We start from the raw sequence: 72,089 nt of genomic DNA, 5'->3' as shown, positions 1-72,089 counted from the left end.
ATAGTAAAGAGTACTTGATCCAAATGGAACACAAAAGTAAATCAATCAATGAAAGATGTCATGACTTCATTTTATGGTAAGTTGCAGCTTTCTACTGCTCAACAACAATGGAGTTTAACCTGGAAGATGCTTATTTTTTCCCATTTCTACTATATTTCTTTTCCTTTATAGGAGTGTCACTATCAAATAGTACAGGTTGATAAAAAAGTGACAGATAAGCTGGAGCCTTCAAAACAATGTGCATTTTGTCTTGTGTTACACCTGATCTTTTTCTGTCTTCCTAACCCTCCAGCACAACAGATTTAGTTATAAATTCACATAGTGATCCATTCAGATTCTATGTATTTTGATGTAAACACACCATTGGAAGCCATCAATTTCTACATAAAATACCCAATCAAGTCCGGAGGAGAATATTGCAGAGGTAATTAGTCGAAGCAATAGCCGATAAGCTAGTATATGATGGGAAGGTACAAAGTCATCAACATGCTTCACTCTCATTTTTGGAAACTAAATTTTCTTCAACTCATAAACCAATCAAAGCTAAATGTCATCCTACATGATTTCCTTCACTATTTTGACCGTCAACTTGCAGTTCTATACTGTTTATTAGCTAAGTTTAACAAATAATGCAATTCAGTGAGGTCAGCTAGTAAATAGATATCTCATATCTATATATTTTCCTCTGTTATTTCTCCAATCTGATTTAGAAGCTGTTGATAACAGTATAAAGAAAAATTGTTGATATGTGTGGTAAGGAAAAGCTTGCAGTTATGCAACATTCAGGACATATGGAAACTGAAGAATTAGGATGGCTTAAAGGAGAATCCACTCGGAGTGCCCTCTGATTCGATTGTCATGACTAATTATCATGATAATCTATCTGTGAGATTATTTTTGTTGGAAGAGGTGGCTATAACTAATTATCACATAATTATCCATCTAGGATTAAGTTCTGAGATTTAATCTCATGAACCAAACATTATACATATTTAATCATGGGATATAATCTTGCTAACCGAACAGTCCTTAAGTTGAAAAGTATAATACTACATTGATCAGAGAAAGGATCTTGATATGTTTTGCATTTATGAATTCTTTCTGTTAAAACATTCTCAAATATCATCATTCAATCATGTATTCTAGCTGTATTGTACATGCTTTGTGTATTGAAAGGCTAAACAAATTATTCTTCTTTAAGCAGAGCGAAAGCTTCAATCTCATAGCTTTTTGAAACTTAGTGCAACATCACTCTGCATTGGCAGCTAATTTGGCTTTCAAATCCTTCACAAATTGCTCAAAATTAGCCTCAGATGATCCATCATTTTCCAATGCATCATGCAGTTTCTCCCTCACTTTCTTCATCTCCTTCCTCAGTCTCTCCGAAACACCTCCATTCATGAACCCGTCCATCTTCTCGCAAACTTCTTCTCTCTCAACACATCCACCCTCGCAAAGATTGATCCCGACCTTCCAGTCATCGACCACCAATTTCCGATTTGTTGGTTGATCATAATCCAATGGATGACAAATCATTGGAACACCGCACCACATGCTCTCCAGCACTGAGTTCCACCCACAGTGCGTCAAGAAACCCCCAACAGCCGGATCTGAAAGAACCTTAATCTGATTGCACCACGGCACGACCAGACCCCTTTCTGTGATCTCATCCCTGAAGCTACTCGGAAGATCAGCATCCTCCCGAACCACCCAAACAAAACTCACTTTGCTGAGGAGAAGTCCATAAGCGATTTCTCCAACAATCTGCTTGCTGTCCTGAAGTGAGCTTCCGAACGAGATGTATAGAACCGAGCCAGGGGGCTTGGACCGGAGCCAAACAGAGCAATCTGATTCAGACCATAAGGTCCTGGTGACAGAAGCAGGTAGATTTCTTGAGAAGCTTATTGGACCAACTGCGTAGTTCGGCTGGATTTTGTTTAGAGCAGATAATATACCAGATTCCAGCTCATAAACTGTGTTGTGCAAGATGAAATCAGCCTTCTTCACCTCATCAAACGCTTTCATCTGCACCTTGTGCACAAGGGTTCTACTGCGGCATTCCTTCAGATACGGCATCAAATCCTTCGTGTTCACTGACTTAACTCCGTCTACGTAGTTTATCTCCTCCTCGACATGGTCTGGTAATAAAACACTAATCAGTGTAACTTAAGACTTTGATTACAGTAAAAGAAGAAAAGATTATGTTAGGTTGACAACTATCTTAAATTGATAACTGACAACTATGTCAACAACCTACGTTATGAATGTCAATACGAAAACATTTGTATGCCAACAAAACTGTCGACATCTATATTTACATGTCAACAGATATGTCAACTACATTTGGTTGACATACAAATGTCTTCATGTTGACATCCATAACATAGGTTACTGATATAGTTGTCGGTTATCAATTTAAGATTGTTATCAACTGATCATATTCCAAAGAAGAAATATATACCTTTGCACGGAAAATGGCCATTTTCTCGTAGAAGTTGCACGTGGTAAGCTAAAGAAAACACCAAAGCTGGCTCGGTCCAGAACGATACTTTCAAGAGGTTGTGCTTTTCGGCTACTGCGGTTTGCCATGTAAACAAAGTGTCAGTAACCAGAAATGGGACCAAATCTGGATCCGACGACCGGATTAGCTTGCCAACGAATTCATCGACACGAATCCAAAAATTTAGCAACATGAACTCCCAGTACTTGTCATCGACTCGGTCGTGATCAATTGGAAAACCATCACTAATGGTTGTGTAACGGATGTCGAGACCAGACTTCCGAGCCATGGTGAAGGGGTCGGGTTCGGAGAGAGATGATAGCAGTTTGTGGTGTATGAATTCGAGGTGGACGAAGGTGACAAGGAAGCCCTTTGAAGCAAGTTTCATGGCTAGATTCATGTAAGGAGTTATGTGGCCTTGGAATGGAAATGCGACCATGATTGCATGACCCCTTCTTTGCCTCATCTTTGATCAATGTTTGAAGTGGTGAATGCTATAGTGATGTGTGTATATATGCATTTGGAAAATGATTCGTTGGCAATTGGGGCCTCATCACTTTTTGTTTTATTGAGAATTATTCAATAGATTAGTCAAGACAAGCTTGACAGCCACGAAAAAAAAAAGTAGAATCAACACCCTTTCAAATTATTTTACTTTATAATCCATGTCTTCCCCGTTTTATAGAAATAGGTCATTTGGTATTAGCACGAGTTTGAATGCATAATTAGTAAAGTAAGGGACAGAAAAAAATAATTAAAATTGCGTATTGAATAGTAAAACTCATAAATAATAAATTAAAAGAGAGAGGAAAAAAATTGTAATATTTTACTTCCCACCAATTGACTCCATATAATGTTTCTACTTTTCCAAGACTTGTCAATCAAACATGAATGGATAGACGATTTGTATACCTAAAAGTTAAAACTGAAATCAACATTGGCGACTCAAGCAGCTCTTATCGTCATTTATTGTCCATCACAACTTCTGGGAAAGCGGTGCACTTTTTTGATTGGTTACTGATACCAATTCATAGATTTATTACAATTTTTAGAGGTTAAAAAGTTGCATGATTTAATTGAATATTGTATAATTTTAATAAGTGGTGGAGTCAGAATTTTAATGTTGGGATCCAACTTACTCTTCGTGCTCGTGAGATATTTTTTTTGTTTCTTCATCGCCTAAAACTGATGCGACCTAGGTGGGAGCTATGAGAAATATGGATAATATGTGTGAAATAACTTTAAAATTAAATTTACTAATAATATTTATAAGATATAGATCTCTTAGAATTTTATGGAAAAAAACTAAGGACAAAACTGAATAAAGGAACTTTGTGAAGCTAAAACAAACAATAAATATATAAAAAAATGAATATCGTGAAACTAAAAAATGCAATCTACCAAATTTAGGGCGCTTATGGGAATCGAATCCAGAGTTGACGGTAAAAAAGGGAGTAATCAACCACCTGCGCTATCTATGGGTAATTGATTTAAGGATACATGTACGTATAAGTAAACACTGAAATTGGTGGGGGACCATGGCCCCCCGGCCCTCATGTCGCTTTGCCACTGATTTTAATATATTTTTATTTAAATTTATTAATTAATTATTTTGTTGAATTTGCTTATACACTAAAAGACATATGGGATCTTAGGATTTTTTTTCATGGAATTATTCCTTACCCGGAATAATTAAACTAAAGAAAGTAATTTATGAAAAGATAACACACTTAATTAATACTCTGTTTTAATTAATTTGCGAATCTTTTTCTAGAAAGAAAAAATGGGCGAAGGGGTAGGATTTTGGGGACGCGGGTGGTTGGCCACGTTGCCCGCAACACATTGGGTGGCCGGGAAAAATCAAAAGTTAAAAGAAATTGATTATGATGCATGGATTTTAAGTACAAGGATTTTTGAGTCATGCACATTGATATATTATATATATTTTTTAAAAAAAGACGGTAGCTGCGAGTTAAGGTCGGGGAGAGAAACGGTAGCTGCGAGTTAAGGTCGGGGCGAGAAGGTCAAGTTAAGGAAATCAAGTAAACAAGGTGGATTTTTTAACCTACGTACTCACTTGGCTTAGCGAATTATGTTTCAAGTCTGTTTTATATTGAAAATAATGTTATGCGTGGGCTTTCTTTTTAACATATTATTGTAGGCTTTCTGCCAAAGAATGATTTATGTGCAAGTATGTTTTCATGTGAAAAGGATATTACGTAGGTGTTTATGAGAAATGATGTTATATATAATGTAATGTGATACTATGATTTGCTTTAATGAGTGCTTATGAACCCCTCGACTTTGCCAATATGATGCTATAGATTGCTCCACTTTACTGATATGTTGCTCGACTTTAACATATATGATGCTCGGTTATGGCCGATATGATGCTCGGCTATGCCGATATGACACTCGGCTTTGCCTATATGATGTTTTGTTTCATAAAGGTTTAGAAATGGTAGTATCTAGAAGAACTTAAAGATTAGTCGAATGGTTATGCTTTATGAAATGTTTCAGTGTACTCGGGCCTTTTAAGATATAACCCCAAGCTCACTCACTGATGGCTTGACGAAACCTTCTTTTATGAATAGCATATTTCGGCATATGTGCATAAAGTATTCCGAGTATTTAGCCCTGCATATGTTTTAAAAATGTGCAGGTTGAGCGGTGTTTAGCAGAGACAAATGTTCTTCGATACTATAGTGCTTGGATTTATCATGCCTCTATACATTATGTCATTCGCTCTTGAAAGCTTTCGCTACTATGGTATTCCCTTTGAGTTCATGTACTGTGGAGATACTATTTCTTTCAAATTTGTGTACTTGCTGAGATGACACTCTGATTTTATTCGAGTTATTTTTTTTATTTCAAAAGTTGTGTCCTAGTACAAAATAGTTTTCCCCTTATTTCCTTGCTTCTTATATCCTCCATTAGTTGTGTCCTACTACAGAATTTTCTTTGAGTTCACGTATGTGGAGATAATATTTCGTTCGAATTTGTGTACTTGCTGAGATGACACTTGATTTTATTCAAGTTATTTCTTTTATTTCAAAAGTTGTGTCCTAGCACAAACTAGTTTTCCCCTTATTTCCTTGCTTCTTATATCCTCCATTAGTTGCGAACAACCGAGCTTGCTATCCTTCGTAAGGGAGACCGTGACAAAAACAACAAAGCTTAAGCATCCTAGGTAACTATGTTTTAAAGTCTTACTCCCTCTGTCCCATAAAAATACGGATAGTTTATGAGAATTAATGCATAGTTGGTAACGTAAGAGATGATGATTAGAGTAACTAAAATAGTGTTTGTGAATAGTGGGACCCACATTATTATTACTCCCTTTGTCCCACCGAAAATGACTCACTTTCCTTTTTGGTTTGTCCCAACCAAGAAGATCGTTTACTAAAAATAGAAATATCATTATTAATACCTTATTCTCTCTCTTATTTTATTCTCTCCACTCAACTCACAAAATTAATTTGCATAAAATCACATGCCGCTCAAGGAAATGGTCATCTTCCTTGGGACGGAATGAGTAGTATTTAATGGTGGGCAATAATGATACAAGTTGCAAATAAATTGATGTATATTAGTAATAAGTTAGGAGAACATTCTATAAATAGAAAATAATTATTTTAATAGGACGAACGAAAAAGAAAGTGTCCCTATTTTTTTAATGTTCCCATTCCTTTAGTAAATACTTATATGTTGCTTAATAGAAGTGTTAATAAATGACTTCTATTATGGCATGTATTTTCTAGGTGTAGTATTAGGATTTGACATAAATATAGTAAAAACTAGCCGACTGATTGAATATTTGTATTTATAGTTTTAATTAAGTGTTACGAAATAAATGTTTATAAGTCATTAATAAATATGTATTCCATTTGTCCCATTAAAAATGAAAGTTTTTTTTTCTGGGTTGTCCTATTAAAAATGAAACATTTCCTAAAATAGAAACAACACCATCTCTATTTTTTCATCTCTCTTATTTTATTCTCTCCCCATTAACTCAAAAAACACCAAAAAATCTCATGTCAAAAAACAAATGTTTTATTTTTAATAAAACGGAAGGAGTATTAACATAGCATTATAAACATGATATTGCAAATCAAGCACACTTTAAGTTGTACATAAGCGGTCCAAGCTATTATCTTTTCTTTAGTAAAAATTATCAATGTATCTTATTTATATCTCACCACTATCTTAACAAATAAACTAAACACCAATGTGTATTGAGTTTATTGATTTATTAGAGGTACCAAATATCTATATTTAAATATAGTCTATACCACTTGATAAATTTAAAAACTGCAATTTTATTAATGCTTTAAACGAGAACAATTCATTTAGTAGAAGATATTTGATCGACCATATGATACTATATCTCGTGATACACTCATAGTTTAGGATGGTTTTTGTGGGTGATTAACGTATTGTTTTGTTGATTTAAGGTGTTTAGTACAAGTTTTCACCCATTTATGCATTAGTTAGGCAAATTAATGAGTTTGTAGAAGATTTGAAGTGAAAACATGTTTAAACGAGCAAACAAGTAAGTGAACAAGATGGAGAAGTCAGTTCTTGATGCAGTTATAGAATATAAGACTTAGAGGTTAAGCAAGTTATATTTTAGGTTTTATTCATTTCCTAGTTAATATAATTTGTAGATGGAAAAATATTAAAAGTAATTGTTTTCCTTCTACAAATTAGGTTTTCCTATTTTGCTTATTTTCCTTTTGAATTTCTAGGGTTTCTTGATGCTTATAAATAACATTGTTTTTTTGTTTTTGGATGCAGTTGATTTTTAAAAAATATTTCGCTTTCATAGAAACTAGGGTTTCTCTGAATTTCTTATTCGTTCAGTAGTTTCTACTTACGTTTTGCATCAATTGGTATCACGATCCAGGTTGATTATCAATGGCTAAACGTAGATATGGCGTCAGACGTGGCGATGCTCGTGGCAACGATCGTGGTGGGTGATGCACTTTTTATTAGCACTATAAATACCTGCAGGTATACAGAGTAGGAACAGTATAGCTAAAGGTCAGTACCGGATATCGATCACGGAGAAAACAATCACAGACTGACTACCCTATACTAAAACTCAATTACTATTTGAAAAACCAAAAGATTTGAAGAATTTTTTAAAACAAAGAACAATTTGAAAGCAAATATACAAATAATTGCAAATAAATCACGGAGATAAAAGTAAAGAGATAAGGGAATTCCAGGGATGTGCGTTCACAGTTATGGTTATACAAATTCCAACTACAATACCCTAGCACAGTTCTTACTTTGATAGAACGAGTCACCTAGTTTATGCTCATACAATGCAAACGTTGGTTAGAAACATTAGGGTTGTCCTAAATACGTAACTCCTAAAAGCTCATACGTCCCTTGAAAAGTCATCACTCTCAATTAACAGTGTCGTTTTAAAGGAAGCTAATTGTAGTGTCTATTAAGTGGATCTAACTCGCCAACCTCTTCTCATGATTATGTAGCAAGTTATATTAATTCATCACAAAATGTGTTACTCAAACGTGAAGCATTATCCAACAACTTAAGGAAGAAACAAAGTAAAAACAAAACGGATATTAAGTGGCTCTAACTCGCCGGTAATTTTGACGCGGTCGCTGGTCGCTCCCAGAAACTCCAGATTTCCTACTTCGCGTTTTGACTCCCTTTTAAAACTCAAATATGCACATTTCTTACAAAACATGTCAAAGTACCGAAATGTATAAAATATACAAATAATGGACATGTAATGCAACTTTGACATTCAAGCCAGACCAAATAATAGCCATAAAACCGTGCAAAATCCGAGCGTATCAACTCCCCCAAACTTACATTTTTGTTTGTCCTCGAACAAAACAATAAAAACACAAGAATAAACGCACGGAATGCATAAGGACTAGACGTCGTGATTGCCTCAAAAGAAGGAAGAATAGATTAAGCATGAATTAACGCAATCAAATCAAGCAAGACTTATTAGTGCACTTTCATTACTAACTTGTAGAACACCTTAAATTCATGCATCACATGTGGCAAACTTCCAAAGATGGGAAGTGATTTATCTCTCACTCTCAAAGTGTATATGACAAAGTGTATAACTCTCAAATCATGCATCATGCAAAGTTAACCATAGGCTTGCTCAAAGTCTAATCCCTCCTCTACTAGATATGATTAAGCATCAAAAGTCCGAGAGGTCTTTATTTTTTGTTGTAATGTAGGCTCTTTGGTAGGTGAGGAATATTTGGCTAAAAAGTGACTTCAAAATAAAATATCACAAGTAGAGTTAAAATGACTCCACTCTTCTAATAACCCAAGACACTTCTAACACTTATTTTTCTCATTCAACTCACTTTCCAATCCTTTGATTTTTCTTTTCTTTTCACAACCTCTCTTTCTTTTTCTTTTTCATAAGCATCCTTTATAAGATCAACCATATATTTTGAATTTTTCTATTTCATAACTTGCACTTTTCTATATTTAGGCACACTACTTTTAATAACTTTCCTCCTTATCTCTCCAATTCTTTTACAAAAGATAATAAAAACTATACTAACACAAGGAATTATCCCCATTTATTTGGCTTCCAAAGAATAGGCTTAAAGGCTCAAAATTGGCTCCAAATGGAAAAATTTGAGAGGGTCGTAATTTTTGGGAATAAAAGTAGCTAAGAAAAGATGGCCTAACATCCTCCTAAATCAACTTAAACACTTTGTAAACTTAGGCAGACTAGGAGCAAGTTCTAGAAACATATACATGAATGCAGATAAATCACACAAAAAAGAATTTAGGCCCAAATTTCACAAGGTAAAAGCATGATTCAAAGTGAACAAGCAATTCACTAATTATGCACATTTTTACCAAACCATCATATCAAGACGTCAAGCCATACTTAAACATGAATGGAATTAAATATCATTGGCAACTCGGTCTAATGTGTCCCTAAGCATGCATGTTTCTAAGTTCTTCATGTTATGCTCATGACATGGATTCACCTTCGGATTTTTTTAAAACAAAAACTTAAACTAAAAACCTAAAACAAAAACCTAAACTCACGATGCACCACTTCATCCCCCCAAAATTATTTACAACAAAGTGTAAAATAAGTTTGTAGAGTTGGTAGGGACGTGAGTAAATTACTAAAAAGAAAACATACCGCGAAACATTTCGAGTAGTGGTTGGATGGGGCGAAATTTCAAAAAATTAGAAAAATCGCGCTGGAAACTGCAATTTGGCGGCGGTCGCCGCAACGAGGAAGAATGTGTCCAAAATGTGGCCGGCGGGCCGCCACTACTTCTGCAGCGGTCGCCGGCGAAGGTCAAAACCTGCGAAAATTTTTCAAAGATATGAGCTTGCGAAAACTTAAGCAAAACAAAAATTACTCAAAAACTTAAGCAAAAATGCCAAAACATAAAAATAAATTGTCTCTAAACCAAAACAAAATAATGATACAAGTGATCATTTAAAGTCATGAGCTTGACTTTGTCAATCTTGATGAGGAGGAGTGAAGCGGGCGTTGAGGTCGTCGAATGCGCCAATAAGATAGGCGATGTCGCCACTCATGGTTTGGCACTCTTGTCGAGCCTCGGCGGCCATCCTTTGGAGCTCGGCGATTTGTTGACGTTGATGCACATCTTCTAGCCGTTGATGCTCCCAAAATTCTTGCTCCGCCTTTCGCCATTCGCCTTGTGCAGCCCATCCTTGGCGGTTGTAGGCGTTCTCTTGTTGTTGCTTTGCCCATCTATTGTCCCAAGTATTGGACATGTTTTGCATGTAGGAGAACATATCTCCTAATTGGGCAGAGGTGTTGGCTTGGAACTCCTCATTGGCGTTAGGCCTCCTGCGACGGCGGTTGGCTCTAGTGCTGCGGCGATGGACTTCAACTTCTTCTTCTTCTTCTTCTTCTTCTGTTGCTTCTTATGGCGGTGTCGGCGCTCCACTCCCTTGAGCATGCGAATGCTCCGCCTCTTCTTCATAATTGTCGATGGCATCAAAGGCAGAGTCATCTTCGGGGTCGAAGATGGGGATGCAAGAAGGAATGTTCCTCCTCCTAAACTCCCAACTAACGGGGTTAGCCTCGATTGCTCTCCGGTGGGCGAGAGTGTTGAGCTTCCAATTGACTTGGTTGCCCCACCTGCCGACCTTGGTCAAACGAGGAATTGGAACGGGAAAGTTATCCCGATCCACTTGCAAAAAGAATCCTTGGCCGCTAGCATCGGTCTTCAAAAGTCCCACCGAGAAGAGCACCTCGTAGGTGATGAATCTCTCCCCTATGTCTTCGGCGAGCCCGGCGGTTGAGATGCCAAGATGTTCGGCGAGCGCCGTGATCATTCCCCCACAACAATTAACTCTCCCGTCCCTCCTAGAGATCCGGTCATAGTAGAAAGTGAAGAGGATTACAAAGTTAAACCCCCTTTTGGTGAGAAGACACCACATGACGTTGAGCTCGGTTTGGGACACACTCCCATCATAAATCCTAGGAAACATAAGTTGGGTCATGGCTCGGTGGAGGTACCTCAAGACGGAGTTGCGGATGGACGAGGACTTGGCGTAGCCCGGCTCATGATCTTTCCCCTCCGTAGTCATCACACCCCAAACATCGGAGTAATCATAGTCGACCTCTTCATCGGGGTTGGGGTCAAACCAATGGAACACCGCACAAAGTTCCTCCATGGTGAGTGAGTGGTTGCGGTTGCCTAGGCGGAAGTCAATGCTCTCGGGGATGCGGGAGCGGCGGTTCTTGTTCACCCTGAGCGAGCTTAGAAACTCTAGAGTGAGTCTCCTATATGATGGTCACCTCCCTTGGAACATGTGGAAAAGGCCATTCCCTTCGCTGACGTTGCATAACGCCCAAAAATCATCCAAAATCCCCAAAGTTTGTAGGGGAAGATCAATGGGGTATCTCGAGGGTGCCGTCTCCCTCGCCGACACTTTCTTCCACATAGCCTTTTGATCATCCGTCGCATGGCTAATTCCATAGTTCTTTGCATTCTCGGGCTTTCCTCTTGTTTTCATTGTCCTACAAAAGAAAAACAAACTCTAAAAAGAGCACCAAATAATAGATAAACTAGGGTTCCCCCAAACTTGCACTCAACTAAGCATACTTCAATAAACAACAAAGATGTGCCGGTTTGTAACAAAAATGCATCCTAAATTGTAGCATGTGATCATGTAAAACAAAACCAACAAATTAGAACACAAACAATCCATCCCCCAACGTGATTTATCCCCCATGGAGAAACGTATCAACAAAATCAACACAAATCAACAATCTCTATAACTACACATGTATTGCAATTCATGGAAAAAATATTAACCTCACAATGCTATGAACATGATTTCAACATATAAACACTAAAGAACAAGAGGGAGTTTCACCAACAAAAATCAACAATTCACCACCCTATGCAAAATCTAACCATGAAAAACAAATATAATCATCATCAAACTCATCCCCATACTAGCACATGCTTTTCAACCGAATAATTTATCAATGAAAGAGCAAAATCCATGGAAAAAATTCAACCAAAACTCATAAATTAAGTGTTGGATTCATACCTTGAGTTGGAGAGAATTGAGCGATGGAAGCTTGAAATTCGTAATTGAAAGGGAGAATGAGAGTGTGGGTGTGTGAATTTGGTGATATTTTGTAGTTGGGGACTTGTCCAAGAGAGAATTGGAAAAGATGGTGGAAAGAATGAGAGAAAACTTACCTTAAATAGAGCAAATTCGCGTCACTGACCTCTCCATGGCGACCGCCGCGCGACTCGTAGCGACCGCTACGCGAGTTGTGAAAACGGCGCTCCTTCAGCGGGCTGCTGTGGCCCGCACAACGGTTTCTCCAGCCCGTCGTAGGCCCGCCCTAGGGTCCGGCCAGTTTCTGCACACTGAACAACCGGTAGCGACCGCCGTGGATTGTGCGGCGGTCGCCACTCGTTAAATATATTTATGTTTTATTTTTTTATGTGCATGTAAAATGCATGAAAATTAAGGGAAAAATAGAAAAAAAAATAAAACCGAAGGAAATTAAAGGAAAAACAAATTGGGTTGCCTCGCAACAAGCGCCTTTGTTTGAAAGTCGTTGGCTCGACTTGAAGTGGCCCAACTAAGTGGGCATATCAACGACCCTAGTGCTGAAAACTGCGAACGAGACCATCTTGTTGCAAAGCTTTTTCCACCATTTTTACTTTCCGTTCGAGTTCTTGAGTCTTCTTGCCTTTCTTCTTCCTCTTAGATTTCTCCTGCAAGAGAGGTTTAGCATGTTTAGGTATGTTCTTTTTAGGAGCTTAAGGATTAGTATGGACAACAAAGATAGAAGGGTTAGAAAAATCCTCCCCTTCTAATGGCCTAAAAGGCTTAGACGTGTCGGTCATGATGACCGCCCTGCATTCACGCTCCATCTTTGCTTGTTGCGACTCTTCATACTTAAGCATTTCACTCTCTATCTTCTAAGTGGAGCGGCTGTAATTATCTCTAATCGTGATCTCGCCTCTACCTATATCAATAAAAGCTTTGCATGTGGCTAGAAAATCTCTATATAAGATTAAAGGTACATTCTTATCTACTTTCATGTCAAGAATAATGAAATCGGCAGGAAAGATAAAATCGTCTACCTTTACCAAGACATCCTCAATCATACCCACTGTTTTGATTGCCGTGTTATCGGTCAACCTTATACTTACATCTAACGTCTTGAGAGGCTCGATGTTGAGCTTCTCGTAGTATTTCAGCGTCATGAGATTAATGCTAGCCCCAAGATCACAAAGGGCCTTGTCCACTTTCCCTTCTCCAATTGAACACCTAATTATGAACTAACCGGGATCTTTTTGCTTCACTACCCTCTCCCTTCGGATGAGCTCGCTGCAATGGTGAGGCAACTTAAGGTCGGCTTTTGTAGGCTTTTCCTTTCTTCATCACTGTCTCCCTTAGTAGCTTCGCGTACCTAGGTATTTCTTGTAGCGATTCAATGAGAGGAATATTAGTATGGACCTTGCAAAACATATTAAGGAAATGCTTGAATTGCTCTTCAAGTTTGAACTTCTTCTTTGGCTGGAAGAGGAGTACAATCCCATTGTACCGCACAAGTTCCTTTTTGGCGGCGGGCTGCTGCGGGGTGTGCGGCGGTCCACCGGCTGTCGGGCAGTCCCCGGATTTCACTTCGGAGACGCTGTCATCGTCCTTCTTTTGCTTGGCGACCCACTTCTTGTTTATGTCCGCCACTCGTGCTGCTGCCTTTGCCTTGTCCTCTTCAATTTTCTTGTGGACTTGGTCCATTTAAGTTTGAATGTTCGAGACGGCAGTGGCAATCGTGGTTATTTCAGCCTCGAGGTTGTTCAACCTTGGTATTGTTGGTTTTCCTATCTTGCACTAACACCTCCAATATCTTCATGATGCCTTGGTCATACTTTTCCTCATTCTTGATAGGCTCAACTACTTCACCTTTGCTAACATTAAATCCTACGAGGGGTTGCAAGAAATTATTATTAGAGTACGAAAGGTTAGGATGAGGATGGTTCACATTATAGTTATTAAAATTACCGCCCCCTGGTTAGGGCGATAATTGTTGTTATAGGGTCTGTTGGGACCGCCTCCTTGTTGCACGTAATTGATATCTTCCATAGGAGGGGTAGGAGTGTCTGGTTTGGCGACTGCGTTGACGGAGGTCGGTGGAACCGAATCCTCTTTTCTCGATGTATCCATTTGATTAACCCGCACTTTGAGTTCGACAAATTCCTTTGCAAAGGAGCTCTCATCGGCCTCCTCTATAGCTGCTACTCTCCTCGAGTTGTGCCTTTCTTTCGACCACCCCCTGTTGTTGGTGGCGAACTCCTCAATGACCGCCATGGCATTCGGTCCTGTCTTGCGCAAGAATCCTCCATTCGCCCCTGAATCCAACATAGCACAAATCTTTTTATTAAATCCATTGTAAAGGATTCCTACCTAATGGTCCACGGTGAAACTGTGGTTGGGGCACTTGCGGAGGAGGGCTTTGGAACAAGCAAATGCCTCGTAGAGGGGCTTGTCATGGCCTTGCATAAATTGGAAGATCTCACTCTTGAGCTTTAAGATCGTGCCCGGCGGATAGTACTTGTCTAGGAAAGTAGCCACTATATCCTTCCATGTGGAGACTCGCTCTGTGGGCATACACTCAAACCACTCTTTAGCGGAATCAATTAATGAAAAGGGAAAAAGTCTTTCCCTTATGGCATCGTCGTCGACACCATTTAATTTTAGAATGTTGGCGATTGGTGTCTTCTGTTGCCCTATCTGCAAAAGGAGACTGCTCAAAATTGTTAGCGTCAACACGAGGGCCTTTGGGAAAAGTAATCATATTCCCGTGATTGAACATGTGCATCATGGGTACTATCTCCTTATCCTTCTTTTCCTGCACCTCGCGGGCAGCCTTTTCCACTTCTCTCTCATCCATCAACATCTTAACCATGGCTTGAAGCCTCTCGAGCTCTGTTTTGTCTGTCATTGATCCTTGCTCACTTCTTATTTTCTTTCGGGTCCTTTCAATTTTGAGATCGAGCGGTTCTAAGCTGTCCTTCCCAGAACGCGTTCGCATACACAACCTGATAGAAACAAAAACAAAAACAAATTAAACTAATTCCAACTACAATACCCTAACACAACTTTTACTTTGATAGAACGAGTCACCTAGTTTATGCTCATGCGATGAAAACGTTGGTTAGAAACATTATGGTTGTCAATCCTAAATACGTAACTCCTAAAAGCTCCTAAGACCCTTGAAAAAGTCCCCACACTCAATTAACCGTGTCGTTTTAAAGGAAGCTAATTGTAGTTTCTATTAAGTGAATCTAACTCGTCAACCTCCTCTCACGATTATGTAGCAAGTTATATTAATTCATCACAGAATGTGTCACTCAAATGTGAAGGATTATCCAACAACTTAAGGAAGAAACAAAATAAAAACAAAACGGATATTAAATAGAAAAGGAATTGTATAACCAAAGTCGTTACTAACACATCCCTAGAATCCTATGAATTTAGTTACACATAGTAGAATAATCTAAAAACATAGATTGAAGGGAAAACATTTGGAACATAAAACTAAAGCAAATAAAACCCAAAGGTTGAATCCTTGTAGCTTTGATGCTCTTGAATCCTTCTTGAACTCCTTGCACAATGAAGCACTCTAACTTTTAATCTCTAGAAAATATGTTGCAAAAAGAGGATCCTTTTGATGAAGCTTGAGGGGCTATTTATAAGGGAGAAATCGTCTCTTCTCAAATAAGGAAAAGGGTTGCAAAATATGGTAAATCTTGGAGAGAAATTAGGGCAAATCTGCTCGCCGCTCTTTTGTGGCGGACCGCCGCATCTTGGCCAGCGGTCGCCATGCATTGATCCGAGGCTTCTGACTCTTGGGTGGCGGTCGCCACGCATTGCCCGGCGGTCACTGGGCGTATCTTCATTCTATGCACAAATTTTCCGAAACGGACCACTACAGATATGGCGGTCGCTGGTAATATTGCGGCTCTCGCTAGTCGCTCCCAGAAACTCCAGATTTCCTACTTCGCGTTTTGACTTCCTTTTTAAACTCAAATATGCACATTTCTCACAAAACATGTCAAAGTACCAAAATGTATAAAATATACAAGTAATGGACATGTAATGCAACTTTGACATTCAAAACATACCAAATAATGGCCTTAAAACCGTGTAAAATCCGAGTGTATCAGTGGGGGACGTGGAGATCTCCCAAATGATGTGCGCGGCATCGAGAACGATGATCTGTGCGACATCATGAACGATGATCTCAGACAACAGGTTTGAGACCTCCAGCGTGACATCGAGAACGATGATCTCAGACAACATGTTCAAGACCTATAGCGACGATTGACGCGACTGGAGATGCGTCGGGGAAAATCCAACCCGATGAGATCTATTGCGCGGTGTGTCGTTCAATGGACGATTCGTTATTCAGCGACGTCTTTACATCATCTGATGCGGATGAACCGTCGAAGAATGGTGATATATTTTCGATGCCGGTGTATGATACGTCTGTATACGACGAGGAAATATTGTTGATACCGGTGTATGATAAGCCCATGTACGACGAAGATATATTGTCGATGCCGGTGTATGATAAGCCCACATACGACGAGGATCTATTATTGATGAGTAAATCCCTGGCCTTCTTCCGTGAAATTTGATGATGCTACCAAAGACGAGGGCTTTGTCGTAATTGTTGCTTAGGAGTACGACGAGATTGGAGGAGGAAACCGCCTCCCGAAAGCTGATGAGATGAAATCACTTTACAGTTCTGATGGCTCCCATGTTTGTGAGGATTTTTGTGGTTCGGCACATGCGTGGTTAAGAAAACTAAAGCGGTCAAATGTATTAGGTGGGATTTTTGGTGAAACACACCAAAGTGAGTTAGCTGCTTTTGCCTCGTATGCTTTGGCCTTCAAAAACAACTTAGTGGCTCTTGTTGGCACATATGATGTGATGCGAAGTGAGTTAGGTAATTTTTGTGCAATTGATCTAGTTATCCATGATTTGGGGTACAAGGCAGTGGGTATCAGGCTGAACTTTGGTGATCTTGCCTACTTGTGTGATGCTAGAATTTTTTTAAAACCATTGAGAAGGAGTTTGGAGTGCCAGAATTGTTGGTGTATGTGAAACGTGACGATGGAGACAAAGTAGACTCGGGGACGAGTCTTTTTCAAGAAGGGTAGTATGATGCAGTTATAGAATATAAGACTTGGAGGTTAAGCAAGTTATATTTTAGCTTTTATTTATTTCCTAGTTAATATAATTTGTAGATGGAAAATATTAAAAGTAATTGTTTTCCTTCTACAAATTAGGTTTTCTTGTTTTCCTTATTTTCCTTTTGAATTTCTAGGGTTTCTAGACGCTTATAATTAGCGTTGTTTTTTTGTTTTTGGACACAATTGATTTTTTATAAAATATTTCTTTTTCACAGAAACTAGGGTTTCTCTGAATTTCTTCTCTGTTCAGTCAGTTTCTCCTTACGTTTTGCATCAGTTCTCCCGGCTGGGCGTTTTCATCCTAAGAAATGCCCGCCCGGGCGTTGTGGTGGAGCAGTCCAGAGAGTTCGCCCGGTCAAACGTTTTTCATTTGACAAAACACCCGCCCGGGCATTTGGAGCAAAAAGGCGGGAGGCCGAGAGAACGCCAGGCTGAGTGTTCTCACACGTACACAAAACCCGGTCGGGCGATGATGACCGCTATCCATTTTTACTCGATTTTCACTTCAAGTATAAAATAGACTTCATTTATTTCGAGCCCCAACTTCCACACGCAAAAATTGAGCAAAAATTGAGCAAATTGAAGGTGATTTGAAGGCTAAGGAGTTCCACATACAAGAGATTGAAGGAGAAGACTCCCCATCATCATTTCTACCCATTGAAAGTTCCTTGGTTCTCTTGCAACTATGTTTTCTTCCATTTACATTTAGTTTTCTTATGTTATGGATTTGAATATGGCCTTCAAATCCTCCATAAATTGATCAAAATTCCTATTCGACGACCCATCAATTTCCAACGCGCCTTCCCCATTGCAACTTTGAGTTTACTTGCTTCTTGCCTCTGTCTTTCCGAATAAGCCCCACTCATAAAACCTTTAATTTTCCCAGCAATTTCCACCATATCAAGAGATTCCCCATCGCAAAGATTCACTCCCAAATCAATTTCTCTATCACCAGTTTCCTATTGGCAGTCTGATATACACTATGGGATAACAGATCATAGGCACACCACACCACATGCTCTCGAAAGTTGAATTCCATCCATAGTGCGATAGAAAGCCGCCAACTACGGGGTTAGCGAAAACACTCATTTGATTGCACCAAGAAACAACCAACCCTTTCCTCTCAATCATATCTCCAAACCCCTCCGGCAGAACATCGATGTCGTTGCAGCTGATCATACTAGGTCTGATCACCCAAACAAAGTCGACGCTACTGAGGAGAAAGCTATGAGCTAGATCTTCAATCACTTACTTGGTGGTGTGGACGAAGCTTCCGAAGGAGACATAGAAACCGAATTGGGCGGCTAGGACTGGAGCTAGTCGGTGTAGTCGACATCGAACCTTAAGTTGTTGCTGACGCTGTAGGAGTGGAGACTCTTGTAGAAGTTGAGGGGATCGACGGCGTAATTGGGCTGGTATGCGTTCACAGTTGATAGGGTTTCGGGTTTAAGTTCAAGTTCAAGTTCAAGTTGAAGTTCAAGTTCAAGCATGGCGTCCAAAACTAAAGTAAGAGAAAAGATTTTTTCTTAGAATGGAAATGACTCACTTATGATGGGACATCCCAAAAATGAAAGTGACTCGCTTTATGCTGGGACGAAGGGAGTGTTATTTTGCAAAGTCTAATTTTAGCATATTATATTCTTTCGAAAAGGGTGATTTGTGCATATCTTTTTTGGCTGAAACTGAAAATTGAGTTGAGGAAATAAACAAACGGGGTGGACTTTTTAAATAAGGAGGTGAGGTATGTTTTTCATGCCATGTTTTTGTGTTTTGATAGAACTTATCTGAAGTGGCTTTGTGATGTATTTTTAATTGAATTCGGGTCTTAGTAGGGCCGCAAACCCTACTCGGACTAATGTACACCCCGTAGATTGGGCGCCATCTCTTTCGAGTTGGCTGGGTTTGCAGCCATGTTCCTTGTCATGTATGTTCAGATATGGTACGGTGATGGTGGATGTGGACGAAAAATGGTTATGCAAACGAACATTATGATGAAATGTTTTTAATGTACTTTGGTCCTTTTTTTAATGTTAAAACCCCCAAGGTCATTCAACGATGGCTTGACAAACTTTTGTTTATGAAAATATATTTTGGCATGTGTTCACTGAGTATATTAATGTCACGACCACATCTCCCTAGTCAAAGAAAGTGTAGCTTTACCGCGACTAAAACATACTGAAACTGTCTCAACTCATCATAAGATGCTTAAATCAAAAGAAACATTGTCTGAAGTGTGTTGAGGGTACAAATCATGCTGAATCAGAGTAGTTATGAGAAATTGTCTTTGTTAAATGAATGTTCTGAATTTGCGCAACGGAAGAGTACCAAGACAGGTGTAATATGTATGAAGACATACTACACCCGCTACCTTCCTACTTATTTGGTCTTCTGTCCCAACACCTCCTCGGCTTCGACAACAATCAACCTGCACATTAAGGAAAACAAAATGCAGGGCTGAGTACTTGATGCACTCAGTGGGCTCATGCCGAAAACTGTTTTTCTTTTAGTTGTCAGCCAAGCTGAGTGAACGCGGGGTTTTACTGAAAATCTATCCCGGTCACTAAAATCTGTTATTTCTTTCTGAAAATAGACTGCAGTCATTTAAACTTCTGATGATATGCCGTATCAGCTGCGTGAATCGGGAATGTGGCCACATTCCACGACCACTGGGCCGGCCAACCTGGCGCTAGCTCACGACCCACGGACCGGCCAACCTAGCGCTAGCTCACGGTCCCTATGTGTACACTAGTCCGAGTAGGATTTACTGACCTACTGGGACCCGAATTCGATTTAACTGGGTTGGCATAGCCAACAGATAGGCAATCATAAAACAAAACATGGCATGACAACTCATTCAAATAATCATATTTTCACATAAAGCATGCTTTAAAAGAAGGAAGAGAAAGAAAGCCCACCTCGTTTGCTTAACTCTTTCAAACGGGCACTGTCTGACTTGAGATTTACTCGTCGAGCGACGACGTCCCTTTTCAAAAATAATATACTTAAATTAGGCTTTAAGTAATCATTGATCTTGCATGAATGCATGCCTAAGCGTGTGCTCTTTTATTTTATCTCTTTCTTTCTAAAACTTAGAGATCTAAATTCTTTAATTAAAACTGTGACTATTAAAGTCCGCTTTAATTATTTTTCGAAAAACTATCCCACACAGCTAAATTTTTCTTTTCTTCCGTGGCTTCGGGAAATCAAATTGTATGAATTAAATTTTGTTATAGCGATGGCCCAAAATAAACGTGGCCCCAAATATTAATTCAGTGTTCCTTAAAATTCGGCCCAGATTGTATCCTTTCTTCCATCTCCTTCTTACCACATCTGGCCCAACTTAATTAATTTCAGGCCCAAGTGATTTAAAATTGGGGAGGCCCAATTTTTAAATACATACTACTTTACCTTCTGTCTACTCTCTCTCATTTCACAAATTTCCCCCAAATTGAAAGGAAAAAAAAAGCCCTAGCAGATCGGCGCCTCCTTCCTCCTCGACGGCGAGCCCTAGCGGGTTGTTCGTCGCCCCCTTCGCGAGGTTTCTGCTCCGGCGACGATTTGGTGAGGTTCGACTCACCGCCTCCCTCTCGGTCTTTTCCCCTTCTCCATTGATTCGCCCTCTCGTCGACACCATCTTCCCCCTTTCGAAGCGACTCTAAGCTCGGGAGGGGCATGAGTTTGGGACACGGTCCAGGGAGGCGAGCGGTGTCGTTTGCTCGGTGGAATCGCCGTCGCCGCTAGCCGGAGGAGCCCGTCGTCGCGGATCGTTGCTCCGTTCGGCACTTCCCTTGAGCCTCCGGCAGTCCCGTCTTTCCTCTCGGCGAATCAGCCACCACACCCGGTCGCCGGAGCGCCGTTGGCCCCAGTTCCCTGCTGTCACCGTGTCAACGGTGACTCGTGCCGGCAGGACTCTCGGTGTCACCGTCCGCTGCTGCTCTGTGGTGTTCGTGGGGCTGCCCTTGATGCCCCGTCGTCGTTCGTTCAGTGCCGCACAACTTTTCTCTAAGCTAAGTTCTAACATTTTCTTTACTTCATTGATTCGTGTCTGTAACCTTAATCGTCCACCTACTGGAAAGAGCTTGACAGTTGGCTAAAAAGCTGTTCATTTAATTATTTCGTCTTACTTATGTTCTCTGAAACTATGGGGTTCTTCTAACATGCTTGTGATGTCTACATGATGCTATAACATGGTTAACTGAGGTTGAAGGGAAGTGTGGTTACCTTCACTGAACTTGTGCTGCTCTTTCTTATATGCGGTCTTGCTTCACCCTCGCCTCCTTCCGCTGCCTCAGCTCCTCTTTTCTATAACTGGATGTTGCTTTGTGGTAATGAGGGAGGAAGAGGTTGAGCCCTATTTATGCTTATGGCCTAACTGAAAGCCTGAAAAAGGCTGTCATCTCTGGTTAGGGAGCAGTCCTTGATGGACTGATTTGGCTATTACCTCTACAGCCATTTCGCAGGGTGTATTTGGCTGAAAAGGGGTCCTTGGTTGGTTATATGTTGGCTGACCTTGCAGCATCCTTTAACTGATTTTGGTGTTTTTTTGTGCTGCCTTGTACTCTGATTCATTCATGAGTTTTGTCTCCTTTTGGCAGGCGTTCATAGAGATGGCAGGGCCTGTGGGCGGTTTTCCCAGCCATAGCAGCTTTGAGGGGGATACCAACTGCCGGATGCAGCCTTGCAGGGATCCTGTAGCTGCTGGTTGGGTTCCCGGTCCCCTCTACTAAGGTGGTGCTGCCCTCTTTCTCGTTTAATTGCAGCCTGTTCTATTTGGGTTGGGCAGCGCCTCACGGCTAACTGCGGAGGGGTACTCCCTCGATGTCTCGCCCCTTCGGGCTTCTTCTGGAATTTGGACCTAGACGACCTAGTGTTGAAGACCGACGTAGTTGCTAGGAATTCAATCATGTAATAGTGTAGCTCAAATTAACCTTATTTTCCAACTTGTATGAAATTTCGACAAAGGTTGGCGGTATTTCCTTTCTAACATTCTTGAAATTCATCGACTGGAAATTCTTTATATTGTATCATTTGACATTCATAAAAAAAAATGCTCTTTCATTCTTTGTCAAATTTTTCTCTAGTAATCATTTCAAAATTCTCAAGAATCTAAGTCTCGGCTATTACAATTAAATACTCAGCACTACATATTATTTAAAAAAATGGGCAGGTTGAGCTCCAAAAGACATGGTGGGTGTTGAGCAGAGTCAATGAAGAAATATGTCGCGTTTAGTATTCTGGATGTGCCATGTCTTCATACTCGGCATCATTCCATGTCTTGAAAGCTTCCGCTAAAAGTCTCTTTCTTTTGGATTGTTTTAAAATTGAGAGTGTCACATACTTGGATTTTGCATGGTTTTAGAGAGTTATATTGGATGATTTTAATTATATTTTATTTTTGTTTGACATGATTATGGCTACATTTCTATATTTTGGTATTTTGACATGTTTGTTTAAATATGATAGAAAAAATATTAGAGAAATGTATAAAATATGTGGATGTGCAAAAACCTTAGTTTGAAGGAAAATCTGCTGGTGATTTTGAAGTCCAATCAACTCCTAATGCATATCAATCTCTTTTCCTCTGAGAGAGCTCCGCGTAGGTATCTCTTATGCCTCAATCGGAGTTTGGTAGAAGAAGTTATGGCAGTTATACGAACATTGTACTGTCTAGAAAATTGCACCCGGGCGGATAACTTGGAAACATGCTATCCGGGCGGGTGTTAAACTTAAAGCGTGAGAATTCTTTTTTCCACTAAGTCACCCGGGTGGGTGAAAAACACGCGAATTTGTGCAGTTTTGGGCAGAAACGGAAAAATAAGAAGGACAAGAGGATCTAGGTTTCATATTTCACTACCAGTCACCTCCTACACCTACTCACACCCCAAGAACACCTTTGAGAGTGAGTATGATTCTATAGCTAAAAGGAGAAAAGGAGGGAGTATGATTCTATAGCTAAAAGGAGAAATAAGCCTAAAATTAAAACTCATTTTATATAGGGACAGATCCAGAGAACTTAACTTGTGGGGTCAGAAAATCAAGAATTCATGGATGATTGCTCGAAATCAAACTCGTAATAATCAGATCAAAACCCGAAATCAAATCACGAACAAGGAAAACACAAAATAATGCAGTAATAGATGACTACGTAAACTGACGACGTGCAAAGTGATAGAAACGAAATGAACACAAATTCCATGCATTTTCGAAAGAAATGAGCCGAATAAAACTTGTAGAAACTTAAGGAAATACTAGATCTAAGTAACTAGGCAAAATAAAGCATATAAACAACTATACGCAAGATAAAAATAATCTATCTAACTAGGCAGAAAGAAAAAACAAGTAAGCTAAACAAGTAAACTCGAAATGAAACCAAAGGAAACATCATTGCATTCACGATTATCAAAATCCAAAGATGTACTTTAACAAAAGTGATTAACTAAGATCAACATCGAATGCAAGGTACTAAACAAAGTACTTGAACTAGGAACTTATAGAACAAAGCAAAATAAAATTGTTTGTTGCTCCTAAGAGCGATAAGATTCTTAAACTGCTAACTACAGAGACAATGAATTGGTGGGCTGGAACGACGGACTTCCCCCTTCGGCAGTTGGCCGAAGGCTTCAAGTGATTGCTTAACTAAAGAGCGAGCTAAGAGTGTCGAATGGAGCTAGTCTCCAAGTAAAAGTCCCCTTCTTCTTCATGTTGATCTTGTATTTATAGGGCGATCTGTCCCAATCCCTATGGTTGCTTCTCTTCTTAAATGACAACTCTGCCCCTTCTGAATTGTTGATCATTTTCTAGCAATACTTTCTTTCTCATGCTCAAGCTCCACGACATGCATCCAGACTAGCTTGGACCCTTCTTGCGTCTTTTTCACTTGAGTTTCTTCCGACCCTTTCCTCCTGACTTGTACCTTATCTTGCACACTTCAACAACTAATTTGCATATAATATCCATTTAAGCGCGTTATCCTGACTAGGAGTGGCGAAACGGGTTACCCGTGGGTACACGCACCCAACAAGTTGGGTACCCGTTCCCGATTTTAATCAAATTTATTATCCCATAACCCGATACCCGTGTCGGGTATCCAGTCCCCGACATCGCTGGTACCCGTACCCGACTCGAAAATAAATTTATGGTACATAAAATATTTGTTACTAATAAACTAAAATAGAAAATTTAAAACTCTAATAGCCGACAATGTTTTCTAAGTAATTTTTTATGGTAAGCTTTGAATAGATTATCAATAAAAGTGAGGGAAAACTCTATAGCTAGTTTCGGTAAGTTTTCAACTGAATATTCGTAGGAATATAAAAATGTTTCAAAAGATCTCTTAGAACACATAGATTTTATAAAGTATTAAAAGATTATATATAGATAATACTAACAATACCGGGTATTATCGGGACTAACGGGTATACCCTCTACCCGCAAAACTCTAAAACATACTACCCGATCCCGCCCCGTTTCCCGTTATCGCCGGGTAGCGAGTACCCAATACCCGGCAGGTATCAGGTCGAAATGGGAATTACCCGTTACTCACTACCCATTTTGCCCCTAAATTCCTGACTAGTAACCAAGGCTAGAACGCGACTATCATCTAGTCATTTAATTATTTTCACTTAAAATATCATGCTTTGAGTTACGAAAAACCCTCGTATCTTGATAAGTCAAAGTGGTGATAATCAAGTGAATATATATATAGGGAGATGCTCAAAGTATAACTAATATTAAGTGTATAACTAGAGAACAAATCTAGCCACACATTATCTTAATCCAATGACTAAAATAAGTAAACATTTTTAGTTAATAAAAACTGCATGAAGGTATTTTAGGAAATCAAATTTGTGCACCATTGTACCATTGTGCACGGGCAGCAGCAGCACACCGCCGCGCACTCCCCCGCCGTCTCCCCCATCCTGCTCGTCCGCTTGCTCCTTCTCACTCCGCAATCTCTCCAAGTCTCCGATGAAGTCGTCAGCAGTGGCTGCCTCCGCGTTGCCCCCCGATTCCACTGCCGCGACTCTCGACATTAACGGAATAATTATCCACAAGGATTGATGTCGACTTTGCAATTAAAAGACGCAAATCTCAGATCACTGATTAAACTTGCTGAGAAATTGAATTAGAGAGAGAAAATGAATAGAGAGATTGGAAATATGAATGTGAATTCCAAACGGAGGGAACCAATTTATTTTTGACAACAATAATTTTATAAAATGGAGGTAGCCTGATTTATGCGGGTTAATTAATCATATTATTTCAGCGTAGCCTGATTTATGCGGGTTAATTAATCATATTATTTCAGTTTTGATTTACTATGCCGAGATCATAAAACATATCACTATTAGCATGATTTTACTTCACTGTTGTTAACAAAACACATCATTATTAGCATGATTTTACTTCATTGGTGTTAATAAAACACATCACTATTAGCATGATTTTACTTCAATGTTGTTTACAAAACACATCACTATTAGCATGATTTTACTTCACTGTTATTAACAAAACACATCACTATTAGCATCATTTTACTTCACTATTGTTAACAAAACACATGATTTTACTTCACTGTTGTTAACAAAATACATCACTATTAGCATGATTTTACTTCACTGTTGTTACCAAAACACATCACTATTAGCATGATTTTACTTCACTGTTGTTAACAAAACACATCACTATTAGAATGATTTTACTTCACTGTTGTTAACAAAACACATCACTATTTGCATGATTTTACTTCACTGTTGTTAACAAAACACATCACTATTAGAATGGTTTTACTTCACTGTTGTTAATAAAATACATCACTATTAGCATGATTTTACTTCACTGTTGTTAACAAAACACATCACTATTAGCATGATTTTACTTCACTGTTGTTAACAAAACACATCACTATTATGATAGAGAAAGAGAAAGAGAAAAAACTCCATTCATCCTGATAAGGCTCATTTCATGCACCGGTTTAAGGGTAAAATGTACTCTACTTGATCGGTTTATCGCGCAAAGCAAGTGTTAAATGTGCAGGAATGCCGCTTGACCAAAGCAACAAGATCAAACTGATCAACCGAGTATAACAGGCGAAAAAGGCCAGATTTCGGGGGAAGTTGATCAAGGGGAGTAATCAAGCAGTTAAGGAGGGGACCACTGGATGTCAGAAGAAGGACACGCGAGGCTATGGGCTGGATGGTGCGCAACATTATGTTATCAAGGACAACGTTCTAGAAGGGGACACGTGCTGAAATATGAGACGTAAGGGCGGAGCTGAGTCACGAATTTGTTACTGAAAAGCGTTGTCGTTCTAGAAGAAGAGCACGTAGCAATCAATGAGTCGCTCACTCTCAGCATGAGCGAATATTCCCTGCCAAGATCGTTATCCAGCTGGAGGTCGTGCCGAGCCTATAAATAGAGAATGTGCCACCACATGAAAATGATCCGATCATTTACTTTCCGCCTAGTTTAGCTTAGTTCTCTAGCTTAGTTCAGTTCTCTAGAATAGCTTAGCTTAGCTTAGATAATGTAATGTTTAGTTAGAAAGGGAGACTGAAGAAGCGCTGCAGAATACTTGTTATCTGTCGGCGTAGTCTTAAGTTTCCCGCCGAGGCTCTTCTCGGTTTTACTTGCTTTCGTAATTTCCAGAGTGTTAGCTTAGTTTAAAATTCGCGTTGTACTGTTCTAGTTTAATCGAAGTTGTTTTCGCTTTCATCCTCGCATTTACTGCTTTAGTTTCAGTTTCGTTATGATGCACTTGATCCAGTAGTTAAATTTACCTTGTTAAATTAGTCAGTTTAATTCTGTCTAGAGTAAAATCAGTAGTTAAAAACTCCCAAGTTAAAGCGTGGCAGCAGCCAACCCCCTGTTCACTATTCACACACTTGATACACCAACTTCTCTGTGGGATCGACCCCGAATTTGCCCTTTTACTGTTAAAGTAGTGCAAAATTGGGAGTTATAAATTACTTTGGTGGGTAAACGAGCGAAAGCGAGATCGACTTGATCAAGTGGCAACAACATTTGCTAACTGATCCAACCAGTTCAGTTATCTTTCCATATAACTTGGTCCGAATTCGCGCTTGTCGTTCATAAAACAACCTCGCCACATCCCATAAAAATGAAGCATTTCAAAACTACAAGGACAGTTATAAAGCTGATGCCTTCAGAAATTTTGAGTTCTACAACTCTGGAAATAAACCAAAATATTGAGAAAAATAAACCAAATTATTGAGAAAGTGGGTTTCTCGGTTTTGCTTTGATACAAAATAAGATGCGTTTTTTTAGTGCTTAGAAATGGCCAGAAACACCACATACTCCCTTGTGCAGACATTATTGCCCTCCATCTTTACCACTTTTCTCCAACATACCACTCTAACCCTAGAATATATAATTTCCTCCTCATTTCTTCCTCCCAGCAGCAGCAGCTCGAAGACTCAGGTATGCTTCAATGAAATTCCCTCAAAGTTTGATTTTATCCCAAGTTACTAACAATATCTTGCATCATAAAGTGATACTTTGACGGAACAAAATGATAGTTTCAAATGGATAAAATGATACTTTTGTTTAATAATGATAGTTTTAGATTTTTTTATGATAAAATGATACTTTTGCATCATAAAATGATACATTGACGGGACAAAGTATTAGTTTCAAATGGATAAAATGTTACTTTTGTTTAATAATGATAGTTTTAGATTTTTGGATGATAAAATGATACTTTTGCATCATAAAATGATACTTTGACGGGACAAAGTATTAGTTTCAAATGGATAAAATGATATGTTTGTTTCATAATGATAGTTTTAGATTTTTTGATGATAAAATGATACTTTTGCATCATAAAATGATACTTTGACGGGACAAAATGATAGTTTCAAATGGATAAAATGATACTTTTGTTTAATAATGATAGTTTTAGATTTTTTGATGATAAAATGATACTTTTGCATCATAAAATGATACTTTGAGGGGATAAAATGATAATTTCAAATGAGAAAATGATACTTTTGTTTAATAATGATAGTTTTAGATTTTTTTATGATAAAATGATACTTTTGCATCATAAAATGATACTTTGATGGGACAAAATGATAGTTTCAAATGGATAAAATGATACTTTTGTTTAATAATGATAGTTTTAGATTTTTGGATGATAAAATGATACTTTTGCATCATAAAGTGATACTTTGACGGGATAAAATGATAGTTTCAAATGATAAAATGATATGTTTGTTTCATAATGATAGTTTTAGATTTTTTTATGATAAAATGATACTTTTGCATCATAAAATGATACTTTGAGGGGATAAAATGATAGTTTCAAATGAGAAAATGATACTTTTGTTTAATAATGATAGTTTTAGATTTTTTTATGATAAAATGATACTTTTGCATCATAAAATGATACTTTGACGGGACAAAATGATAGTTTCAAATGGATAAAATGATACTTTTGTTTAATAATGATAGTTTTAGATTTTTTGATGATAAAATGATACTTTTGCATCATAAAATGATACTTTGATGGGATAAAATGATAGTTTCAAATGATAAAATGATACTTTTGTTTAATAATGATAGTTTTAGATTTTTAGATGATAAAATGATACTTTTGCATCATAAATTGATACTTTGACGGGATAAAATGATAGTTTCAAATGGATAAAATGATACTTTTGTTTAATAATGATAGTTTTAGATTTTTTATGATAAAATGATACTTTTGCATCATAAAATGATACTTTGACGGGACAAAATGATAGTTTCAAATGGATAAAATGATACTTTTGTTTAATAATGATAGTTTTAGATTTTTTGATGATAAAATGATACTTTGACGGGATAAAATGATAGTTTCAAATGATAAAATGATATGTTTGTTTCATAATGATAGTTTTAGATTTTTTTATGATAAAATGATACTTTTGCATCATAAAATGATACTTTGACGGGACAAAATGATAGTTTCAAATGGATAAAATGATACTTTTGTTTAATAATGATAGTTTTAGATTTTTGGATGATAAAATGATACTTTTGCATCATAAAATGATACTTTGACGGGATAAAATGATAGTTTCAAATGATAAAATGATACTTTTGTTTAATAATGATAGTTTTAGATTTTTAGATGATAAAATGATAGTTTTAGATTTTTGGATGATAAAATGATACTTTTGCATCATAAAATGATAGTTTGAGGGGACAAAATGATAGTTTCAAATGGAGAAAACGATACCTTTGTATGATAGAATGATTGTTTGAGTTCTTTGGTTGGATAAAATGATACTTTTGCATCATAAAATGATAGTTTGAGTGGACAAAATGATAGTTTCAAATGATAAAATGATACTCCATCTCCAAAAAAATAGTCTTATTTTAAAACTAGAAACTTTTACTCATATTATATTTTTTATTTTTTTAATTACCTCCTCTCTTGAATAGCTCTCATGGTTTATAATAAATAAATAAGCCTTTAATTCAAGTATGTTCATTTTCAAGTGAAGCTGAAGGAGGCTATGACAATTCAGAAGATTCACCTCACAAGATCATAATAGAGTCAAATCAGTTTTTCTAACCACACATAAAGGCAAATAAAAAGTTAAGACATAAATTACAAACTAATATAACAGCTATATAGTCAAGAGAGATCCAAATAGAGGTCAATAGTGTATGCCCCAACATCAAAGATGTGAATAGTTTGGCAGCAACAAAGTGGAATTCCTACAAGCCTACAACAATTTACCAATAATTACACCAAGAAGTACAAGAACCATGCTCATAAAAACTACAACAACACATGTCTCAAATTCTGATAAAGTGAGTGCTCGGGTGGGAACGGCTGATATTGCTTCAGATGTGGGCTTCTCACTCGTTGTTGATGCTTGACGCATAAAAACTTGATCTTCGGAAGTTGAAGAGTAATTTTGGTATTCATCGCACCATATGAAAGATTGAAAATGCTTCCCGTTAACTGGACATTTGTAGTAACACCGACCAGGATTATTGGCAAACTTTCTTCCACAGCGAACAATCATCTTTCCATTCCCACAATGACATTGTGGTGCAGACTCATGGTCGACTATATCATGGCCCTTCATTCTGAGAACAAAGAAGCACAATAAAATGTTAACATCGTTATTTGTACACATAACCAATCTTAGACAAAATGCAGATAGTATGCGAGTACACAGTATGACTTAAAATGTTAAAAAATCAAGACGCACGATACTCACACGCATCCACATGTCAGCTGCCATTTGATCCCGTTTGTTATTCCAATCGATTGTAGGATCAATAAATTCTACATACTCAGTATCATCTTGCTCAGCAAACATTTCATTGTCAACCATGTTAGTGTCAACTAACTGTTCAATAGGATCCACTGCCATCTCCCCCCTTATGTAATTATGTAGAAGAAAACAAGCCATTATCAACATAATTTGTGTTTCGATTGGATAGTAAGATGCACTACGTAGAATACTCCAACGCATCTTAAGAACAGCGAAAGCCCGTTCAATAATGTTCCTTGCACTCGTATGTCGCATATTGAACATTTCACGAGGATTCTTGGGCCTCTCAGTGTCCGGACCCCATTCCTGCAGATGATATCGAACTCCTTTGTAGGGTGTTAAAAAACCTTCACTATTTGCATACCCGTTGTCACACAAATAATAATTACCTACAGGTACATCATAATCCATTGTTGTTATGATTTACGCCGATGGAATTTAGAGCTTAACATTATACAAAAGACTATTAGCCTAGACGACAGACACATAGATCACCTTTGGGGACTTTAATACCAAATGGACGAGAAATTGCATCTCGTAGGATACGTGCATCACCTGCGGACCCCTCCCAACCCGGTAAAACATATACAAAACGCATGTTCCTCGTGCACGCTGCCAAGGTATTTGTGGCTATTTGCCCTTTCCTAGTTCGATATCTTGGCTTATCAGCCAATGGAACTCGGACGTTAATATATGTCCCATCTAACGCACCTAAGCAACCCTACAAGTTAACACATATATATTTATCAATAAACACTACATACCAAGTTTCCACGAAAAATCTATATAATCCGATTCATGTGAGTAAATCTTAGACAATTTACCTTAAACTACTTCCACCTAGGGTCAACATTGTTGTCAGGTACCGAAGTTGGCTTAGCTATAAACATTTTATGCACCAGTATGATGGCTCGGAGGACAACATGGACATAGTATGAAACTGTTTGACCAGACCTTAAAAAATCAAAACTAACCACCCGGTTCTTTTTGTGATGTGATAAAACACATAAAAATAAAGCCACTTGTTCCTCTACTTTAACAAATGATCCATCTACCAACCCAGCTCCTTCTCTAAGAAGAATACATAGTCTCCTGAAACAATTTCGGTCCATGCGTAGATTATTTATGCAGTCCCTATCACTAACACCTGTCAATCTAGTAAGACGATTGACCTGGGTAGGTATGCGGGTCAGACGGCGAAATAAACGTCGTGCCTGGTTCTTTTTAATCCACTTAGAACCATTAGTCAGTTTCAAGAATTCACGGATAATGATCACGGTCCGTGTGTTGTGCTTTTGTAGTATGTCTTCAATAAGCAAGACGATTTCTTCGTCGGACAATGAACTTTCACTCATAATTATAAAGCAACACAACACTTGGAAATGCCTGCCAATTAAATTACCCAAACTCAATTCATGCCAAAAAAAACCCAAGTACTGCTAAAATAAATCTCTGCCAATTAACAAACCAAAACCAGAAAGAATAAGAAAATACAAAACATAATGGTTTGACCATTTTATAATGAATGTCGTGCCTGGACGGACTGTATTTGGAGAAATCACAAATTGAAGTCATGAAATTAGGGTTTACCTGCAGTGCCTATAATTTCACCAATGGACCGAAATAGAGTTCTTCAACGAAGAAGAATCCTTCGATTGTGTGTAAATCTTCCAAATAGGGCTGCACAAAACAAGAGGCCAATTTTAATGAGATAAATTCGCTTAAAAAAAGAAATTGATTTGTTACAATCGTGTGGTGTTCGAAAATTTGAGAGAAAACGGGAAGAGAAGATGGATTGACGGGAAGAGAAAATCGTGTGGTGTTCGAAAAGAAATCGTATGATGTTTGCTGTGAATCTGCCCAAATGAGAAAGAGAGAAAGAAGATGGAAGAAAGAGTTTGAGCGTGAGCATCAAAGTCACGGAGGGCTAATTTTGGAAGGCAATTTTATTTCTTGATGGAGTGGAAAATAAACTACGGTTGAAAGGGAGATATGTTTCTAGAGATAAGTTGGTATACACTCTTGGGCCCTTGTCGGGCCGACGTATTTTGCGGGCTTTCTTACAAAAGTTGAAAGTGTATCAAAGCATGGAAAAAACAAGTAAATGGGCTTGTTTCTTGGATTTTCTGGGCTATCAAACATGCCCTTAAAGTAGTGCAAAATTGGGAGTTAAAAATTACTTTGGTGGGTAAACGAGCGAAAGCGAGATCGACTTGATCAAGTGGCAACAACATTTACTAACTGATCCAACCGGTTCAGTTATCTTTCCATATAACTTGGTCCGAATTCGCGCTTGTCGTTCATAAAACAACCTCGCCACATCCCATAAAAATGAAGCATTTCAAAACTACAAGGACAGTTATAAAGCTGATGCCTTCAGAAATTTTGAGTTCTACAACTCTGGATATTAAAATCAGCAATTCGCAAGAAACCAAATACTGTAGAATAGGAAAAATATCAAAACAGAGTTTGAAAAGGTTCAAGTGGTCGTCATGAAAAAACAGAGGCTCTCCTCCACCTCTTTCAAGATAAAGCCAGCCACAACAATCCAGCAAAATGCATGGGTATGAGTCAACCAGGTGCAGCTATACATACAGCTTAAGATAGTCCTCAACAAAGGATACTTCAACACCACAAACATCGCCAGCACAATCACCAGAAAAATCAGCAACACCACCACCACCCACCCGTGCTCGAAAAACAGCAAGCACAAGCAGAACGCCACCATTATCGCCATGATCGAGAAGAAGAGCGTCGCCACCCCCACCACCATCCAGAACGCAGGGCCGGACCTGAGGGGGGGCAAGTGGAGCGGCCGCCCTGGGCCCCCAAATTTGCAGGGCATCTCCCTAGCCTCAGGTATATATATATATATATATATATATATATATATATATATATATATATATATATATTATATGTATATCCTTTTCTACCTTTCTCTCTCTACAATTCGCTCCTCAACTAATTTTATGCTTTGGAATATCTCTCGCTCAAGAGTCATGTCGCCATGTCGTCGGTATGCAATTGAAATTCGATTTTTTCTTCATTCGATTCTCTTTTGATTTATTTGAGCTCGTTTGTGGAATTGTGGTCCTTTCCCCCGTTATTTGCACCGGCAAAACTCTTCTTTTTTGTTGTATTTTGATTTGTTTGATCGATCGCCTGGCTTTGGGGTATATTTTCACAGGATTGGGCATAGTCGACTGTTTATTTCTTCGATTGTTTGTTTATAACTGTTTATTTGTTTTCTCTTGTTATTTGTGTCAGCTATCCAGATTCTCTGTTTTGATATTGCTACTCATCCACCGATCGTGATCGTGAGCCTTCATCAAGCAGCTAGAAACACAAGTCACCCAAGTAGCAAGGAACACAAGAAGTCAAGAAGGGCAGAACGGCAGCTCCACCATGAAGTCCTCGTCCGAGTACCGCGGCGTTAGGATGGACAGGAACATCAGCATCGACGTCAGCGACGACAGCGTCGCCACCGCCTCCGCAACTGGGAACACCATGAACATTTTCCTCCTCTCCAGGATCGAGGCGCCTCTTCCATCGTACCCACCGGGGACCGTGAAGGCTGCCGTGTAAACCACATTCCGTGCTCTAATAATAATAATTCCGGCCAATTGAATTAGCTGTCAATGACCATTATATCCTCGCTTTGTTATTGTGGAGTAAATTTTTTAGAGAATGAACTAATTTCTCCTTTAAATTCTAAAATTACATGTATTAATACTAACTCTTGATTTTCTTAATCTTGTGGCGGTAATTTGTTCTCCAGTTATGTAGTTAGTGGGCACTTGCTCTATATCACTATATATATATATAGTTTTGATCTATGCAAAACTAGATTTAAATACAGAAACGCAGAACAATATCATACGTATGGCACTTTTAGGTCATAGTTAGTTAATTTTTAGGTCATGCTAACAAAGCATGACCTAAAATGATCTTAACATGACATTAATCTCAAATATTATAATATGACCTAAAATTGCTAAACTATGACCTTCCGTGTTTTTGGTTAATTATTGACCATTAGATCATCTAATTCTAGGGCCAAGATTTGGGCTGCATTTCTGGATTTAAATGCATTTTTATTTTGATCATCTCCATATATATATATATATATATATATATATAATATTATGTACAAAGACTAAGAAATATAAACTCCTGAGATTGTATCTTTCAGTAATAGCATTAAAGAATACTCTCTCGCCCACACTTAAATAGCACGACAATCCGAATGGGCTGGCCCGAACCCAGAGGCGGACCTAAGTGGAGACATGGGGTCCGAGGACCCCCAATAATTTTCTATACAACAATTTATACTATATTAATAGAATAAAATGCAACACATAGTGTAGCCGAGTTGGTTGTCCAGCTGGCCTTGCAAGGCGGACATCTCTAGTTCGATCACCTCTCTTTTTGTTTGTTTTGCTTAAGAATTAAGTATTTATTTACTTTATTTATGAGTAGTTAATAACTATATTATTAAATTTAATTTGTAAGTAATATTTTTTATTTTAAAATAAATATATTTCTAAATTATTTCGGTGCCGCCAATATTACTATATGCAACAATTGTTAACATATATTTGGACGCCCTACGAAAAAATCCTGTGTCCGCCATTACCCTAACCCGAACATATTGGTCCGATTGACTTCCTACTCGTTACTACCTTATCAAATAAACTAAACACCTATGTATAATGAGTTTATTGATTAATTAGAGGTATCAAACTAAACACCTATATATATATCGAATATTATTTTATAATTTCATCGACTAACTGCTATCACTTTTAATCACCCCCAAGATTTAGGATTAACTATACCACTTGAAAAACAACTGCAATTTTATTAAAACTTTAAAAGAGAACAATACATTTAGTTGCATAAGGATATTTGATCGACCATATGATACTATATCTCTATAGCAGAGATCTTGAAGCAGTCATTTAAATTTTAAAACCTCCCCAGCAATCAAAATTTGGTCTTGGCATCCATCTTGGCCTTCAAATCCTCCATAAATTGATCAAAAGTCCTATCCAACGACCCATCAATTTCCAATACCTTCTCCATCGCCTCTTTGAGTTTACTAGCCTCCTGCCTCAGATTTTCCGAATAAGCCCCACTCAAAAAACCTTTAATTTTTTCAGCAATTTCCACCCTGTCAAGAGATTCCCCATCGCAAAGATTCACCCCAAACTTCCATTTCTCAATCACCAGTTTCCTATTGGCAGTCTGATCATACGCTATGGGGTAACAAATCATGGGAACACCGCACCACATGCTCTCGAGAGTCGAATTCCATCCACAGTGTGATAGAAAACCGCCAACTGCAGTGTTAGAGAGAACACTCATTTGATTGCACCAAGGAACAACTAACCCTTTTCCCTCAATCATATCTCCAAACCCCTCCGGCAGAACATCGGTGTCGTCGCAGCTGAGCATACCAGTCCTGATCACCCAAACAAAGTCCACGCCGCTGAGGAGAAGGCCATGAGCCAACTCTTCAATCACTTGCTTGGTGGTGTGGACGAAGCTTCCAAAGGAGACATAGAGAACCGAATTGGGCGGCTTGTACTGGAGCCAGTCGGTGCAGTCGGCTTCAGACCTTAGGCTGTTGCTGACGGTGTAGGAGTGGAGACTCTTGGAGAAGTTGAGGGGACCGACGGCGTAATTGGGCTGGTATTCGTTGAGAGCTGATAGGGTTTCTGGTTCAAGTTCAAGCATGGTGTTGTGGAGAATCAGATCTGCAGATTTCACGGCGTCCAATGCAGCGGCCATTGCTTTTGTCACTATGCTTGCCTGCCCGGATTCCTTCAAGTATGACATCACATCTTTTGCATTTATTGGCTCCACCCCTGGAATATAATCGATTTCTTCCTCCATGTCATCTGCACCTCAACAATAATTATATTATTTGTGTTCATACGTGACTTCTTCAGTTACAACTTACAACTCCTATTTTCATTTGGTCAGTTACAACTTAAAAGTTTGATGCCGCCTAACATGTGTTTTCATTTTAGTTGGAGACAGCACCAAAAACATTGGTTGGAGATAGCAACAAAAGTTATTAGTGAATATTAGGTGTTCATTAAATGTTTTTTTGGATATATTAGAAATACAGTTGTGAAATACTCCTAAAAATCAAATCAGTGAATATATGAACAAATGCATATGTATATGTTTAAATTTTTTTCTAAATAACTTGCAAACTCGCCGGTGTAAGAATATGCATTTTAAAGAGGGAGTACACTTTTAGTCTTCTAACTATGTTTTCTAACTTTTCTTACTGATTATGAAAATTAATCACATTTCTTATGCATCTTACAAAAGTATAAGATAATAAATCTTTTTTGAGAATTAAATACTCTCTCTAGTCCTATTATTTTTTCCATTTTGTCAAGATCCCTATTAATTGTCCTATTTTCTTTTTCTATTTCTAATAAATGTACCTCATATTCTATTAAAAGTTCTTAACAAAGTTCAACAATATTTTAAAACCTGCACCGATCAACTATGAACCAGTATATGATTCAAAAATGTTTGTATTAGTCTCATTGTATAAACACACATGCACAATCCTTAGCAATAGTTTATAAAAAAAATGTGAGCGCACCTTTGCGTGGAAACAAAAATTATTTGTTGGAGATAGGTTACAGTAGAACTACCAACAGTGAGCATAGCAATTAGGTGTGTATTAAATGTGTATCTGTAAGATACATTCGAAATACAGTTGTATATAAAAATCAAAGCAGTGAATATATGAACAAATGCATATGTAGTTGTTTAAATTTTTTTCTAAATTAATTGTTAGGAGCATCTATAAACACACATGCACAATCTTCAACAATAGTTTGTAAAAAAAAAGTGAGCATCATAAAAAGCACCTTTGCATGGAAAATGGCCATTTTGTTCGAGAAGATGCCAGTGGTAGGGCAAAGCAAACGTCAACGCCGTCTGAGTCCAGAAGGACACATTAACGAGGTTGTACTTGCTAGCAATGGCGGGCGGCCACGGATAAAACGTGTCTGTCATCAAGAAATAGTCGAAATCGGGCTCAGAACGCATCATTTCCCCCACAAATTCATCGACGAGGGCGGGAAAATCGCGCAAGATAACCCCCCAATGCTCCTCAAAGTGGAGATCGCGGTCGAACTCGAGAGGGAGGCCGTCGCTGATGGTGGCGTATCGGATGTCGAGGCCGGAGTGCCTTGCCAGGGAGAAGGGGTCGGCTTGGGGGCCGAGTTTGGAGAGGAGCTTGTGATGGACGGATTCGAGATGGACAAAAGTGACGGAAATGCCCTTGGAGGCGAGCTTGAGGGCGAGGTAGATGAAAGGGTTGATGTGGCCTTGGTGTGGGAGTGATATCATTATGGCGTGTGACTTTGCCTTTCCCATTGCCATTCTTCTCTTTTTTCTTTGCTCTTGGGTTTGGATGTGTGTGCATTCTTCCACCTTTACTTGTCTATTTATAGAATTTCGTCTACCAGATTCAGTAAAGTTTCGACTTTTGACTAATTTTATCATGGTAACTATGGATTTTTTAAACTAACAAGGATACTCGCTATGTGTAGTACTACTACTACTAGTACTAGCGTACTACTCCCTCCGTCCCATAGTAAATGACATATTTAAGAAGTGGCATGAGATTTTAGCATATGTTGTTTTGTGTGTTGAGTACAGAGAGAAAATAGTATATTTACATTAATGTGAGAGAGAACTTTTTCTAAAAAGGAAATGTGATATTTTTTGTGGGATAAACTAAAAAGAAAAGTGCGACATCTATTATGGGACAGAGGTAGTCCTATTAAATGAGTTTGGTTTCTTTTTCTATTTTTTTAGATGCCACAAATTCAAAATTATAGCAATATTCTTTTTACTTGAATAGCATATTAAATCATTATCAGAAGAATATAGTAAAAATAATGATTACTACTACATACTATTAAATAAGTCAATAACTTAAAGATATCTATTTCCATTCTTATCACATGTCATATTGTTTACGCTATCAGTATTTAATCATGTTTGAGCTTAACTCAAAATGATCATAATTAAATATTTTTACTATATTATATAGATATGATTAATGTTAATCATTATGCATTTAATTGAATACATGTTAATTTTATTGTTAGAAGTCCGATTAGCCCGTTGAGCTAGCCTGAAATCTGAATGCTAACTTTTAACACATCAAAATTATAGCTTGATTAGCCCATAACCTGAGTAGGGTTGACCTAAAACCTGCTGAATTAAATCGATTGGCATCTCTAGTACTGCGTAGAAATAGATAGAACTCCCTTCATCATTAATAATGTCATACTTGGATGATGACACCGAATATTAGGAGATGTTGTTTTGTATGTTAAGTCGTGAAATAAAATATACTCTCTCAGTCTCACAAGAATACAAAAAACTTAGTAGTATAAATAAGACATCATAGACCCGAACTAAAAACGTCTGGTTCTCGAAATATGGTGGATTGCTCAAATTCAAATCCAACCTCTCTCTACGTATGTATATCCTTGTTGGAATCGTGTTTGGTCAAAGGACTTTGACCAATAACAAATGTGACGAGACATTTAATTTCATGAAATTAAATGCAATAGCGTCAATCTACGTTCTGAGTACATGACCATGGTATATTCATTCTCTCAAAACCGATTCCCGGGGGGTGAGAAATAATGTATTAAAGTTGGTCACAATAAAGCTAAAAAGGATATATGAGAAAAGCCAAGGAACTGATTATCTAAGTGCTAATTATCCCACGTCGGGGATGATAAATGTCACGACCGCCCTTCTAGGGTATAATAAATGCGGCGATCGTGACCTAACAGGACTTAAATGCAACAAGGAAAAAGGCTAGGGTTTTATAAAAGGGGTTTGACCAAGGTAATTAATGAACAAAAATCAAAGAGAAAAGGTCAGGGTGACGCTTTGACAGACAGACCAAAGAGAAAATAATTATCATCATTGATATTCAAGATAACAAGGGTTCAGCGTACTCCAAAACATAACATGTCTTTAGATTCTAAACGGAACTCAAAATAGTGTCAAAATCAAACAATAAGTATAACAGGTTTCAGCGGAAGCATCCAAGAGAAGAGTGAAGTTATGTATGAAGACACAACGACACTCACAGATCAAAGATGAACAATTCAATCTTCAATTAACTTGCTCAACACCACCATACTCTCGTCGCCGCTCAACCTGCACATAGGGAAAACATATGCAGGGCTGAGTACTATAAAATACTCAGTGGACTCATGCCGAAAACAGTTTATCAAAATATTATTTATCATGCCTTTTTCAAGTATCCATCAGGTTTTTTTTTAGAAAGGCCCGAGGTAGCAAAATATTTCATCGTTCAAAAGTCGACTGATCAGTCATTTTCCCATAGATGTTTACCATATCTGCCAATACATGACTTGGAATGTGGCCACAAACCACGTCACTAGACCGGCCAGCCCGTACGCTAGCACACGATCTACCATAGGTGTACACTAGTCCAATTAGGGTTTGCGGCCCTACGAGGACCAGCCAACCCGAATTCGAACACCACAGTTTCCAGGCTTCAAAATTTTGAAATTAGGGTTTCCTCCTCATTCATCCAAACACAAATTTTCATGCTTCCAACACACAATCATGCTTCAAAAGGTTATCACAATCATGTTCTCATATATATTCACATATCAATCACCAATGATTCATCCAAACTTCACACATATTCATTCAAAATCGCATATTCACAATTTTTCTCATACAAAACACAAATTCCCACCGATTAATTATTCGATCTATGATTCCTACACTCACTATATGCATGAGAGAATCAAGAACAAGGTTTCAATGGAGAAGATGAGGAAAAGATTTTAGTTATACCTTCTTGAATCAAAAATCAAACGTTAGAAGCAAGGATTGATGTGAATCGTCGGGAACTCTTGAAAATTCCAACTCCAATGGATGCAAGAACAAGGATGGAAGAAATTTTGGAGAGGACGAAGAGAGGGAGGAGAGGGAGGCGTGTGAAGAGAGGGAGAGGAGGGAGAGGGACGAAAAATGAGGAGGGATGGGGGCTAGGGTTTATTTTATGTGATTATATAGTCCTAGGTTTAATCCCACAAAAATTAATTAATTGTGGAGGAATAAAATACAGGCCAATAATAAAATCCCACAATTAAAATAAAGGCAAATTTTCCAAAATTTGGCTGGGAAATTAATAAGGACTTTATTTGATATTTACTTGGAGAGAAATAGATTCATAATTTGGGAAATAAAACAATGACTATTCCATAAACAAGGGAACAAAATAAATTAAATCTCCAAGTAGGAAATAATGAGGGAGGGGCCGAAAATTTTAAAGGTGTGCACCAGAAAATTATTTAAATCCTCAATTAAATAGAATAAGATTTAAATTTGGTAATTTCTTTATAGGAAAAGACTCCCATAAAATAGGTAACAATTAAATAAATTCTCACAAGGAAATTAAACAAAAGGGGCGTGTGATACAAGGAAAATATTCACATTCTCAATTAATTAGACATAGATATTAATTTGGCATTTATTTGAACCTAAAGGGATTCCTTAAAATAGGAAACAATTATATTCTCCTGTACAATAGAGGGGGCCGAAAATTTGGCTTAATTAGCCGCAAGGGATTAATTCAAACTTTGATTTATTTAGGGTGAGGAAACAAAATCTGACAAAATTTAATCGGATTTAAAATAATGAAGGGAATCAACAAGATACCAATTAAATCAAAGAAATAATTCATCCTCCTAATTAAATTAGGGGATTTTCCGAAATCCCTCAAGAATAGGCTAGGGTTCGGAATTCATATAGTACAAGTTTGGAAAAGTTTGTTTTGGATTTAATTTCGATAAATATCCCAAAACAATTAATTAAATCCAAGAAAGAAAATATAGTTTCCAATAATTGGAGGGGCCGAAAATAGCCACTTTATTTGGCTAGAACAAAATGCATGATCTTATATAATTTAATTTCCCACATTGAAAAATATAAATAACACTTCATTCCAAATCACACATGACAATTTATTCCACATAGTCAACTCAATCACGTAGCAACAATTAAATTTCATAAATGAAATTTCCAATCGACATTTTAAAATAAAAGTCGCAAAAATTTGGGATGTTACATTCTTCCCCTCTTAACAGAAATTTCGTCCTAAAATTTGACCGTCTCACATAAACAACTCGGGTTACTTTTCTTTAATTCTATCTTCTAACTCCCACGTGGCTTCCTCGCGACCATGGTGTTTCCACAACACCTTCACGGATGCTATCGACTTGTTTCGCAACTCTTGCACCTTCCGATCTAGGATTGCCTCGGGCCTTTCTTCGTAGCTCATTTCGGGGGTTAGGATCACTTGCTTGGGGTCGAACACGTACTTGCGCAACTGCGACACATGGAACACGTTGTGCACGTTCCCAAAGCTGGGAGGTAACGCCAAGCGGTACGCTACAGGACCTACTTCATCGATAATCTCGTACGGCCCTACAAAATGCGGTTTCAGCTTGCCTTTCACTCCAAACCTCACAACTCCTTTCGTCGGGGATACTTTCAAGAACACCTTGTCACCAACATCGAATTTGATTTCCGTTCGACGCACGTCAGCATACGACTTCTGCCTATCTTGAGCTTCATTGATCCTTGCGCGGATTTGATGCACAATTTCGGCCATTTCCTTTATAGCGTCGGGTCCTAACATCTTCCTCTCGCCAACTTCATCCCAAAAGAGTGGGGATTGACACTTCCTGCCATACAAGGCTTCATACGGAGCCATATCGATCGTCGTTTGGTAGCTATTGTTATAGGCGAATTCAACCGATGGTAGAACTGTTTCCCAACTTTCCCCTCGATCTAGGACAACGGCTCGCAGCATATCCTCAAGCATTTGAATCGTCCTCTCTGACTGCCCGTCCAATTGCGGGTGATAAGCAGTGCTGAAGTTCAATTGCGTGCCCATCTCTCGTTGCAAACTCATCCAAAACTTTGATGTGAACTTCGTATCGCCGTCGGACACAATGGTCTTTGGCACCCCATGTCACAATCTCACTCACGTAGAGTTTAGCTAACTTGTCTGCACCATAAGTGATTCGAATTGGTAAAAAGTGTGTGCTTTTAGTTAGTCGATCGATGATCACCCAAATCGCAGTGTTGCCCTTTTGTGACGTTGGCAAACCCGTCACGAAGTCCATGGCTAGATGCTCCCACTTCCATTTGGGAATTTCAAGTGGTTGCAATTTCCCATATGGCCGTTGGTGTAAGGCCTTCACTTGTTGACATGCTAGACATCGTTCCACATACGATGCTACGTCCCCTTTCATTCCATTCCACCAAAAATGCTGTTTCAAATCTTGATACATCTTCGTGCTTCCGGGGTGAGCAGTGTAAGGCGTGTCGTGTGCTTCACTCAAAATCTCATCTTTTAGTGCCTCATCGCTCGGCACACACAATCGTCCATCGTATGTCAAAGCATTATCTGCCTCCTCATGATAATGATCAAGTTTCTCGGCTCTCACCTTCACACGTAGTTCTTCCAACTTTTTATCACGTCGTTGGGCTTCTATGAGCTTGGTCCTCAAATCTGGCTCAATCACTAGCGTCGCTATTTTTCCTCATACTGTCTTGGGCGTTTTTACTATTTCCAATTTCATTCTGTCGAATTCGCGAATCAACGCTTCCTCTTGCGTTAGGAAATAAGCCAATTGCGGTTGGTTCTTCCTACTCAAAGTATCGGCTACTACGTTCACCTTGCCCGGATGATAATGAATACCACAGTCATAATCTTTCACGATCTCTAGCCAACGTCTTTGTCGCATATTTAGCTCCTTCTGCTCGAAGAAGTACTTGAGACTCTTGTGGTCCGTATATATCTCACATCTCACTCCATAGAGATGATGTCTCCAAATTTTCAGTGCGTGCACTACTGCTGCTAGCTCCAAATCATGGGTCGGAAAATTCAGCTCGTTTGGTCTCAATTGCCGGGAAGCATATGCTATCACTTTCCCATCTTGCATCTACACGCATCCTAGTCCTACTTTCGATGCGTCAGTATAGACAGCGAAGTCCTTGTCGGCTGCCGGCACCGCTAGAACAGGTGCTGTGGTCAACTTCTCTTTCAACAGTTGGAAACTCACCTCGCATTCTGGCGTCCAAACCACTTTGATCCCTTTCTTCAACAGTTGTGTCATTGGTCTCACGATTTTAGAGAATCCCTCGATGAAACGTCGGTAGTATCCCGTCAATCCCAAGAAACTGTGGATTTCACTCGGCATTTTCGGCGATTTCCAATTTTGCACAGCCTCGACCTTGGCTGGGTCTACTTGAATTCCATTTGCCGTCACGATATGACCAAGAAAGTTCACTCGAGTTAACCAAAACTCACACTTACTAAACTTGGCATAAAGTTTCTCCTTTCATAACATTTCCAACACAGTTTGCAGATGTCATCCATATTTCTCCTCGTTCTTCAAGTATACCAACACGTCGTCGATGAAGACGGCCGGGGCGTTAGTCAGTCCAAATGGCATCACGATGAATTCATAATGGCCATAACGAGTGTGAAAGGCAGTCTTAGGCACATCCTCTCGTCGGACCTTTAGTTGATGATATCCCGACCTCAAGTCCATTTTTGAAAATACGCCCGCTCCTCGAAGTTGGTCAAACAAATCATCAATTCTCGGCAGTGGGTACTTATTCTTCAAGGTCATCTTGTTGAGCTCACGATAGTCGATGCACATCCTCATCGTTCCATCTTTTTTCTTTACGAACAACACATGCGCTCCCTACGGTGACACACTAGGTCGAATAAAATCCAAGTCTAACGATTCTTGCACTGAATCTTCAACTCTGCCAACTCTTTAGGGGCCATTCGGTATGGCGCCTTCGATACTGGCGCAGATCCGGGTTCTAAGTGGATGGTAAACTCCACTTGCCTGTCAGGCGGCGGTCCAGGCAAAGTTTCAGGGAACACGTCGGGAAAGTCTAGTACTACTGCCCCGTCTTCCACCTTCAAGTCTTTCTTCTCCTTTCTATTCAAGTACACAAGATACGTCGGACGCCCTTTTTTGATCATCGTGGTTGCTTGTAAAGCAGAGATTATGGAGGTTCGTCGGTTCAGGGAAATTCCATATAAGATAGTCGACTCTTTGCTAGAGGCTCGAAAAGAAAAAAAATTTGCCTCTTCTCACAATGTTGCATCAAGAACTCAGAATACGTATCAAGAACGCAAACTTTAATCAAACAGTCTTAACTTGGATATGAACCGATTTCGAATTGTAACAATTGGTTATGATCATTCCCACGGAGCTTGAAACAACATAAGATAGGTCATGAATATGGGATGGAATCGAGTTAATGTTAATTCTCATAGTAGGCTACCCAACAAGCTAATTCAACTAAAATCATAATATGGAATGATAGAATCACTAGCACACGATCTAACATAGGTGTACACTAGTCCAATTAGGGTTTTCGGCCGTACGAGGACCGGCCAACCGAATCCGAACACCACAGTTTCCAGGCTTCAAAATTTCAAAATTGGGTTTCTTCCTCATTCATCCAAACACAAATTTTCATGCTTCCAACACACAATCATGCTTCAAAAGGTTCTCACAATCATGTTTTCATATATATTCACACATCAATCACCAATGATTCATCCAAACTTCACACATATTCATTCAAAATCGCATATTCACAATTTTTCTCATACAAAACACAAATTCCCACCGTTTAATTATGCGATCTATGATTCCTACACTCACTATATGCATGAGAGAATCAAGAACAAGGTTTCAATGGAGAAGATGAGGAAAAGATTTTAGTTATACCTTCTTGAATAAAAAATCAAACGGTAGAAGCAAGGATTGACGCGATTCGTCGGGAACTCTTGAAAATTCCAACTCCAATGGATGCAAGAACATGGAAGAAATTTTGGAGAGGACGAAGAGAGAGAGGAGAGGGAGGCGTGTGAAGATATGGAGAGGAGGGAGAGGGACGAAAAATGAGGAGGGATGGGGGCTAGGGTTTAGTTTATGTGATTATATAGTCCTAGGTTTAATCCCACAAAAATTAATTAATTGTGGAGGAATAAAATAGAGGCCAATAATAAAATCCCACAATTAAAAGAAAGGCGAATTTTCGAAAATTTGGATGGGAAATTAATAAGGACTTTATTTGGTATTTACTTGGAGAGAAATAGATTCATAATTTAGGAAATAAAACAATGACTATAAACAAGGGAGTAAATTAAATCTCCAAATAGGAAATAATGAGGGAGGGGCCGAAAATTTTAAATGTGTGCACAAGAAAATTATTTAAATCCTCAATTAAATAGAATAGGATTTAAATTTGGTAATTTCTTTATAGGAAAAGACTCTCATAAAATAGGTAACAATTAAATAAATTCCCACAAGGAAATTAAACAAAAGGGGCGTGTGATACAAGGAAAATATTCACATTCCCAATTAATTAGACATAGATATTAATTTGGCATTTATTTGAACTAAAAGGGATTCCACCAAATATGAAACAATTATATTCTCCTCTACAATAGAGGGGGCCAAAAATTTGGCTTAATTAACCACAAGGGATTAATTCAAACTTTGATTTATTTAGGGTGACGAAACAAAATGTGACAAGATTTAATCGGATTTAAAATAATGAAGGGAATCAACAAGGTACCAATTAAATCAAAGAAATAATCCATCCTCCAAATTAAATTAGGGGATTTTTCGAAATCCCTCAAGAATAGGCTAGGGTTCGAAATTCATGTAGTACAAGTTTGAAATAGTTTGTTTTGGATTTAATTTCGATAAATATCCCAAAACAATTAATTAAATCCAAGAAAGAGAATATAGTTTCCAATAATTGGAGGGGCCGAAAATAGCCACTTTATTTTGCTAGAACAAAATGCATGATCTTATTTAATTTAATTTCCCACAATGAAAAATATAAATAACACTTCATTCCAAATCACCCATGACAATTTATTCCACATAGTCAACTCAATCACGTAGCAACAATTAAATTTCATATATGAAATTTCCAATTGACATTTTAAAATAAAAGTCGCAAAAATTTTGGGATGTTACAACTTAGGAATGAAAGTTGTTGTTGAGGAGGTCCTTGTCAATACAAGACATCGGTGGCGTATGTGGCACGTTATGAATAAAGTTGCTGATAAATTGCCAAAGAACATGCTTGGTAGTGAACAATTAAAGAAGGAACTGAATGCATGTGTATGGTCAGAGTTGATAGAACCTGATGCATTTGAGGAAACTTGGCATGCTATAATGGAAAGATATGGGCTGGCCAATAATGACTGGTTTTCATCAATGTTTGCATCCAGAAAAATTTGGGTTCCAGCCTTTTTCCGTGATTTTCCGATGAGTTCATTGATAAAGACAACTTCTTTATCTGAATCACAGAATAGCTTCTTTAAAAGGTACTCAAAGTCTCGGGCTAACCTTATGAAATTTTATATGAACTATAACCATGCTCTGGAGACTCAAAGAAGTAATAGTGCAAAGCTTGAATACTATGATTCAACAAAAGTGCCTATTTTGCGAACAGTGTTGGAAATCGAGAAACATGCATCAACGATATATAGTGGTAGTGCTTATAATGCAATTCAAGAAGAGATAGTATATGCATGTTTCTCTTTGTCTTGTGCAACTCTAGGAGTGTCTACCAATAGAGATATTGAAGTATATAACATAAAGGACAAGGTTTCAAACTCATGGACAGTGACTTACTCCATTGGTGATGACACTTATTTGTGTGGATGCAAAAAATTTGAAAGACTTGGTCTATTGTGCAGCCATATATTTTCTGTGTTGAAATATAATTTTGTTAAGTTGATACCCGAGAAGTTGCGTGGAGGAAGATGGTTGAAGTCACAGTTTGTGAAGCCAATACATGGAGGTTTTTGTGATGATCAAGAAATACACCATTATGTGGACAAGAAGAAGATTGCATTTAAAAACTTGTATGCATTATTCATTGAAACAGCACAAAGCATTGAAGGGAACATTGATCAACTCAATGCATTTGCTGCAATTATTAAAGAAGGTAAGAAGCAGCTTCTTGGAGAAGGTATTGTTCTGTCTTCCACAGAGAAGAGAGCATTGATTGAGAACTTCTATGGCTCACATGTTCCGAACATTATTGAAGTTCATCCTCCTGATGTTGTTAGTACAAAGGGAAGTAGAAGTAGGAAGACATCGAGGAGGGAGTCAACAATGAAGTTAGCAATGAAACCAGGCCGAAAGTGTGGAAACTGTCAACAGATTGGACACCATGATTCTAGGAACTGCAAAAAGGTTAATGAGAAGACAAATCAGAGGCAATGAGGATTTGGATAGAAATAGTTCACTTTGTTGCATTTTTAGAGCACTAATGATTCATTTTATTACACTTTTGAGTGAATTTTATCTCAAAGCAAACTTGGTTTTTGTGTTAATCTCAAGTGCCAGTAAGTTCATCACTGTTGTTTTACAAAACACATCACTCTTATTCTGATTTTACTTCACTCTTGTTCACAAAACACATCACTCTTATTCTGATTTTACTTCACTCTTGTTCACAAAACACATCACTCGTACTCTGATTTTACTTCACTCTTGTTCACAAAACACATCACTCTTATTCTGATTTTACTCCACTCTTGTGCACAAAACACATCACTCGTACTCTGGTTTTACTTCACTCTTGTTCACTAAACACATCACTCTCACTGTGATTTTACTTCACCTTGTTTACAAAACACATCACTCTTGTTCTGATTTTACTTCACTCTTGTTCACAAAACACATCACTCTTATTCTGATTTTACTTCACTCTTGTTCACAAAACACATCACTCTTACTCTGATTTTACTTCACTCTTGTTCACAAAACACATCACTCTTACTCTGATTTTACTTCACTCTTGTTCTGATTTTAGTTCGCTCTTATTTACAAAACACATCACTCTTGTTCTGATTTTACTTCACTATTGTACACAAAACACATCACTCTTATTCTGATTTTACTTTACCCTTGTTCACAAAACACATCACTCTTATTCTGATTTTACTTCACTCTTGTTCACAAAACACATCACTCTTATTCTGATTTACTTCACTCTTTTTCACAAAACACATCACTCTTACTCTGATTTTACTTCACTCTTGTTCACGAAACACATCACTCTTACTATGATTTTACTTCACTCTTGTTCACAAAACACATCACTCTTACTCTAATTTTACTTCACTCTTGTTCACAAAACACATCACTCTTACTCTGATTTTACTTCACTCTTGTTCACGAAACACATCACTCTTGTTCTGATTTTAGTTCACTCTTATTTACAAAACACATCACTCTTGTTCTGATTTTACTTCACTCTTGTACACAAAACACATCACTCTTGTTCTGATTTTACTTCAGTATTGTACACAAAACACATCACTCTTATTCTGATTTTACTTTACCCTTGTTCACAAAACACATCACTCTTATTCTGATTTTACTTCACTCTTGTTCACAAAACACATCACTCTTATTCTGATTTACTTCACTCTTGTTCACAAAACACATCACTCTTACTCTGATTTTACTTCACTCTTGTTCACAAAACACATCACTCTTATTCTGATTTTACTCCACTCTTGTGCACAAAACACATCACTCGTACTCTGGTTTTACTTCACTCTTGTTCACTAAACACATCACTCTCACTGTGATTTTACTTCACCTTGTTTACAAAACACATCACTCTTGTTCTGATTTTACTTCACTCTTGTTCACAAAACACATCACTCTTATTCTGATTTTACTTCACTCTTGTTCACAAAACACATCACTCTTACTCTGATTTTACTTCACTCTTGTTCACAAAACACATCACTCTTACTCTGATTTTACTTCACTCTTGTTCTGATTTTAGTTCGCTCTTATTTACAAAACACATCACTCTTGTTCTGATTTTACTTCACTATTGTACACAAAACACATCACTCTTATTCTGATTTTACTTTACCCTTGTTCACAAAACACATCACTCTTATTCTGATTTTACTTCACTCTTGTTCACAAAACACATCACTCTTATTCTGATTTACTTCACTCTTTTTCACAAAACACATCACTCTTACTCTGATTTTACTTCACTCTTGTTCACGAAACACATCACTCTTACTATGATTTTACTTCACTCTTGTTCACAAAACACATCACTCTTACTCTGATTTTACTTCACTCTTGTTCACAAAACACATCACTCTTACTCTGATTTTACTTCACTCTTGTTCACGAAACACATCACTCTTGTTCTGATTTTAGTTCACTCTTATTTACAAAACACATCACTCTTGTTCTGATTTTACTTCACTCTTGTACACAAAACACATCACTCTTGTTCTGATTTTACTTCAGTATTGTACACAAAACACATCACTCTTATTCTGATTTTACTTTACCCTTGTTCACAAAACACATCACTCTTATTCTAATTTTACTTCACTCTTGTTCACAAAACACATCACTCTTATTCTGATTTACTTCACTCTTGTTCACAAAACACATCACTCTTACTCTGATTTTACTTCACTCTTGTTCACGAAACACATCACTCTTACTATGATTTTACTTCACTCTTGTTCACAAAACACATCACTCTTACTCTGATTTTACTTCACTCTTGTTCACAAAACACATCACTCTTGCTCTGATTTTACTTCACTCTTGTTCACGAAATACATCACTCTTGTTCTGATTTTAGTTCACTCTTATTTACAAAACACATTACTCTTGTTCTGATTTTACTTCACTCTTGTACACAAAACACATCACTCTTATTCTGATTTTACTTTACCCTTGTTCACAAAACACATCACTCTTATTTTGATTTTACTTCACTCTTGTTCACAAAACACATCACTTTTATTCTGATTTTACTTCACTCTTGTTCACAAAACACATCACTCTTACTCTGATTTTATTTCACTCTTGTTCACGAAACACATCTCTCTTACTGTGATTTTACTTCACTCTTGTTTACAAAAGACATCATTTAGTGGTTTACAAAACACAACAGTGAATTAAATAGTAAACAATATATTAATGTAAAATAAGTACTTGCTATTGAATTTAAATGAAGTTTTCTACAATAGTTCATGAACGCTTGAAGTTTACAATCATTTTTTCCACATCTATTTTATTGGTTTTCCCATGTTCTTCATAATGCTTTGATGTTAGTGACAAGTTATTCAATGCCTGATGGTTTGTTTCCGACAATAATAATGCACTGCAATACTTTGCTCTTAGTCTTTTGAGTATTCCCTTTCTTCTTGTAGTTAATCTATACTTCCAATCTTGTTCGCGCTCACCATGATAACATTCCAAATGTCGCATCAAAAAAACTCCACAATCTTCTACATTTGATGTTGTTCTCCAAGGCATTTTGAGCTTTATTAATGTCACATCCTTTATTAATGTCAAATAATGACAAAAATACGCTTTCTGCAATATATCATCATGAATATCAGATGTAGTTCACTATACAGAGTACTATACTTCACTGTAATCACAAAAATACTTCACTATATATCGTGTATACTTACCACATTTGCAGGTATGCTACCATATTTGACTGTTATGTCCTCATCGTCAGCATTCTTTGAATTGTCAATCAGCACTATACTGTTAGTACTAAATCTGAAGCATATGGTATAGTAATGTTCCGCAGCACAAATTGGAAAGAACACCTACATAGATAATAATAATAATTTCAGAATAAAAACAATTAGTGAATATAACAAAGAATCAATTGTGTTCAGTATTTACAAAATCTACGTCGGCCCATTTGAAATATGGAATTTTTTCAACCTCAGTTTGTAAATTGTCACAAAATCTATCAATTATGGTCATGAGGTCGACCCCATCAGGCCGGTGAACAACTGTATACAGCTGAAAGATGAGACAAGTTAAATAATATTCTGATTTTACTTCGTTCTTACTCTGATTTTACTTCACTCTTGTTCACAAAACACATCACTCTTACTCTGATTTTACTTCACTCTTGTTCACAAAACACATCACTCTTACTCTGATTTTACTTCACTCTTGTTCACAAAACACATCACTCTTACTCAGATTTTACTTCACTCTTGTTTACAAAACACATTTACTTCACTGTTATTTGCAAAATAACTATAAATCTAACCATGTAACATAATACAAAGGCCACACGGTTTTCATAATCACTTAACATCAGTGAAACATCTATAAATCTAACCACAGAAACTACGGTTTTCATAATCACAATACACGAAAATATTGTATATTAAAATTAAGAAATAGTAGGAATGACTCACGGTTCGAACGTTGGTGAATAGAACCGGAAAGTTGGTAAATATTATATAGTGAAATGAATATGATTAATAGTGAAGTAATCATGTTTTATAATGAACATATTCTATGCAATTAATTTTTCAAAATTTATACTATTCTTACCGTTGGGTATGTTGTGAAGAAAGAGGCGCCTCGATGAAGATAGAGCCATGTATTCTTCCATGTTATTCAAATAAGAAGCCCACACACTGATCACATCCACTTCTATTAGCATATGTGGCAATAGTGAACAGAATTCTCTATTTATTACCATTATGACATCATCATCATACACTATGGTGTCCCTGTTCAAACATGTGTGTGTGTGTTAGCACATCTTTTGTATATTTTTCTTCTAAATCAGAACTATAATATAAATCTTACTCATTTAATTCATATGTTGTCATAATCCACAAAAAGACTTGTGACTCTTTCAAGGTAAACTTGGTTTTGGCCTGAACCACTCTTTCATGGAATTGAGATTTCAATGCAGCTGATATTCTCTTCTCGGCTTTTGAACGTATCTCTATTTGTTCAATCCTAGCAGTTGCCTGTCAGGGCAAGAATGATATGAAAACTTCACTGTATTATGTATATACTTCACTATATAAGACATATAGTTCACTTGATGTTTGTTAAAAGTGTTGGTGAATGGATGAGATATGTCATTGTTGTACACTTACAAGGTCCGGATTGTAAACTACGATTTCGGTTGAAGGATTTTTGCCAGATACTTTCAACTCTGATTGAACATAATCATCATCAGAATCTAGCTCCATGCACGCTTCTATTGCAGATGCAATTTGGGCATCCACAATGTCGTCCTATTTTCATAATAAGAATATAAAACACATCACTATTAGCACGATTTTTACTTCATTGTTGTTAACAAAACACATTACTCTTGTTCACAAAACACATCACTCTTATTCTGATTTTACTTCACTCTTGTTCACAAAACACATCACTCTTATTCTGATCTTACTTCACTATTGTTCACAAAACACATCACTCTTATTCTGATTTTACTTCACTCTTGTTCACAAAACACATCACTCTTATTCTGATCTTACTTCACTATTGTTCACAAAACACATCACTCTTATTTTGATCTTACTTCACTCTTGTTCACAAAACACATCACTCTTACTCTGATTTTACTTCACTCTTGTTCACAAAACACATCACTCTTATTTTACTTCACTCTTGTTCACAAAACACAGCACTCTTACTCTGATTTTAGTTCACTCTTGTTCACAAAAGACATCACTCTTAATCTGATTTTACTTCACTCTTGTTCACAAAACACATCACTCTTATTCTGATCTTACTTCACTCTTGTTCACAAATCACATCACTATACACATATATCACAAAAACCTCACTTAACAATGGAACACATCACAGTAAGCACTTTTTTATACCTTCATATGTGTGTTTGGTGATGATGCTTTAGCTACATCTGCATAAAATTCATTTGTCTCCTGCAAATAGTGAAATGTGATATAACATAAGAATAAAAACTCAAAAAAGTAAAAAAATATTATGAATTAGTACACAACATAATACAAATTGTTTTTAGTTCACTCTGAATCAAATGTCAAGTGTTAAAATACAATAGACCACAGACAAATTGTTTAAAATATACATGGTTTCTGTTCCAAATCTTCAACTTACTGGTTTCTTTCCCAAGTTAATATCAGGCAAAATTGATGTGCCTTCATTCACTAATTTGCATTTTTCATCATGGGCTTCCATCATTTTTTCCATAAGCTCAATCCATTCTGGATCATCTTCTTGATCCTCTTCCATAGCTTGTGTCATGTTGTCCATTGGCTTAGACACAGCTTGGTCTCCTTGATAAACCTCCACACCAACCATCTTTAGTGCATTTATGGCTGCAACTTTGACGCAATTAGTGTCATTGGTATTTGCTGGAGCATCCTTTATATACCTCATCATTTTAGTAATAACATTTGCAGCCTCCCTAATTGAACTTTTGATTTCATCAGACGAATGAGGTGCATCAGTTGAAGAGGGGGCTTCATCAGTTAAAGGAGCTTCAACTACTTTGGCTATTGGCATAGTATTTCCAGTTGTGGTGGAACGGACAGAGGTAGGGACAGATATTGAATCCTTGTTGACATATAAAGATTCAATGGAGACAGGGTCAATAATACTTTCTATGCTTCCTCTGCCAATGATGCCTCCATTATCGAATTCCATCTGTGCTCTCTCCTTAAGAATGGACATTGTCCAGTTCCGGACAGTTGGGAATCTTCTAACCACCAATCTTGTTCGGTAGACAACCCTATCTACATAGCAAGCCTGCAAAAACAGATCAATAATAAAATGCATTACAAGCACTTCACTCTTAGTATTATTTTACTTCACTCTTGTTCATAAAACACATCACTCTTATTCTGATTTTACTTCACTCTTGTTCACAAAACACATCACTCTTATTCTGATTTTACTTCACTCTTGTTCGCAAAACACATCACTCTTATTCTGATTGTACTCCACTCTTGTTCACAAAACACATCACTCTTATTTTGATTTTACTTCACTCTTGTTCACAAAACACATCAATCTTATTCTGATTTTACTTCACTCTTGTTCACAAAACACATCACTCTTATTCTGATTTTACTCCACTCTTGTTCACAAAACACATCACTCTTATTTTGATTTTACTTCACTCTTGTTCACAAAACACATCAATCTTATTCTGATTTTACTTCACTCTTGTTCACAAAACACATCACTCTTATTCTGATTTTACTTCACTCTTGTTCGCAAAACACATCACTCTTATTCTGATTTTACTCCACTCTTGTTCACAAAACACATCACTCTTATTTTGATTTTACTTCACTCTTGTTCACAAAACACATCAATCTTATTCTGATTTTACTTCACTCTTGTTCACAAAACACATCACTCTTACTCTGATAAAACATCACTCTAAATATGATTTTACTTCACTCTAAGAATGTTTTTACTTCACTATAAAGGGGTTGTTAAAATAGAAAACTCACCAATAGGAAAGTGATGGGTCCAGTGAATGGGTGGATTTGTTCTTGAGTTTCCAGCTATCATGTGCTGTGATTAGTGTATCCAACACGTAGCTGCACCAATTGTACTGCCTCACATTGGAAATGTTGCCAATATCGTCCAAAATACGGCCAAGACATTTTCCGTTGGCAGTTGGTGAGATCAGAACATTGTCCAATAGAATAAGAAATATTTTCTTAAACCACTCACCACCTTCTAGATCACTATCAAGCTGCTCTTGCAAATCAGTTGGGGTTATTGCAAATTTGTTCTTCTTAGCCTTTACAATGGTCATCTTCACATCATTCATTTCATGCCTCTTTTCCCTTTTTATCATCAACTCTCCTCTTGGCAGTCCCAACGTAGCATACACATCCTCATCAGTGATGTGTAATGGTTGATCATCAACAAGTTTTATTCTGGAGCAGTTGTCATGATTAAATTTTCAAGGAGTGAAAATGCCATCTCAGGAGGAATACTTCGAATCTTCAAATGCACAAGCTGTCCAAAACCCATCTCTTCCAGAGCAGCTATTTGCTTGGAGTTCATTTTCTCAATGGCTTCAACTAGAACTTTTAACCCTATCTTTATGACCAGTTTAGGTCTTCTGATTTTACAACTAATATCTTTAACACTCTTTCTTTTATCCTGTTTCTTTCTGGCATGCATTTCTTGTTCATTGTTGGTTTGTGACCTCCCACGCTTTGAGGCTGGAAGACATACAAAAAAAGTGGTCAAATTCATGAATACACACTTAATATAGCTCAAAATTATACATTAATGACTCTGCCCAATACATAATATATGTCACTAAGATACTAAATAATTAAATAACTCGCTCTGTGGATTCTGTTTTTGTTGCATATCATGTTTGTTTTTGGATTTTATTTCTGGAGAAGTTGTTGTTCGAAGGACATCTTGTCGATCTTTTGACCTTATTTCACTTGTAGCTGCAGCAAGTTGTTGCTGTCTATCATCACGAATCTTAGACCTTATTTCGGCTGCAGCAGCTTCATGGATATGAGAAAAAAAAATCAATATAGTCACTATTGTTTACAGAACACATCACTCGTATTCTGATTTTACTTAACTCTTGTTTACAAAACACATCACTCTTACTCTGATTTTACTTCACTCTTGTTCACAAAACGCATCACTCTTACTCTGATTTTACTTCAATCTTGTTCACAAAACACATCACTCTCATTCTGATTTTACTTCGCTCTTGTTCACAAAACACATCACTCTTACTCTGATTTTACTTCACTCTTGTTCACAAAACACATCACTCTTACTCTGATTTTACTTCACTATTGTTCACAAAAGACATCACTCTTATTCTGATTTTACTCCGCTCTTGTGCACAAAACACATCACTCTTATTTTGATTTTACTTCACTCTTGTTCACAAAACACATCAATCTTATTCTGATTTTACTTCACTCTTGTTCACAAAACACATCACTCTTACTCTGATAAAACATCACTCTAAATATGATTTTACTTCACTCTAAGCATGTTTTTAGTTCACTATAAAGGGGTTGTTAAAATAGAAAACTCACCAATAGGAAAGTGATGGGTCTAGTGAATGGGGTGGATTTATTCTTGAGTTTCCAGCTATCATGTGCTGTGATTAGTGTATCCAACACGTAGCTGCACCAATTGTACTGCCTCACATTGGAAATGTTTCCAATATCGTCCAAAATACGGCCAAGACATTTTCCGTTGGCAGTTGGTGAGATCAGAACATTGTCAAATAGAATAAGAAATATTTTCTTAAACCACTCACCACCTTCTAGATCACTATCAAGCTGCTCTTGCAAATCAGTTGGGGTTATTGCAAATTTGTTCTTCTTAGCCTTTACAATGGTCATCTTCACATCATTCATTTCATGCCTCTTTTCCCTTTTTATCATCAACTCTCCTCTTGGCAGTCCCAACGTAGCATACACATCCTCCTCAGTGATGTGTAATGTTTGATCATCAACAAGTTTTATTCTGGAGCAGTTGTCATGATTAAAATTTTCAAGGAGTGAAAATGCCATCTCAGGAGGAATACTTCGAATCTTCAAATGCACAAGCTGTCCAAAACCCATCTCTTCCAGAGCAGCTATTAGCTTGGAGTTCATTTTCTCAATGGCTTCAACTAGAACTTTCAACCCTATCTTTATGACCAGTTTAGGTCTTCTGATTTTACAACTAATATGTTTAACACTCTTTCTTTTATCCTGTTTCTTTCTGGCAGGCATTTCTTGTTCATCGTTGGTTTGTGACCTCCCACGCTTTGAGGCTGGAAGACATACAAAAAAAGTGGTCAAATTCATGAATACACACTCAATATAGCTCAAAATTATACATTAATGACTCTGCCCAATACATAATATATGTCACTAAAATACTAAATAATTAAATAACTCACTCTTTGGATTCTGTTTTTGTTGCATATCATGTTTGTTTTTGGACCTTATTTCTGGAGAAGTTGTTGTTCGAAGGACATCTTGTCGATCTTTTGACCTTATTTCACTTGTAGCTGCAGCAAGTTGTTGCGGTCTATCCTCACGAATCTTAGACCTTATTTCGGCTGCAGCAGCTTCATGGATATGAGAAAAAAAAATCAATATAGTCACTATTGTTTACAGAACACATCACTCGTATTCTGATTTTACTTCACTCTTGTTTACAAAACACATCACTCTTACTCTGATTTTACTTCAATCTTGTTCACAAAACACATCACTCTTATTCTGATTTTACTTCACTCTTGTTCACAAAACACATGACTCTTACTCTGATTTTACTTCACTCTTGTTCACAAAACACATCACTCTTACTCTGATTTTACTTCACTATTGTTCACAAAAGACATCACTCTTATTCTGATATTACTTCGCTCTTGTTCACAAAACACATCACTCTTACTCTGATTTTACTTCACTCTTGTTCACAAAACACATCACTCTTACTCTGATTTTACTTCACTATTGTTCACAAAAGACATCACTCTTATTCTGATTTTACTCCGCTCTTGTGCACAAAACACATCACTCTTATTTTGATTTTACTTCACTCTTGTTCACAAAACACATCAATCTTATTCTGATTTTACTTCACTCTTGTTCACAAAACACATCACTCTTACTCTGATAAAACATCACTCTAAATATGATTTTACTTCACTCTAAGCATGTTTTTAGTTCACTATAAAGGGGTTGTTAAAATAGAAAACTCACCAATAGGAAAGTGATGGGTCTAGTGAATGGGGTGGATTTATTCTTGAGTTTCCAGCTATCATGTGCTGTGATTAGTGTATCCAACACGTAGCTGCACCAATTGTACTGCCTCACATTGGAAATGTTTCCAATATCGTCCAAAATACGGCCAAGACATTTTCCGTTGGCAGTTGGTGAGATCAGAACATTGTCAAATAGAATAAGAAATATTTTCTTAAACCACTCACCACCTTCTAGATCACTATCAAGCTGCTCTTGCAAATCAGTTGGGGTTATTGCAAATTTGTTCTTCTTAGCCTTTACAATGGTCATCTTCACATCATTCATTTCATGCCTCTTTTCCCTTTTTATCATCAACTCTCCTCTTGGCAGTCCCAACGTAGCATACACATCCTCCTCAGTGATGTGTAATGTTTGATCATCAACAAGTTTTATTCTGGAGCAGTTGTCATGATTAAAATTTTCAAGGAGTGAAAATGCCATCTCAGGAGGAATACTTCGAATCTTCAAATGCACAAGCTGTCCAAAACCCATCTCTTCCAGAGCAGCTATTAGCTTGGAGTTCATTTTCTCAATGGCTTCAACTAGAACTTTCAACCCTATCTTTATGACCAGTTTAGGTCTTCTGATTTTACAACTAATATGTTTAACACTCTTTCTTTTATCCTGTTTCTTTCTGGCAGGCATTTCTTGTTCATCGTTGGTTTGTGACCTCCCACGCTTTGAGGCTGGAAGACATACAAAAAAAGTGGTCAAATTCATGAATACACACTCAATATAGCTCAAAATTATACATTAATGACTCTGCCCAATACATAATATATGTCACTAAAATACTAAATAATTAAATAACTCACTCTGTGGATTCTGTTTTTGTTGCATATCATGTTTGTTTTTGGACCTTATTTCTGGAGAAGTTGTTGTTCGAAGGACATCTTGTCGATCTTTTGACCTTATTTCACTTGTAGCTGCAGCAAGTTGTTGCGGTCTATCCTCACGAATCTTAGACCTTATTTCGGCTGCAGCAGCTTCATGGATATGAGAAAAAAAAATCAATATAGTCACTATTGTTTACAGAACACATCACTCGTATTCTGATTTTACTTCACTCTTGTTTACAAAACACATCACTCTTACTCTGATTTTACTTCAATCTTGTTCACAAAACACATCACTCTTATTCTGATTTTACTTCACTCTTGTTCACAAAACACATGACTCTTACTCTGATTTTACTTCACTCTTGTTCACAAAACACATCACTCTTACTCTGATTTTACTTCACTATTGTTCACAAAAGACATCACTCTTATTCTGATATTACTTCGCTCTTGTTCACAAAACACATCACTCTTACTCTGATTTTACTTCACTCTTGTTCACAAAACACATCACTCTTACTCTGATTTTACTTCACTATTGTTCACAAAAGACATCACTCTTATTCTGATTTTACTCCGCTCTTGTGCACAAAACACATCACTCTTATTTTGATTTTACTTCACTCTTGTTCACAAAACACATCAATCTTATTCTGATTTTACTTCACTCTTGTTCACAAAACACATCACTCTTACTCTGATAAAACATCACTCTAAATATGATTTTACTTCACTCTAAGCATGTTTTTAGTTCACTATAAAGGGGTTGTTAAAATAGAAAACTCACCAATAGGAAAGTGATGGGTCTAGTGAATGGGGTGGATTTATTCTTGAGTTTCCAGCTATCATGTGCTGTGATTAGTGTATCCAACACGTAGCTGCACCAATTGTACTGCCTCACATTGGAAATGTTTCCAATATCGTCCAAAATACGGCCAAGACATTTTCCGTTGGCAGTTGGTGAGATCAGAACATTGTCAAATAGAATAAGAAATATTTTCTTAAACCACTCACCACCTTCTAGATCACTATCAAGCTGCTCTTGCAAATCAGTTGGGGTTATTGCAAATTTGTTCTTCTTAGCCTTTACAATGGTCATCTTCACATCATTCATTTCATGCCTCTTTTCCCTTTTTATCATTAACTCTCCTCTTGGCAGTCCCAACGTAGCATACACATCCTCCTCAGTGATGTGTAATGTTTGATCATCAACAAGTTTTATTCTGGAGCAGTTGTCATGATTAAAATTTTCAAGGAGTGAAAATGCCATCTCAGGAGGAATACTTCGAATCTTCAAATGCACAAGCTGTCCAAAACCCATCTCTTCCAGAGCAGCTATTAGCTTGGAGTTCATTTTCTCAATGGCTTCAACTAGAACTTTCAACCCTATCTTTATGACCAGTTTAGGTCTTCTGATTTTACAACTAATATGTTTAACACTCTTTTTTTTTATCCTGTTTCTTTCTGGCAGGCATTTCTTGTTCATCGTTGGTTTGTGACCTCCCACGCTTTGAGGCTGGAAGACATACAAAAAAAGTGGTCAAATTCATGAATACACACTCAATATAGCTCAAAATTATACATTAATGACTCTGCCCAATACATAATATATGTCACTAAAATACTAAATAATTAAATAACTCACTCTGTGGATTCTGTTTTTGTTGCATATCATGTTTGTTTTTGGACCTTATTTCTGGAGAAGTTGTTGTTCGAAGGACATCTTGTCGATCTTTTGACCTTATTTCACTTGTAGCTGCAGCAAGTTGTTGCGGTCTATCCTCACGAATCTTAGACCTTATTTCGGCTGCAGCAGCTTCATGGATATGAGAAAAAAAAATCAATATAGTCACTATTGTTTACAGAACACATCACTCGTATTCTGATTTTACTTCACTCTTGTTTACAAAACACATCACTCTTACTCTGATTTTACTTCAATCTTGTTCACAAAACACATCACTCTTATTCTGATTTTACTTCACTCTTGTTCACAAAACACATCACTCTTACTCTGATTTTACTTCACTCTTGTTCACAAAACACATCACTCTTACTCTGATTTTACTTCACTATTGTTCACAAAAGACATCACTCTTATTCTGATATTACTTCACTCTTGTTCACAAAACACATCACTCTTACTCTGATTTTACTTCACTCTTGTTCACAAAAGATATCACTCTTATTCTGATTTTACTTCACTCTTGTTCACAAAACACTTCACTCTTACTCTGATTTTCATAATCACTTAACATCAGTGAAACAACTATAAATCTAACCACAGAAACTACGGTTTTCATAATCACAATAACGAAAATATTGTATATTAAAATTAAGAAATAGTAGGAATGACTCACGGTTCGAACGTTGGTGAATAGAACCGAAACTTCGGGTTGTATTTTTCTTCATTTGTTCAAAAGCTACAAAAAATACAAATCTAAATCAGATCTAAAATCAAACCTAAAAATGATTGTTAATCAGTAGGAAATTTACTTTTCGAAAAATCCCTTTGATTTGTAGCCATTTGTTCGACAAAGGAGATTATGTTGATGATTGGATAGCGAGGGCGACGACCACGGCGACGGCGACGGCTTGAATGCGGTTTAATCGGCGATTTTACGATGGTGAACATAGAAGAGGAGAAGAGAGAAGAAGAAGCGGTTTCAAATGAAATCAATTTTCGTACCCAACCTGTTTTTGGAGTTAATTCGCTGTGCAATGACCATAATACCCTGACTTGTTATTATGGAGTAATTTTTGTGATTGAGGGATCTAATATCTCATTAAATTCGAAAATTAATACTTGCCCTTGATTTTTTTGATCTTGTGGAGGTTTAGCATGCTTATGCTTGTTCTTTTTATAAACTTGAGGAAGAGTATGGACAATAAAGATAGAAGGATTAGAAGAATCCTCCCCTTCTAATGGCCTAAAAGGCTTAGACGTGTCGGTCATCATGACCGCCCTGCATTCACACTCCATCTTGGGTTGTTGCGCCTCTTCATACTTAAGCATCTTGCTCTTTATCTTGTAGGTGGAGCGGTTGTAGTTGTCTCTAATTGTGATCTCGCCTCTACCTACATCAATAAGAGCTTTGCATGTGGCTAAAAAATCTCTGCCTCGGATTAGAGGTACATTTTTGTCCACTTTCATGTCAAGTATAATGAAGTCGGCAGGGAAGATAAAATCGTCTACCTTTACCAAGACATCCTCAATCATGCCCACTGTTTTGATTGACGAGTTATCGGCCAACCTTATGATCACATCCGACGTCTTGAGAGGTCCGATGCTGAGCTTTTCATAATATTTCAACGGCATGAGATTGATGCTAGCCCCTAGATCGCAAAGGGCCTTGTCTACTTTCCCTTCTCCAATTGAGCACCTAATGATGAATTGGCTGGGATCTCTTTGCTTCACTGCCCTCTCCCTTTGGATGATCTCGCTGCAATGGTGAGACAACTCAAGGTCGGCTTTTGTAGGCTTTTTCTTTCTCATCACGACCTCCCTTAGTAGCTTCGCGTACCTAGGTATTTCCTGCAACGATTCAACGAGAGGAATATTAGTATGGACATTACAAAACATGTTTAGAAAATGTTTGAACTTCTTCTTTGGCTAGAAGGGGAGTACAATCTCGTTGTGCCGCACGAGTGCCTTCTTGGCGCGCGCCTCTGCCTCTTCAGTGGCGGGCCGCTGCGGGGTGTGCGGCTGTCCGCTAGGCATCAAGCAGAATCTAGACTGTGGTCTAGTGGCGGGCCGCTGCGGGGTGTACGGCGGTCCGCTAGGCATCGGGCAGTCCCCAGATTTCATTCCGGAGGTGCTCCCTTCATCCTTTTTCTGCTTGGCGACCCACTTCTTGTTTATGTCAGCTACTTTTGCTGCTGCCTTTGCCTTATCTTCCTCAATTTTTTGTTGGACTTGGTCCATTTGTGTCTTTATGTTCGAGACGGCAGTGGCAATTATGCTTATTCCGGCCTCGAGGTTGTTCAACCTTGCTTCAACGACTCCAATCTTGGTGTCGTTGGCCTTTCTATCTTGCACTAGCACCTCCAAAATCTTTAAGATACATTGGTCATACTTCTCCTCTTTTTTAATGGGTTCAACTACCCCACCTTTGCTCACATTAAATCCTGCGGGGAGTTGCAAGAAATTATTATTAGAGTACGAAAGGTTAGGATGAGGACGGTTCCCATTATAATTATTGAAATTACTGTCCCCTTGGTTAGGGCGATAATTATTGATATAAGGCCTATTGGGACCGCCTCCTTGTTGCACGTAGTTGACATCTTCCATAGGAGCGGGAGGAGCGTCGGGTTTGGTGACCGCGATAACGGAGGTCGGTGGAACCGGATCCTCTTTTCTCGATGTATCCATTTGGTCAACCCGAACTCTAAGCCCGGCCAATTCCTTTGCAAAGGAGCTCTCTTCGGCCGCCTCTATGGCTGCTACTCTCCTCGAGTTGTACCTCTCTTTCGACCACCCTCTGCTGTTAGTGGCGAACTCTTCTATGACCGCCATTGCTTTCGGTCCACTCTTCCGCAAGAATCCTCCATTCGCACTTGAATCCAACGTAGCACAAATTTTTTCATTAAATCCATTGTAAAGGATTCCTACCTGATGATCCACAGTGAAACCGTGGTTGGGGCACTTGCGGAGGAGGCCTATGAAACGAGCGAACGCATCGTAGAGAGACTCGTTGTGGTCTTGCAAGAACTGGAAGATCTCGCTCTTGAGCTTTAAGATCGTGCCTGGCGGGTAGTACTTGTCTAGGAATGCAGCTATTATATCATTCTATGTGAAGACTTTTTCTGTGGGTACACACTCAAACCACTTTTTAGCAGAATCAATCAGAGAAAAGGCAAAGAGTCTTACCCTTATGGCGTCGTCGTCGACACCATTTAATTTCAGAGTGTTGGCAATCTCCACGAACTTCGAGAGGTGGCGGTTGGCATCTTCTGTGGCCCTGCCTGCAAATGGGAACTGCTCAACCCTTTGTATAAGGGGCATTCGCAGCTCAAAATTGTTAGCGTCAATGCGAGGGCCTTCGGGAAAAGTAACCATATTCCCGTGATTGAACATGTTTTAAGTTCGGGATCGAGCGGTTCTAAGATGTTCTTCCCAGAACGCGTTCGCATACACAACCTGGAAGAACAAAAACAAAAACAAATTAATAACTAAAATTAAAAATAGAAAGCAATTAAAATCCAAAGTAGTAAAATTATCCGTTTGAAGATATCAATCACAAAGTGAATGTATTCCCCAGAAACGGTGCCAAAAACTTGATGCACTTTTTATTAGCACTATAAATATCTGCAAGTATACAAAGTAGGAATAGTATAGCTAAAGGTTAGTACCGGATATCGATCACGTGGAAAATAGACACAAACTGTCTATCATCTACTAAAACTCAATTACTATTTGGAAAACTGAAAGATTTGAGAATTTTTGAAAACAAAGAACAATTTGAAAGCAATAAACAATTAATTGCAAATAAATCACGGAGATAAAAGTACATAGATAAGGGAATTCCAGGGATGTGCGTTCACAATTATGGTTATACAAATTCCAACTACAATGCCCTATCACAGTTCTTACTTTGATATAACGAGTCACCTAGTTTATGCACATGCGATGCAAACGTTGGTTAGAAACATTAGGGTTGTCAATTGTAAATACGTAACTCCTAAAAGCTCCTAAGACCTTGAAAAGTCCTCACTCTCAATTAACAGCGTCGTTTTAAATGAAGCTAATTGTAGTGTTTATTAAGTGGATCTAACTCGCCAACCTCCTCTCATGATTATGTAGCAAGTTATATTAATCATTACAGAATGTGTCACTCAAACGTGAAGCATTATCCATTAACTTAAAGAAGAAACAAAGTAAGAAAAAAACGGATATTAAATAGAAAAAGGAATTGTATAACCAAAGTCGTTACTAACAAATTCCTAGAATCCTATAAATTTAGTTACACATAATAGAATAATCTAAAAACATAGATTGAAGGGAAGAATGAAAACATAAAACTAAAGCAACTAAAACCCAAAGGTTAAATCCTTGTAGCTTTGATGATCTTCAATTCTTCTTCAACTCCTTGCACAATGAAGTACTCTAAATTTTAAACTCTGGAAAAATATTGCAAAAAGAAGATCCTAATGATGAAGCTTGAAGGGGTATTTATAGATGAGAATTCGTCCTCCTCAAATAAGGAAAAAAACTGCAAAGTATGGCAAATCTTGGGGAGTAAGTAGGGCAATTTCTGTGCGCCGCGATTTCCCAGCATGCCGATGAACCTTGGCCAGCGGTCGCTGCACGATGCCCCGTAGCTACTGGAACTTTTGGAGCGGTCGCCATGCACTGCCCAACGGTCGTTGGACGTGTTCTTCATTCCATGCACAACTTTCCCAGAGTGGACCACTGCGCGTTCAGCGGTCGTTGGCGGCCAGCGGTCGCTGGCTTGGTTGCAACGGTCGCTGGACGCTCCCAGAATCTTCAGATTTCCATCTTCGTCTTCTAGCTATCTTTTTTGGGCTCAAATATGCAAATTTATCACAAAACACGTCAAAATACCAAAATAGATAAAATACACAAAATATGGACATAATTGTGATTTTGACATTAAAAACGGACCAAATAAAGGCCTTAAAACAGTGCAAAATCCGAGCGTATCAATATATCTGTACCAAATATTAAGAAAGGTGGGTGGAAAAAAGTTAGTAGAATATGAGTCACACTTGTACTATATAGGGTTTTAAGAAAATATTAAGAAAGGTGGGTGAAAAAAAGTTAGTAGAATACGAGTCTCACTAGTAATTTATTTTAGCTTTTAATGATATGTGGGTAGAATGTGGATCCTCTTACCATTTATAGTAATAATGATCGGTACTCCTATTCATTGACGGACCAAAATGGCAAAACGGAACTCCTATTCACAGACAGATGGAATAACTTTGAGAATAAAAAAGAATAAGAAAGGATAAGAAAAATAAAAACGAGAAATGGATCTTACCCTATTTATCTAATATAAATATGTTATTCAAATAAAGAATGTCATTAAATTAAAATTTAAGCTCTCTCATACTATTAAAGTACTTTTTTATACACTATTAATGGTTACAAGTTTGACTCTACTCACACTTTGAAAAATTAAAAGAAAAGTGGGTAGAAAAAGTTAATAGAATGTGAGTTCTATTTTTATGAAGTAGAGTACTAGTTTTATAGTAAAATGTGAATGATTGAGTTGATAAAATGTGAGGTACATTACCAAAAATACTAAAAAGTTAGTATGACAATTATTGGTGGACGGAACCATGCATGACCAAAAAGAAACTAGAGACAAGTAATGACTGATGTAGGAAAATTAGTTATTAAGAAATAATAATAAGAATGAATAAGAAAAATAAATGAGAATATCATTAAATTAAATTTTAAGCCCTCTCATTTTTTTAAAGTATTCCCTCAATCCGACTTTAATTGATATAAGCTTACCCGGCTTTCCCATAAAAATATGTGCACTTTCATGTTTGGTTGCTGGGAAAGTAAAGTTGGTAAGAAAAATGATTCCGAAGAAAATGAATCCTTGGAATATGATTCCTAACAACTTTATTTTTCTACGTTTGGAAAAATATCAAGATTTTAAATTTCATATTTGATTTAACATTAATAATAATTTTAATTGTATTATAGTAAGATTCTCTTAATAAATTATTAATTAAAAATAAATATACTAATATATTATTTTATTTATTATAATAATGATAACTCAAATAATTCAATTATGATTTTCTTAATTTATTAGTTTATAGTATTATAATTATAAATAAATATATAATTATAATTATAATTATTTAATGATATTATAATTGAATAAAATTTATAATTTCAAAATTGCACTTTGTTAATTATTAATTTATACTCCCTCCATCCCTAAAGAATATGCACTTTAAGCTCGACGGGGATTTTAATACAAAATTGGTAAAGTAAGAGAAATGTAGAGAGAAAAAGTAATTAAAGTATTATTAGTGGGGAATGAGTCCTACCTAATTAGAGGTATGAAAACCCCACATTTAAGTATGAAAACCCCACCTTTCATCAACTTTTCACACTCACAATCCAATATAAAACTAATACTCCATCCGTTTCACTCTAAGTGACACATTTTCCTTTTTGGGATGTCTAATTCTAAATGACACATTTTTCCAAATATAGAAACAACACTATATAAAATTTTGTGTTGAATAAGAAATGCTCTACTTAGAGTGTGATGGATGGATTACTTTAAATGGCTTCCATATTCCACTCACTTTCTCCATTTTACTTTATTTCATTTTAGTATGAAAACCCCACATTTCATCAACTTTTTACACTCACAATCCAATATAAAACTAATACTTCATCTGTTTCACTCTAAGTGACACATTTTCCTTTTTAGGATGTCTAATTCTAAATGACACATTTTTTCAAATATAGAAACAACACTGTATAAAATTATGTGTCGAATAAGAAATGCTCTACTTAGAGTGTGACGGATGGATTAATGGGTTCCACATTCCACTCACTTTCTCCATTTACTTTTCTTCACAAAGTCAACCAATTTATTTAAAACATGTGCCGAGTTAAAAAGGCTCTTTCCATTCACTTTCTCTATATTCCTTTTTGGGATGTCCCACTATAAGTGAGTCATTTCTTTTTTTAGCAAAAAAATCTCTCTTAATTTATTATTCACATACTTTATTCTCACTTTACTTCTCTACTTTTCTCTCTCTTATACTTTTCTCTCTCTACTTTAACTCTTTATATATCAATTCTTTAAATCTTGTGCCCAAAAGAAGTGCTTCACATATCTTGGGACGGAGGGAGTGTTGAATATGAAAGTTTACCATAATTCGAACAAGTAAATAATGCTTACAGCTCTATGGTGCAAACCAGTCAAGATGGTGTGATTAATTTTTTTTTACCTTTTATCATATTATTTCATTAGCGATTCATTTGTTATCACATCAATATTGATTTGACCGTTTATTACATTCATATTATTGTTTTAAGGATTCATATGTTACCACAACATATTGGTTTTAAACTGAATCCTAATTTTAAATCATTTCAAATTTTTTTAGCCGAGTTGTTGAAATTATTACTAGATATCGAGTATACATTCCTAAGATATACAAGCATGTTGGTAGTCGAGTTGGTTTGATATTCTCTCTTTCCTTCATGAAGTTAGTTGTTTGAATCCTGGAAACAATAGGGTTTTTGTTCCTTTTTATTTTAGTAGTAGTATTTCATTTCCTCAAAACAGTTCATTTCAATTACTCTTGAATCTTAATATATACCATTTGTATAGACTTTTGAAAGCTTTATCACTTATTAAATATTATACTTTATTTATAGTCTATTTTTTAATTTAGTACTTTATTTATAGTACTTATTATTTATTCTGGCTACATTTTTTTAATACTTTAACTATAGTAATTAGTTATTATTCTAGTCTATTTTTTAAATTTTTTATGAATAATAAATGTAGTAATTATTTTAAAACATAATTACATTGTTAGTCTACTTTTTAAATCACAAATGTTTGGTTAGTTTGAAACATAAATTGATCGAAAAACATGAAGAGCTCTACCGAAAGGATACTATAAGCTTTCGAATAATGAATATGTGTGAAAAATGATATTATATGCTTTATTTGATGTTACGATTTATAATCGTTAATAAGAAATGTTATTAATAGTATATAAGATGCAAATACGGTCATTTTCACGACATTGTGCAATTTTGATGTCGGGATTGATTTTTACTAAAGTTGTTGTATTTGTATATATCTCTAGTTTCTATCACTAGTATTTATTTCATTACCATCTCCATCCCTCACTATTCCTTCCACTTATGTTGCAGTTGTTTACGGGGATATTAATATCGATGTAAAAAATAGCTCACAATTATAAATAGTTTTTGGGCCCCCCAAGGCAAACATTGTACACCACAAACACACACTGCGCGCACACACTCAATAAATACATTCCACACACCCAACAGACAATTAATACACAAGCAAATTAATACTACCTACGTTCCCGAATAGTATAAACTTTTGGTTGAACATGCATTTTAATGCACAATTGATAAACTAAGAGAGATAAAAAAACTAAAAGATAGTGAAAGTAGTGTTTGTGGAGAGTGAATTCCATATAATTAGTAATGAGTTGATTTCCAAAATTAGAAACTTTATACTCCTACTTTTCATGTACAGACTAAAAAGAAAATAGTTCATACTTTTCAGGGACGGAGAATAATGATACTCCCTCGGTCCCTAATAATTTGTCAGCATTTGACTGGCACGGATTTTAAGAAATGTAATGGAAAGTGGGTTGAAAAGGTTAGTGGATTATTGATCCTACTTTTATGTATTAGTTTTATACTCCCTCCGTCCCAAGGAAGATGACCCATTTCTTGGGTGGCACGGGATTTTATGCAACTTTATTTTGTATGTTAAGTGTAGAGAGTAAAGTAAGAGAGATGGAATAAAGTAGAGATAAATGTGTTTCCATTTTTAGTAATAGGTCATCTTGGTTGGGACAAACCAAAAAGGAAAGTGAGTCATCTTCAGTGGGAGAGAGAGAGTAATAAAATGTGAGTGAGAACTGAGAATGAATGTGTGGAATGTAGGGTACACTACTAAAAATGATAAAAGTGAAAGGAGACAATTTTTTTAGGACGGTAGAAAATGGAAATAAGTAACAAATTTTTAGGAACAAATGTAGTACATAATTCTGTCTAAAAAAATATTCAACTAAACGCATATACCAAATTTTAATTCATTTTTGATACATTAAAAATAATTTGAAATTAAATTATAATTTTATAGTACTTTAAATTATTTATTTTATTTAGATAAATAATTTTAAGTTCAGCATCATAAAATTTAAATTTCTAACACATTTACCAGTTCATGATACCCCAACAGACATGTAATTTCGGCATCTACTTCATTTTGTCTAAATAACAGGACAAAAAGGAAAGTTGAATATAATGCATCTTACTGTTCATCTTACTTTTATAATGCATCTTACGTTTAATTAATACGACAAAAAGAAAACAGAATTTATTTCGTTTAATTAATAGGACAAAATGGAAAATTGAATTTAAAGAATCATAGTATTGTACAATTTCGTCAGTCACAACTTTCTAACAATTTCAACCATCCCCATAAAATTCACACCATTATTTAACTATTTATAGACCCATACTATTTTTGGTCACATCTGTTAAGGGCAGTATCTGTTGGCAATATCGGTTCAGGGTACTAATAAAATGCAAACTCATATATTATACAAACTCTAAACTATGATCTGGACCGTTAAAAAATATCAATAGATGACAAAATAGTAGCAATAGAAAATGTCAATACAATGTCAACACAATATCAACACAGCATCAACAGTTGACACTGTGTTGACATTTCTGTTGCTACAATTTTGTCATTTGTTGACATTTTCTAACGGTACAGATTATAATTTGGAGTTTGTACAATATTTAGATTTTGTATTTGATCACGTTTCCATCTGGTGGTAATAACACCCACAACCCATCATCTATTTCGTTAATTATTCACGGGTCTCATTATTTAATATTTTTTCTTTTCTTTTCTATAATCCATTTACTTTAGATTAAATATAATACTAAAATTCTAAAAATGACTTTTTCTGAAAATTGAAAATATATACTACATGAAATTCTAAAATAATAATTTATTATAAACGATAAATGATAGAAAATAAAAGAAAAAAGAAATATAAACATGATAACAAAAATATAACATGCTATAAAAAAATAAATGCATAAAAGAAAAATGAGCGCAAAGATTTTACCCCATAACCTCTAAGATTCATCAAATCAAATTATTCACAAGACTAAACATTGATTTTCTATTGAAATCAAACAAATTGATACATAAAGCAATAAAAATTCTTTTTAAGTGAAAACCAATTGTCCCACATCGAAATATATAAAGTAGTTAAGGCAACGACCCTAACGGGGTATTAAATGAATGGCCGGTACCTGAACAATTTTATCAGCACCATTAGTCCCTGGGGCATATGGGATAATCATGTTGGAGGGACTTTTGCGCTATTCGTGGACATTTTAATCCTTTTAGCTATTTTGTGAGCTGAAGGAAAAATTGTCCATTATTATTCTCAAAATAAATTAATTACAAAAGTCCAAAATAGTAAATCATTTAAGCAAACTCGATAAATGAGTAGTACTCCCTTTGTCCCATAATAGAAGACATACTTGGATAATGACACGAGATTTTAGGACATATTGTTTTCTGTGTTAACTAAAGAGAAAAAATGTATATTTATATTAATGTGAGAGTTAACCTTTTTCCAAAAAAGAAAAGTGAAATCTTTGTGCAACAAACTAAAAAGGAAAATGTGACATCTATTATGAGACGGTGGGATTATAATTATAAAAAAAGACCAATAAATAAGTGAATAGACAACTAATTATATAACATCGTTTTATTTTTTATGTATAGATTTTAATTGTGTTGATAGATACTTTTTATATGTTTACTTCAATTTATAATATTATTTTCAGTACGGTACACTTAATTTTTAATTATTGTATTGACATATTGAAAGTTCAGTACGTATAAATTAAATGGTTTAGGAGTTAATCCAATAATCACTCGTTTATTAAGATATTTTATATAAAAACAATAATTACACAGTCATATATTCAATTTACCACTATTGATATTTTATGATTATTAAGTTTAATTTGATTACAAATTTATATTTTTAGAATACAAAATAAAAAAGGAAAAAGGAATAAGAAAACAAAAAAAAAAGAAAATAGAACAAACAAATAAGAAAAAAAATTAAATTGAAAATTGATTGAAATAAAAATCACACAGAATGACTCAAACTACTTTTGAATGCAAATATCGCCCTCAAGTGTAC

The 72,089-nt window shown here is 36.8% G+C and overlaps 3 protein-coding genes across 3 annotated transcripts; 1 reads left to right on the top strand and 2 right to left on the bottom strand.

The window, feature by feature from the left end:
• Window positions 1–1,034: 1,034 nt before the first annotated feature.
• On the bottom strand, window positions 1,035–2,966 carry LOC121793596 (UDP-glycosyltransferase 86A1-like). Its single transcript, XM_042191627.1, has 2 exons — window positions 2,462–2,966; window positions 1,035–2,138 (listed from the first exon to the last, which is right to left on the bottom strand). Exons 1-2 carry the CDS (start codon window positions 2,964–2,966, stop codon window positions 1,249–1,251), a joined length of 1,395 nt encoding a protein of 464 aa, XP_042047561.1. The 3' UTR covers window positions 1,035–1,248.
• Window positions 2,967–35,454: 32,488 nt separating this feature from the next.
• On the bottom strand, window positions 35,455–37,964 carry LOC121794241 (UDP-glycosyltransferase 86A1-like). Its single transcript, XM_042192321.1, has 2 exons — window positions 37,442–37,964; window positions 35,455–36,445 (listed from the first exon to the last, which is right to left on the bottom strand). The coding sequence occupies exons 1-2, from the start codon at window positions 37,956–37,958 to the stop codon at window positions 35,529–35,531; spliced, it is 1,434 nt and encodes a 477-aa protein (XP_042048255.1). The 5' UTR covers window positions 37,959–37,964; the 3' UTR covers window positions 35,455–35,528.
• An 8,720-nt stretch (window positions 37,965–46,684) lies between these two features.
• On the top strand, window positions 46,685–47,935 carry LOC121796739 (protein FAR1-RELATED SEQUENCE 5-like). Its single transcript, XM_042195527.1, has one exon. It carries the CDS (start codon window positions 46,685–46,687, stop codon window positions 47,933–47,935), a length of 1,251 nt encoding a protein of 416 aa, XP_042051461.1.
• Window positions 47,936–72,089: the final 24,154 nt, after the last annotated feature.

This window comes from Salvia splendens, chromosome 3 (assembly GCF_004379255.2).
Source record: "Salvia splendens isolate huo1 chromosome 3, SspV2, whole genome shotgun sequence".
Classification (NCBI taxonomy): Eukaryota; Viridiplantae; Streptophyta; class Magnoliopsida; order Lamiales; family Lamiaceae; genus Salvia; species Salvia splendens.
This window is presented reverse-complemented; position numbering and strand designations above follow the sequence as displayed.

Bases quoted from the DNA above. Each gene is read 5' to 3' on its own strand.
- LOC121796739 (XM_042195527.1), top strand. From the start codon at position 46,685: ATGAAAGTTGTTGTTGAGGAGGTCCTTGTCAATACAAGACATCGGTGG.
- LOC121793596 (XM_042191627.1), bottom strand. From the start codon at position 2,966: ATGAGGCAAAGAAGGGGTCATGCAATCATGGTCGCATTTCCATTCCAA. The intron at 2,139-2,461 runs GTATATATTTCT...TTTTATTACCAG, and splicing joins TGGCCATTTTCCGTGCAAAG to ACCATGTCGAGGAGGAGATA.
- LOC121794241 (XM_042192321.1), bottom strand. From the start codon at position 37,958: ATGGCAATGGGAAAGGCAAAGTCACACGCCATAATGATATCACTCCCA. The intron at 36,446-37,441 runs GTGCTTTTTATG...GTTGAGGTGCAG, and splicing joins TGGCCATTTTCCATGCAAAG to ATGACATGGAGGAAGAAATC.